Genomic DNA, 62,175 nt, shown 5'->3' on the forward strand with positions numbered 1-62,175 from the left:
AGTGGCAGCCACCTCGTTGTCCACCTTACTGCCTAATTGGGCAGGCCCTGTTTGTAAGGAAAATACAAATATCAGCTATATCCCAAAACTCTAGTGGGCCACACTGACGTGAGACCACCATGCATGCATTTCATCCAGCCATCCAATCAGGTGGGGCATTGCTGAGCCTTTTGTCCAGCAGTTGCTGAGGCCCCTCATGATGTATGTGTTTCATCCTTACTTCCAAAACTCAAGACGTGGGACCCACCTTGATGAAGGTGTTTATTCCACCATCCATGCACGTGGGCCACGTGATATATGTATCTTGCATCCAAGTCATCCGTCTAGGGCCAGGATGCTGGAGCATTTCATATAAAAAAATATTATAATATAATATAATATAATATAATAATAATATATTATTATATTATGGTGGGACCCACCTGATGTGGAAAACGGATTGACTAGTGTACCTCACACAGCTATATAACTGATGTAAATGACGTCAGCAAATTCTGTGGATTTGTGTTTATCCACACCATCCATTGACAGTGGGACCCACCTTTAATGTACGGGTAATATCCACAGTCCATCTCTAGACGGTGGGGACCACCGTTATATATGTGCTTTATCCCTACCATCCAGAGGTTTGGGACGGTGAGGCCTGATGTATGTGTCTGTCCACGCTGTCCACACATGGACAGTGGAACCTACATGATGTAGGTATTGTATCCACACCGTCCACCTTATTTCCAGATTATTTCGAGGCCCACCATGATATGTATGTTTATCCTTGCCGTCCATTAGTTTTCAGGCCCACTTGCTGATTGGCGAGGCCCAAATGTGATGTATTTGAGGCCCATGAGTGAGGCCCAATTCGATGTATTTGAGGCCCATTGTGATGCGTATTAGGCCCATGAGATGCGGCCCATTGTGATGTATTTGAGGCCCAAGTATGAGGCCCAATGTGATCTATATGAGGCCCATGAGTGAGGCCCAATGTGATGTACATGAGGCCCATGAGTGAGGCCCAATGTGATGTACATGAGGCCCATGTGTGAGGCCCAATGTTATGTACATGAGGCCCATGGGACGAGGCCCATTGTGATACATTTGAGGCCCATGGGACATAACCCATTGTGATGTATTTGAGGCCCATGGGATGTGGTCCATTATGATGTATTTGAGGCCCATGAATGAGGCCCAATGTGATGTATATGAGGCCCTTGTATGAGGCCCAATGCGATGTATATGAGGCCCAATTGTGATGTGTGATTCGACCATGATATATGTAATAATGTTTATGATGCCCATTCATCTTCCTAGTTGGTTCTAAATGGGTCATGCCTTGGGAGCAATAATGGTTTAATGTCTACATTGTAAGAGTAATGATGGTTAAATGCCGACATTGTAACTCTCCCTAGGGCCCGTTATTAGGCCCATTCTCATTTCCCCTTAGTGGGCTAACCCAAACCATTGGGGCCCCACTAGTACAAGTATGATCCATCTCACCCTTATTGGGCTATCCCAATTCTTTGGGTCCCCATTGATGCTAGTAGAAGTACCCAAACCTGGAAGCCCACTCTTAGGCCCATGAGTAGGCCATCTAAACCCATCCTCATTACGAGGAGGATGCATCATCACCTCTGGCCATAGGTAGAAAAATCTATGGTATTAGATTTGGTGTATCCGTTGTTGAGGACCGATCCTCATGTTATGGATTAGATCTACTGTCCTTCTATGGACCCCGCCATATATAGGCCAATTATTGATTACGACTATATTAGTATACGCACTAAGTATGTGTTAATATAACATTATGATTGTATAAGGTCATTGCAAGGTTAATTGTTATATAAGGCCCATTGTAACCATGTGAGGTCTGTTGTGATTGTATGAGGCCCATTGTGATTATATGAGGCCCATTGTAATTATATGAGACTCATTATGATGGTATGAGATCCATTGTAATGGTATGAGGCCTATTGTGATCGTATGAGACCTATTGTGATTGTATGAGGCCCATTGTGATTGTATAAGACTCATTATGATTGTATGAGATCCATTGTGATGGTACGGGGCCTGTTGTGATTGTATGAGGCTCATTGTGATTGTATAAGGCTCATTATGATTAGGGCTAAAAGTCGGGCGGGTTGGGTCGGGTTGGTGCTCAACCCTAGCCCAACCCAAGGTTCCTATACCTCAACCTTAACCCAACCCAACCCAACTTCGAGTTGGAAATTCTCAACCCAAGCCCAACCCAAGCAGGCTTGGTCGGGTTGGTATTTTCGTTATTACATTAGTCTATTATATTTCAATACACGCCTTATTTTTTATAATGTGATTTGATTAATTATATATGTAGTTATTTATCAACTTTTTTAAAGTGTTCCCATATTCCTGAGACATTATTGTGTATCGCCGTCGTTTTTCATTTCTTTTTTGATGTTACTTGTTTGCTAACCATAGAATTATTCGTAATATCAACAGGAGCATTACTATTCCCCATTTCAAACATCCACTTATATATCCAGATATGAAAAGAATTTTTTTAAAAAAAACTCTGTACATAAGAGACGTGTAGAAAATAGGTCATCAATATTTCATGTGCATTTTATATTTCATGATATGATTATATATATATATATATATATATATATATATATATATATATAAACTAAATCTTTACATGTGTTGCATGCACATGTTGATCAAAACCATGAAAAATATCAAAATAATTACAAATGTAGGGAAACAAACAAACAAAAAAACAAAAAACGATTGAACTAACCTTTGTATAATGTAGAGAGAAAGAGAGAATAATAGATTGATGGTGATACATAGTTACATACCTTGTGAGATGCTCTCTCTCAATATCTTTCCAACACCAAAGATCTCCTCCTGCATAGAAGGCTCTTTGACTCTCTCTCCCTCTCTCTCTCTCTCTCTCTCTCTCTTACGCCTGAAATTTTCTTTCCAAAATAAATGGCCTTCCACACCAGACTTTTGGCATGTGAAACTTCTTGGGGCCCACAATGATTTAGGTTTTAGATCCACATTGTCCATCAATTTTTACAAATCATTATAAAGCATGAGCCTCAAAATGAGACACATCCAAAGCTCAAGTGGACCACACCACAGAAAGTAACAGGGATTAAATTACTACCGTTGAAATTTTTTGAGGACATAGAAGACTCTGATCAAGCTGATATTTGTATTTTAACTTATTTCAAGTGTGTGTGATATTATGAACAAGTCAGATGGACAATGAGCCTCAAGCTTGGCCCTAGGAAAGTTTCAACGGTAATTTGTTCAATCCTTATAGCTTTTTTGTGGTGTGGTCCACTTAAACTTTGAATGTGCCTTGTTTTTTGGGGTCATGCTCTAGAATGATCGATAAAAATTGATAGACGGTATGGATGTAAAACACAAATCATCGTGGGGCCAAAGAACCACCACATGTTAAAAGTCATGCGGTGGATCACGCAATCTAGATAGAAGTTGTGCCGTAGGACACGAATCGACTTCTCTCCACTAGCCAATGGCTAGTGGTTGGTGCTTTGTGGATCCCAATATAATGTATGTCTCATCCATGTTGTCCATCCATTTTTTTAGATAAAATTATGCTATTGGCCCAAAACTGAGGTAGATCAAAATCTCATATGGGCCACACAGTGTTGATTGAACTCCCACCATTAAAAACTTCTTAAAAAATTCTTGTTGTAACAAAAGTTTTAGATCAAGCTGATATTTGTTTTTTTGCCTTCGTCTTAGACCTAATTTACAGGTTTGATGTCAAATAGACATCACTGTGGGCTCTAGGAGATTTTTAGTAGTAGATCTTCAATCACTATTGTTTTCTCATGGTGTAGTCCACTTGAGATTTTGATTTGCTTCAGTTTTGGCTTGATACCATAAAATTATTTGGAAAAATAGATGGACGACATGGATGAGACACATACATCATGTTTATCATGTTGGGGTCCACAGAGCACCGACCAACCAATTCGTTTCCGTTGTCATTAGAGAATGCAATCGAACGTGGATTTCCTGCCAAAGCTTTGGCAAGAAGTTCCTGTGAATGGATTCTGGGTGGATTCTGAATGGGGCCCACTGCGATGTTTATTAGAAATCAAACCTGTCTATCCATTTTTTGAATTTATTTTAGGACATGTAACCAAAAGTAAGATGGACCCAAAACTCAAATGGACCACATGAGAGGAAACAATGGGGATTTAGTGACCACCGTTGAAATATTTATATGGTTATAAAAGTTTACTAAGTCTAAGTTTTTAATGTTTTTACTTCATCTTAGTAAAAATGACCTTATAAACAGTTTGGATGGCATTTAAACATTAAGCAAAGCCTAGAAAGGTTTCAACGGTAGGAATTACTTTTCCCACTGTTTCATCTTGTATGACCCAGTTGAGTTTTGGATCCTTCTTATTTTTGGTCGAATGTTCTAAAATGAGCTAGAAAAATGGATGGACGGGTTGGATTTCTCATAAACATCATGGTGGATCCCACATTGCATCCTTGAGCAAAACCTCATGCGAAAGGCTTTCATAGCGGATCCGCGTCCCACACAATCAGGGTGAGAAAATTCCGAGACATTAAAGAGAAAATTCTGGCACATGGGAGAGCAGAATCCTTCATCGCAAATACGCAGCACATAAAATGATCGAAGTGATTATAAATTTATATATTTATATTATACTCATCGGGTTCGAGTTGGGTTGGGCAACCCGAGACTTCAACCCGAGCCCGACCGAAATTCTGTTGGGTTAGTATTTCTAGGGCCCAAGCCCGAGACCGAACCCGAGATATACTGCCCGAGCCCAACCTAAAGTCGGGTCGGTCGGGTTGAACCCGCCCGACTTTCAACCATAATTATGATTGTATGAGACCCAATTGTGATGTAAGAGGCCCATCATATGTATGGGGACCATTATATGCGTGAGGCCCATTGTATGTGTGAGACCCACCATGTGTAGGTGATTATTGCATACCACCCATTCATCTATACGGGCCATGGGTCGTCTTATACTGGCCCACTATGATGTATGCAATTATAATTATGCTTGGTATACTTCATGATACATGCCCATACGCATCACCCGTATGCTTGTTATGAGGAGTGATTGAGCATAGCATGTGCCATTGGGCTAATTGTTTATGGGACTCCCTGAGAGACAGAGTTGCCCCACATGAGCGCACGGAACGCGCAGGTTTGATCATGACTGGATAGTATGACTTATGCATCTCGCGTTTTGTGATATGACCACCGTATGCCCTAACGACATTAGGGTCGTGGCCTCCACAGGCATGTCATAGATAGCCAGATGGGACACCAGAAATGTTTGATTCTAACATACGGGGGTGATAGATGTCCTTGGGTAAAAAATCTTAAACCCCCGAGGCCAGGGGACACCTCAACGTCTAGACCGAGTGGATATATATGAGCGCATGAGGGTCGTATACCGGTAGGCCACGTCTCTCACTGTGTCGTGGTCGGTTGGGAGGGGGTGTAACCTTACCTGCCTGAGGAAGTAGGTTATGTTAGGCTGAATCTGACTAGCTCATAAATGAGTCCGCTATCGACGAGTCGGGCTGATATTGGTAGGCGGATAGTGAGGTCTCTTCCACTTGTCAGTTGTGCGCTTGATGGGGTGGCAAGCTGGCGTAGAGTGTACTAGACTCCGGTGATGATCCTATAGATGTACAGTACTAATATGTGGACTTATTGAGCATGAGTTGCATACTCAATATTTTACTTATTTATTCATTCATTCACTATCCACTCGGGCTGGTGGTGCGTAACTAATTTATTATGTGTACCTTCGCAATGTTCAGAGTTTCGGTTGGGGCGTGCAACCAACCTAAGATCAGGAGTTTACCACATTGAGTTTAGCTATCCAAATTTAGGTATGAGACTGGTTTGGATAGAAGTCCCTTGTGATGGACCCCATAACTTGCAATACTGTGTACTATCATCCCAACTTCACACTTCAATTTGGTCATTTCTTTCACACCGCATATTGCATTGCATCCTCAACACACAACATTTGGTTTACTATGCTTCTGTATTGTATAGCCTGAATGAAGTTGATGGTATTATGGACTCGCTAGGATCTGTATATTACATTACATCCGTGGCATATGGCATTTGGATTGCTATGTTTCTGCATTTATATGGCCTAGATGAGGCTGATGGTATTCGTAGCTCTTCATAATTACATATTGTATTGCATCCTCGGTATATGATATTTAGCTCATTATGACTCCGCATTGCATGGCCGTTCTGCATTGCATACTCTGATATTAAATGACTTATAGCCTTCCCAGTATTCCGTTTACGCTGATATTTGTGTGCTTAATACTTATCTTGCGCACACACGTACACCACACTCTAAGATTTCTATAAGCTTATGTATGATAGATGCGTGCAGGTGACGATAGGACGCAATTGAGCTGAGGCAGGAGCATGCGACAAAGCTTCTAGAGCTTTTGACATTTATCTTGTATTTTCCATTCATATATTGTACTCAAGTTTTTTATATTAGTGGATATGTGATGATGATGTTGCCTTTATGATTTTAGTACACTTGTGGTTATGCTCTTTACCAAAAAAATTACACTAAAAATCCTTCTTACAGGATCTCAAGATCTGAATCTGGCGTATAGGCGCTTGAAGCCGAGAATGGGGTACTACAAAGGCTTTCGGCATCGGATTCGGTGATCGAAAATTTTGTGAGCCCGGTTTCCAAGTTTGGGGCATGACAACTTGTTAGTGAGTTGACTCTACAAATGCCCAATCGAGTCAAACATGTTTTATCTCCAAGGATCTGCGTTTAGAACTAACCAAAAAGACCCTTGGATATATCACTATTTTCCTGAGTTAAATAACCCGGGGACATATAGCATATAGGCCCTCGCATTCACTCATCTTCATGGTTAATGACTAGACTGAGTTGACTTAGTGATAACATGCTGAAGTTGTGCATCCAGGAAGTGCCTTCAGCTGTTTACTCTGAAGGATATTCTTATCCTCAACCACATTAAATCAAGTGAGTAATTCACAAAGCCCAAAATCCATGAAATGAATACTCCTCATATGAAATAGAAATAAAAATTTAATTCATTATTTCTTTAATTTTATGACTCATATAGCTCACCTGATAAGCACAATCAATCAAGGAGAACATTCTCACAAGGTGAGGAATTACCCCCATCGCTTCTTACATTCATTAGTTTCCATGTTACTTTGAATCTAATGTGTAGGATTTTAGAATAATGTGAATATTAATTCATTCCTTTCATTTCCTATTTTGTGTTGTTGATCATAAAGTAATGCTTAAATTCCTATTACTCTAATCCTAAATTTATTAACCATGTGTATAGAATTTAGTCTTGTGTTCTCTATGTCACATTAGTAATTGCTTGGGTATAGGTATACTTCTAATAGTCATGACGTGAGCCTTAAAGTTATATTTCACTTTATCTTATAAATCGTATAATGAAGAATATTTGTGGAACATCTTCTTTTGTAAGAAATATAGAATGAACTTTCAATTATTTCAAATAATTTAATCATACTTGATATTAATATGCCTCATTTATGGGCCCTTATCGGAGTCTAGGAGAATTATCAAGATCCATGTTGAACTCATGTTTGGATGTTTAAGATTTGATTATGTTCAAAATTTAAGGAACAATCTTGCCAAATCTATGGAATGTATGTGGGTACCATGGTGCATAACATCCACGCATAACATGTGAGCTTTACTGAGTGCTTGATATAAGCTACATTCTGTTAGGTTTATTAAGAATTCTATTATTTTAGTTCAAACCTCAAAATAAGTGCATTCGTGTCACTATGGGCCGCTCTCTTTACATGATTCTTTTCTAGGTTTTTGGACCTCCTTGGGTATATCCTGAATATTTTTTCAGGAGTCTAAATTTCCTTGGGTGCACTCACCACATGGTCTTTTCCTGGTAGTAAGTCTATCACGGGTGACCTTTTCTTTTTGACAGCTGGATGTGCATCCCCAGATCTGTGACTTTAGACATACATTCATACATTCATGCATGTATTCATACTACTTTGCTTTTATTATGAACTGCTGAGTTGATTGAAACTAATTTGGAATATTATAATATGCATGCAAACTTTGAGGGAAGTACCCACTGAGTTTATCACTCACCCTATCGTGCGGTTGCACCAAATAGGTGCAGGTTTGATGATGGAAGGAGACCCCTCAATCGGGATCTCAAAAATGATCGAAGAGGAGCTTATTGAGGAAGGACTCTATGCTAGTGTAGTTGAGTCGTTGGAGCTCAACTGATATTTTAAGATTTACATACTTTCATACTTCAGACTTTGTGTTTTGCTTGCATTGTAATAAAAATCCCCTGGTAAGGGATTTCATATTTACTTCCATTTACTTGTATTGAACTTCTTTATTATTACTCATGATATCCTTAGTTTATTCGGTACTGATCTTACTTTACGTCATGGGAATTGCTGCTAATTAGATGTGTGGTAGTTCACTTCATAATGTAATACATCTATTTTTAAAGATCATTTTAGAGCTTGATACCAAAAATGAGAGTAATATAAATCTCGGGTAGACTACACCACAGGAAAACAATAGTGATTGGATACCCACCATTAAAATTCTCCTAAAGTTTATTTGACATCCAATCTGTTGATTAGGTCATATAAACCCAAATGAATGGAAAAAACAAAGATCAGCTTGATCCAAAACTTTTATGGCCTTAAAAAGTTTTTAATGGTCGACGTTCATTCAACACTGTTTTCCTATAATGTAGTCCACTTGAGATTAGGATATGTCTCATTTTTGGTTCATACCATAAAATTATCTAGAAACATAGATGGACGACATGGATGAAACACATACATCATGGTAGAGCCCACATAGCCATTGGTGAACGCGGATTGGATAGTGATAGGTTGAGCAGCGAGACTCTGAAGTGACATCACCAAGTTATGTGGGCCCCATCATGATCTATGTTTTGTATCTACGCCGTCCATCCATTTGGAAATATAATTTTAGGTAAAGATCCAAAGAATGAGTCAAATCTAAAGCTCCAGTGGGCCTCACCACAGAAAATAGTGGGGAGAGTGACCACCACCATTAAAAACTTAAATAGGCTACAAAAGTTTTAGATCAAACTGATACTTGTTTTTTTCCCTTCTTTCATGTTTGTGTTAACTTGTGAACAGGTTGGATTTCAAATAAAAATCACGGTGAGCCTTTGGAAGGTTTCAACGGTAGGCATAAATCACCCCACTATTTTTTTTTTTTTGTGGTGGCAACTGCATATTTGGATCTGCCTTATTCTTTAACTCATGCCCTAAAATTAAATCTCCAATTAGATGGACGATGTAGATAAAGCACATACATCATGGGGGGGGGGGCCCCACATACATCATACTGGGCCCACATAGCTTGGTGATGTCACTTCCGCTATGTGGGCCCACTATGATGTATGTGGGCGCCACCATGATGTATGTGCTTTATCTACACCGTGTCCATCTATTTGGAGATTTAATTTTAGGGCATGAGTTTTATAACTGTTGTATTGACATCAACAAGTTCTGTGAGTCCCATCACAAGGTATGCATGTGGTATATCCAAACCGTCCATCCATTTGGCGAACTCGTATTAAGGCTTGAGACAAAAAATAAGGCATATCGAACTATCAAGTGGACCACACTGTAAAAAGCAGCGGGGGATTGAACGTCTACAATTGAAACCCTTTTTGGGGTTACATAAGTTTTGGATCAATATGAAATTTTTTTCCCTCTTCATATAGGTGTTTGTGACCTTATGAACATATTGGATGGAAAATAAACGTTGTGGTGGGCCCTACAAAATTTTTAATGGTGAAAATCATTATCTCCGCTGCTATTTGTGGTGTGCTCCTTTTGATCTTTGGATATGATTCATTTTTTGGATAATGCTCTAAACTGGTCTCTAAAAATAGATGAACGGTGTAGATATAATAAATACATCATTGTGGGGCCCATGTAACTTTGATCTCTTTTGAACCGTTCATACAACTTGAAACTCGAGGAGCATCAATGCACATCTTTGCACGACACGTACCTACAACAGCTATATAGCTGGTGTGTGGTACACCAGCCAATTCGCTTCCGCCCAAGTAGTACCCGGACTCAGATTTCCTGCGAAAGCCTTTCACATGAACCTCATGCGCGATGATGTTGGGTGGGGTCTACTGCAATGTTTTTGAGAAATCCACCACGTCCATCCGTTTTGTGAGGTCATTTAAGAACATGTGAGTAAAATTAAAGTTTATAAAATACTTAAGGCCTGTTTGAATTTTCAAATTCATTGTAAATGCCCAGTAAATACCTGCTTATTACAATTTCACCCTGTTTAGAAACAGGCATGTACTTCTGCTTGGGAAAACGGTCTAAGAGGATTAACTTAATTTTGTGGGCCCCGCCATGATGTATATGATATATCCGCGTCGTCCATTTCCTTTACCATGACATTTTGAAGCATGAGCGAAAAATGAGGCAGATCCAACATTGAAGTGGCCCACACCAAAGTAAACAGTAGGCCTAAGAAGTTTTTAACGATGGGTGTTCGATTCTATTTTTCCTGTGGTTTGGTCCACTTGAACTTTAAAGATGGCTCATTTTTTGGCTCATGCCCTAAATTCATTTGGCATAACGGATGGACGGTGTGGATGATCTATATACATCACGGTGGGCCCCACAAATATTTGGCAGCATCCTCGTTTTCAGCATTGAAAAAAGTAAGAGTTAAATCAATCCTCGAAAACAATGTGGTAATTACTTATGTAAATAATTATTACCTATTTACAATGTAATTACGTTTACTTTAGAAAATCAAACAGGCACTTAAGTGCACCATACAAGAGAAAACAGTGGGCATCCGATGAGCACCGTTGAAGCATTTTGATGGCCATAAAAGTTTTATATCAAGCTATATTATAGGTGTTTTCACTTCATCCAATTATAAACGGTTTGGATAGCATATAAACATCAAGATGGGCCTTATTCGAAGGTTTTGTTGCCATTGATGCTCAACCCTGCACTACACAGTGACAATCTTACCAGTAAGAGGAATTGAGTGCCTTGAGTGCCTTATGAATAATGATATTTTAGTTTTCTATTAAGTATTTTAGTTTATTTGAATTAAATATAATGATTTGATTTTCATTTAATAAAAAATAATTTCTTTATAATGTAAAACATTTCCAAACAGAAAATAGGGGTAAATGTGTCAAATTAACATATTTAAAACATTTAAGATGTTTGTTAACAAACATTGTTTCAAATTCAGTACTTAATTTTCAGACCTCAACCATAATTATGAAACAAGTTTTTACTTCAAATTTTAGATTTAGGGTCCAGAGGTTTCAGATTTCAGATTCCATCTTTGGACTTCAGATTTAACAAATGGGGCCTTAGAAACTTATTTTATTAGCTGGATTTGAATATCTTGATTAAGAGAAATTGGGCATAATTAACTTAATTAATTCACCATTGGCCAAGCTCAACCTGTTTTGATCATAGGGCTAGATTTCAAGCTGGACCGTCCCTGTGAGCCACGTGCAGGCCCAGGTTGTGGCCTATAGGACCTGCGCGTGGCTGTTGCTACCCATGTGAAGAGCCTCCCCGTCAGTTCTCTCTCATCTAATTGGAGTAATGGGCAGGGTAGCCTTGCTAGATCCAATGAGGCCAATATGGTTTTAGGCTGGGCTTGGGCATCGCATACATGGTCTGATTAATTCTCGAGCTGGGCTTGGGCTCAAGTAAAAAAGCTCGGAGAGAACCATCTTTTTATGTACATGTACTACATTTTAATAATATGCCATTCCAAGTATCTGTAGTAGCAATCATCCATATCAGATGTGGACCTTTACTTTGCTGACACTGATTGCCAGCTGACACCGCAAATAGCAAGTTGCTATTGGTTGATGCTCTGGGCGCCACCATGACGTATGTATCTCTTTCGTGCTGTCCGTACATTTTACCACCTCATTTTGGATGAATCGAAAAGCATTAAAGATTCCAATATCAGGTGGACCACACCATGGAAAATATTTGTGATCGAATGCCTACCATTAAAAACTTCTTTGGGGCTACCAAAGTTTTGGATCAAGTTGATATTTGTGTTTTCCCTTCATCCAAGTAACTGTAACCTAATCAACAAGTTGGATGACACATAAACATTATAGATGGCTCTAGAAAGTTTTTAATAATGAGCGCTCAATCATCACTGTTTTCCTGTAGTGTGGTACACCTGAGATTTAGATATGCCTCATTTTAAAAATTGTATACTAAAATAATAATCCAAAATGGATGGACGGTGTGGATAAAGCACATACATTATTGTAGAGCCCAGGGAGTACCTAGCTACATTGCAACTGGCAGTGTAACTATGCAATCCGTGCGCCGAGTAAAGTGTTTGCTGCTTTGTGAAAGTGTCCCTCCGCTTTACTTAATCAGGAAGAATCAAATGAAAAATGGTGACTTTAACAAATTGTGGGACTGGCCCGGGCCCAAGAAATTTAATCAGGACCGATTCAGGCCGGGTTCGGGACTTAGGTCTGAAGCCTCGGGTACGGACTGGACCGAGGCCCGGTTTTGGTCCAGTCGGGCCTGTCCACTGCCAGTATTACTCCCATTTTACACCGCCTTCTTATTTAACGGCCTCCTTCCTTTCTCTTTTCCCAGACTCACTTTCTTCCCTCTTTCTTCTATCAAATCCTTCGCTCGTTTCCCATGAAACCCTAGAAAATTCTCCGAAGCTCTTTTCCGAACCGCAGAAAATCTGCCCAACTCCATTTCCCTCCTCGGAAACCCTAGCGAAAGGAACTCCAAAGCTCCACCGCTCTTGAAGTCCAACCCTCCATAAACCCTAGAAATCTCTACAAGCTTCGTTCCTCTCTTTCGTCCCTGGGAAACCCCGATCACGTCTTCCGCTTCAAGTAACTCTGGGTATTGCTTCTGCTTCTGCTGCCGATCTTTGCCTTTATAGACAGTTGCTGTTGCCGTACCTCATCTTGTTTCCTGGACTGCTGGAGTAGACTTTGATTTCGTTCAGGTACTTACTCGGTCTTCTATTCGATCAAGCGATGTATGTGATTTCACTGTTTTGGATTTGATTTTGCAGTGTGATTTTGTTCCATGATCAATATATAGGGCTATTCATTAAAAAAAATCAGACAGGGCTTTTGATGCTTGAATTAGGGTTTTTCTCCTTTTCGTGGTGTTCTATTTCAAGGTATTCTAGGATAGCGATGTCTATCTGATCTCCATGGTGTGCATGGCTGTGTGTACGGCCCCGCCATTTATGGGCATTGCCTTGAAAAACTGCATATATTGGTGGTCGTAACTGTCTCATTTGTGGTCTGAAATATGGTTTAGAACAGAAAGGGCAACAGTGCTCACTCAGCAGGCAAATGCCAATAGATCAAATGGATAGGATCACCAGATTTTTCTCCGAGTTTTGGGCTGTGGCCTTTCCATGGCCGCCTATCTGGAGAAAAATTCCTTTATCTTCACTAATTGTTTCAAATCTTCTTGATAGTTTTAACTGGTTGATTTTGGGAAGTGATCTTCCCACCACCAAAGTTGTCATCTTTCTCTGAACCAGAGATTGACAGTTCCCTTTCTTTCTAATTGTCACTAACAGGGGTTTTATATTCTGCCAATTCAATGGCGAATTCTTTGGACATGTCGCTGGATGATATTATAAAGAACAGAGGCAACAGCGATAGAGGCAGAGGCCGTAGCCGGGGCCGGGCCTGGGGCAGAGGCCGTGGCCGAGGCCAAGGTGGCTCATTTGATCGTGGAAGGGGGGCTGGAATGCTCCATCGAGGGCCTCTCAGGGTGAACACTCGGTCGTCACCTTATGCAATCGCCAAGGCAAGCTCGAAACTATAGCTGTTTTTTGCATATGTTCAAGAATCTGACTTGATTTAGAAATTCATACACGAAAGGGAGGAATTCCTAAGCTGATTTTGTACACGGAGAAGCTCAATTCGCAGCACCCACTTAAGAAGTCTTGGTTTCTGGTGTGTTTCTATCGTCTTCTCATGGATTATCCATTTTTAATGGGTTGTTTAAAGGGGAGAATTCTGAGGGACCCTCTTGGTAAATGCGGGATTCAACAGTGCAGGCCTTTGATTGTTATGATAGTACTTCATGGAGTTCCATGCGGAGGAGCTTCCCCGGTCGAATTTCAGAACTGGAGTTCTCACCAGTAGCGTATGCCCAGTATGTGTGTAATGGTTGGAGTTCTCTACCTCTGTTTGTTGTCCGTTTGCTTTAGTTGCAAGCATTCTAGGGTTTGGTTATTGGGTTTTGTGAGAATTTCAATTAGTGGCTACTACTCTGTTAGAAGTTTCTCTTTCGTTTTATGGAATTTTGCTGACCTCTGATTGACTCTTGAAGAGCGCCGGGTTGTTGTGTTTCGTGGTTGTGTGCTGACACATTCTTATACCAATCTGGATTTTTTCGCACACTTTCATCAGTCTTTCAGCAGAGCTAAGGATTTGATATGGCAACATGATATGTTTGAGGATAGCATGATAGCCGCCGGCCTGACTGGAATTGAAACTGGCACCAAATTGTATGTGTCCAACCTCGATTATGGAGTTTCCAATGAGGATATAAAGGTATATAAGCAGCAGACAATCTGCATGTCATTTTTGCCATTTCATGATGTTTCTAATTTTACTTGTATTCGGAATTCATTATGTTAATGTTTGAAAGCAATTCAGGAGCTATTTTCTGAGATTGGAGAGCTCAAACGGTGTGCGGTTCACTATGATCGAAATGGGCGCCCAAGTGTAAGCCTTCTTACTTTAGTTGTAGTTACTGATTAATGGTGTCATTTTCCTGCCCTTACGAATTAATGGTTGAATGGGTACTATCAATTTTATCTGGATCTGGATCTGTATCTTTGATGCAAGGACATGTGATAACCTAACCCTAGATGCATGTATAATCAGGTTAAAGAATATACAAATAAATACACCAATTAACTAACTGTTTCTAAACAAAGGAATTAGGTAAATCTCAACACAAAGATGAGGTTATTTCGTCAAGATCATGCCCCTTAGCATAAGATCACGTACACAGTAAAAATGGAGGACTTCGGGATATGAGGATATCCCAGATCTAGCATAAGTCAGTCCACGAGTAAGCTTGGATCTGATTCTTCTGACTAACCATCCCTCTTTTCCGTTCGAACTAGAAAGGGGTATCCAGAGAGAAACAAAAGGGTTGAAGGATGAGGGGTTCGAGATAAAGAAGTTATAGGTCCTTTGTCGTCAAAAGAAGGAGGATGATGATTCTTACCTTCTCCTGCACCTCAAAGATCTTGGAAAGAGGGAAAACCGAAATCGGGGTGGAATCCTAAACACCCAAGGGCCAATCCTGAAACCCTAATCTCTTGAATAAAGAGGAAGAAAATAGACGAATTCTTATTCATTCAATAATAACGAAAATAGGGTTCCTCACAACGTACATATAAGCTATGAAAAAAGTAAAAGTGCACTAAATCCTTTGAAAACAAGAATAGTAACAAAAAGATGAAAAATAAAGAAAGTTACAATAAAGCCCTTGAAACAAGAAAAATAACAAAAAAGTTCAAAACTAAAACACCCATGTGGTAAGGTGTGAAATCCGACCCATGGATCTATGGTTGGGGTGAACACCCGTGTGGTAGGGTGTGAAATTCAACCCATGGATCTATGGTCGGGGTGCGGTTATGCCGCTCCTGCACTCGTAGCTCGTCAGAAAGTGGGTCCGATGGACCCGTCGTCCATCCACATCAACTCTCCCACTCTGGTACTCTGTCGGCGACGCCTCCTCCTCTGGTGCACTCTAAAGGGTGCACCACTGATGTTCGCATCAATCTTAGTTTGCATGTGCTGTTTTTATCATCTAGAGGTGCATTTGTAGATGGAGTGGCATTACTGTGCTGTTGCTCCTGAGGAACCCACTTGAGAAATAGGAGAATTGAAAAGAAAATTTTCCTTCAATGAATTACTAAAAAAACATTGCAGTGAGATTGTTGTTAATATCTTGTTAGTTTGCTGAAGCTTTTTTGTCATATTTATTTTTAGGATGCAGTGTATGAATACCCTCACATGGATATTTATATTCACACTCATGCGAGAACAAGGGTAGGATTCTCCATTTTAGAACATTTAGGACATGGATATAGATCCAAGCATTCCATATAAATCACGTATTCATATTGAAGTTTATGGTTTTCAGTTGAAAGTCGAGTTGTTTGACATATTCTTATGAGAAGTCATGCAACGTTTGTTAATCTTTTTGGCATGTTCAATTAGGTGCTATTAAAAGTCATTACAATAAGGCCTCTAAAAATGTCATTACAATAAGACCTTTTAAGGTTTGACATCAATACAATTGGTTGGGATATAAAAAATAACATAACCATATAAGTAGGATTTGATCAAGAAATATCTACAAGCTTAGTGGGGTATTGAGTTCCAATATTGGTATTGTATTGTGTTTGACATGATGGGTTGAGCGGTTGAGCTACAACAAATATAAGTCTTTGGTTGGAGCGAAAGGAAAATGAATTTCTTATCATAAATCATAATAGAGGAATGTCAGGAAATCTCCAAGTTTGAACCAATATAAATGGATGGAAGTGTTTGGCAACCCATGATTGGATTTAAACAATATATGTCATACTTCCGACTGTAAGGCTTAAAGCCAGAGAAACATTGTGAATAGTTTGTAACTCTGTCATCAAAGTCTTCTGAAGCTCATCATGTTGTTGACAAACTTTACCTATAGATCACTTCTCATGGGCAATATATGTGAGGGCAATTTGTGTGGGGTTGTTCCATTTGTTACAAGGCATGAGGAGCAGTAGTTTCACTAGTAAAATTGTTATAACTAGAAGAAATGTGTAATTACAAAGTCTTTATCTTTTATGGAAGCATATTTTATTGTTATTTGACATTGGAGATCAATTGTTGTTTGTACTTTATGTGATGGGGTTTGCCATATGTTTCAAGGAACTAGGAGCAATGTTTCATTCACTAGTAAAAAAAAATGAAATAGTGGTTGCAATGCACTTGAAGAGAGGGAGTGAGAAAGGGAGAGAGATTGGATAGAGATCTTGGGAGTCGGGAAACAATTATTGTGATCATCAGGAAGCCTCTCATATTGCAAGTTACCGAGTCTTTGAGAACCAAGTATATTGAGGTTGACTGTTGTTTCATACATGAGAAGGTTCCTAGTGGTGAAATATCTTCACCGTATTTCAAGTTTCAGGATAAGCTCATTGATATGTTTCACTAATCTCTTGGTCGCAATCAATTTGCACATATTTGTTGTTCTTGATCACAATAAGTTCGCTGTTTGCACATATTTATTCCGAGTTGGGCATCAACAACGTCTATGCTCCAGCTTGAGGGGGAGTGTTAATGATGATGTGTATGGACCTTATGATTGTATGGCCCACCTAGATAATTGTAGTAAGGGCTCCACACCCACCTAGCGTTTGCCCTTGATCACATTGCCCCTTTCTTAGACATATTGGATGCAGGTAAGGTACATTTCATATTGTTATGAGGGCTTGGAACGAGGTGCTGGGAAGGGATATGATAGTCCACGTAAAGAAAATAGGGTCTTAGATGGGAACAATTTGTGAAATCTTATGTCTAAAGATGACCACAAATAGGTTGGACTTGGGACAAGGCTATTATGACGGTGGTGACAGCAACAACAATGATGTTTTTACTGCCCAATTGTGGCAGTTGCTTTTCATGAGTAGTTTAGTTTTTCGTGGATACGAAGGTTTAGTCACTTACAGAGGATAGTGCCTTAGTTGGGAACAAATAGCGAAATAGAATCTGTAAGGATGACAACCAATAGTCAGGACAAGGATATGATGAAGGTGATGATGCGATGGCAAAGATGATGATTTTGCTAAACATGACTTTCACAGTTGTTTTTCATGATGTTTTGTTCTTTGCTAATGTTACAATGCAACTGTTTCTTGTGTTTTTATTTTGGGATTTTATTCATAAAAGAAGTTTTTCCCAATTGCATCAACCTTTTCTCATCTTAATTTCTTTGGGATTGTGATAATCAATTCTATTTAATATGTATCAGTCCACTTCTAATCTGTTAGAATGGTAGAGTCGTTTAGTTGGTTTTCTTATCGTATTAACTCATTTTGAATACTTGTTGACCCAGTAATATTCCTGGATTTAGGGCATTACTTTCTACTTACAAATGACTTGACCTCCAAATTTTTTGACAGGGCTCGGCGGAAGTAGTGTTTAGCAGGAAAAGTGATGCTTTAGCAGCTGTAAAGCGATATAATAATGTTCAGCTGGATGGGAAGCCTATGAAAATTGAAGTCATAGGCAGCAACTTAGGCATGCCTGTCTCTGCTCGTGTGAATGTTGTTGGGGGAGCAAATGGAAGAGGAAGGAGGACTGTTGTGATGACGTATGTAAAATTACTTAACGCATCCCCTCAACCATTGCCTGGCTTCTGTTTTTATGATTTGCTATGTTAATTGTTGAATCTTCCAAATTGACATAATTGTTGCTGAGTTATTTTAAGTAACTTGGCCTTTTTGGGTTTAAAAGACTTGTCTATCTTAAAGGCAGGCTTTGTCGTCCCTGTACTAGCCATGCACTTTGCTGAAGGCCATGGATATATGGATGCTCTAACCCATGTCATGAAGCATGGTTGTGCCTGCATATTTCAAAATATGATCATTATAGACATTCTTTCATTTCTTCAACCTGCTTCTGATTTTAACTCGTAAGAGAGATCTCACTAGATGCTGTGGTTTGATAAAAAATGGTTTGGAGAATGTGATGGCTGTGAAAATGATCGAGTAGCTTGTTTTTAATTAGCAAAGTTTGTTCAAGATTATTGATGGTACATTCCCCCATTTCGTTTCATTCAGCTTGTCTGTTTTGGCCCTCTTGATCAGATTCCTAACTGTGGGTAGTTTTTCTGATTCATATGGTCACATATCTAGTAGTCTTCCTTAGAACCTATAATCTTAGAGTTAAAGACTAATTTCTAACAGTTAAATCTTCACAGATGAAATCAAGAAAAGGATCCTTAAGTTACCATATATGCAAAAGTAAGAGGTATGGCATGTGCACCACACATGGAGAGAGGAAGGGAGGGGGTGAGAAGGAGGGAAATGGATCTAAGCTGGAGAAACAATTTTGAAGAGGGAGGTCCCGTTTTTTGTCCCAAGGAAAATGCCTTTCATGACTTCTCTCATGCTAGCAGAGATGTCTACGAGAACTCGCAAATTGTTTTATTTCCAAATCTCCCAAATTGCCAATGGAAACAAGGTTTCATAGGCATTTCATTCTTTTCCCATGGGGCACCTTCATTGCCTTGAAAACTTAGCATCTTTGTTTCAGCCTAGGGCTTGGTGCCCTTTATGTAGTTTGATTTATGGTTATTTTTTCCGTACTCTTGTTGATATTATAGTTAGTGACAATAGTTTATTTTTGATAAGTATGGACTTGAACCCAATACCTCAAATATTGAAATGCCCTCTGTCTACCACTGAGTTATGGGCTCAAACCCTAGTAGTAACAATAGTTTATACGAATACAGAATTAAATATACTCCATGCGTTAATTAACATCTTTTATGAATGGTATTCTATGGGCGCATTTGGTAGCAACTTCTCTTTCAAAATAGAAGCCATTCTACGTTTTAGAAGACGATTTTAAGTAGTAAATAATGTACAAAGGCTGTACAAAATCTACTAGTTTTAACATCGTAAACTAACAAAATAACGAATCACTATGCCCCCCCCCCCCCCGCGGGCGGATAATGACTCTTCCAGAGCGCTAATTTCCACTCCATTCTTTCGATGACAACATCACAAAGATGAATAGTTAGCTTGCCAATGCATAGAGGAAGCCCCAAGTAAGAAGATGGGGAAGAACCAACTTTACACCCGAAAACCTCTGCCAAACTAGGAATAAGAGAATAAAAAATATTAACTCCTAGCATTTCACTTTTGAAAAGGTTAATCTTGATACCATGGACAACTTCAAAACAACGGATCACTTTCCTCAAATTAACCATAACAAATTCGCGTGTCATCTACTAATGGAGGGGCATGGGAAGGCCACCTTGAAACCATCGAAAAGCCCCACTAATTTCCCGTTCCTCAGTATACGACTTAGGCCACTAGAGGGTATCACAAACAAAAATGGGGACGGGGCATCTCCTTGTTGAGCCCCTGATAGAACGAAAAAAACCTTGGGGGATCCATTTACAAGCACATAAAATGATGCAGAGGATAGCCAAGATAAAATCCAATCCCGCCATTTCTGACCAAATCCAAGTCTACCCAGTAGGTAATCTAAGTTAGTGTTTTAAATAGCGTGTAGCGTATGGTGTAGTGTTCGATCCTCTATAGTGTGTAGCATAAGCTACACGATACTTTTATTTTTGAATTAAAATAATATAAATATAGGATAAATAATATAAATAAATATAAAAATAACAAAGAAGATTAAGTTAAAATGCATAGGATGTTAAATAGATCACTAACAAAAGAACAATAAAAAAAGATTATACAATCTCCCAAGTCTTAAGCCACAAATTTGTCAAGTACAAATCCCACAATGTTCATGAAACCAAACCACATTATAAATGATGACCTTTCTACTCTAAACTTTAGACTATAGAGGCCATCTTCCTCGTCAAGTAGTAAGTCATCTTCATCATCACCCATTCCTCCACCAAGTGTTTCATCATCAACATCTCCATCTGTATCATTCACCTTTTGTAGATCCCTATCTCTCTCTTCTACTACAAGAGCAAGAAATTGTCCTATAGGACCACCTACACATTAAAAAGAGATCCTATGGAATTTCTTTTCTTAAAAAAGTACATATAAAACTTCGTCTTGAAAGCTATAACTCGAGTACTCACTTAAAGGAGCTATAGCCTTTTTTTATTGGAGGAATGGGTATGAGTTGACCACCTTCTGATGGTGCATTATTACTAGTTGGAGCATCAAAATTTGGAATAGTGGTAATGGTACTAACATCAAATGCTGTCTCTATCCTCTTCGAGCCAAGATGTATCTTTAGGAAGAGTGGGGTCTTCTTTCTTAGTAATCCACTCATCATCAAAAGCAATATGGTTGACCAATATAAGGCCTACTTTAGCTATACACTTAATGCTTCTCTCCCATAACTTCGTATGTACATGACATAAGCCAAAGGATTCAACTTTGTTGCTCCAGCCTATTCCTTTTCTTCGTATGGACCTATCATATAATGATTTATATAAATTTTTTTTTTTTTTTGCTAATATACTAATTACTAAATCGCCAATTTAGAATATATTAAATAAAAAAAAATCTACTCAAAAGTACTCCATTTTCCCTCACAGCTTGAAGCACTAAATGTGAGACTTAAAACTCGGATGGCAAATCTCTTAAGCTATGGTGTTTTGTCTCTAAAGCGTGCCCAGTAATCAACTACACATTAATTAAAAAATAAAATTATCAAATGCTTTCATTAATTACATAAACATATTATGCAATTTTTTTATTTTTTTATTTTATAAAAGTGCAAATATAAAATCACCTGGTGAACGATGCATCGTGGTATCCATTGATGCAATTGAATATCAACAGCAATGTGATCTTTCCTATTAGGGATCATCCTTAACATGCACTCATATATAGCCCACTTTTTATCTTGGGGTGTGAACAGAACTTGTCCGAATATCGTATATGAGGATTCAAAATGTACTCGACTGCTTATAAAGGGCGATGAAGCTGTGGAGTCCATCTTTCATCTATCTTGTTCCAAATTGGAAGATATTTCTTGTCTACTTGATTGCAATTGAATGCTATATTCATTGTTGTCAAATGCGATCGCATATGTGCATATTGTGGATTGAATTGCATATGCTATGATGGCATATGCGATCCTGGCAAGTATGCCATGGCATAGTTTTATATGCGACCAATATGCGATCGCATATTTCCCAAAAGCCAGAGGAAGCAAATTTTTTTTTTTTTTCCAGTTTGGAGAACTTCTGCCTATAAATAGGCGCACTCATATGTCCCCCCATTTTCACTATTCTTTACTCTAAAGCTCTAGATCTCTTACACCTCTTTCCCTCTTACTCTAATCTCTCTACAATTATTTCAAGTATGTTTATTTTTTGTATTTTATAAGTTGTGCTTACTTTTTGTAAATTAAGTTGTAAGTAATAACATGTAAGTTGTTTCAAGTTATCCATTTATCAGTAAAATTTCTTTGTTTGGAGTTTTTAATAATTATTTCTCTTTTAACGTAGCTTGGCGATGGTTTTGTTAAAATTTATATAATATAATATAAGTAATTAAATATATAACTTAATGAAACACTCAAACTATAATGAAATAAGTAAAATAACCCAATCCAATCATGTGTACTAATTAGGCTAGTTTTTCTTTCTTTTTTTTTTTAAAAAGAAGTTTTTTTTTTTTTAAAAAAAAATATGCCATGGCGATCGTACGATCGCATATGTGAACAATGTATGCTAATTGCATGTGATCGCATATGCGATTTGACAACATTGGCAATATTCTCCTTTGCTGAGTCCATCAATTCATACAAAAAGCCCATCGCATGCCTCTTCTCAGAATACACTTCTCTTAACACACTCACCCTTGACATGGTGCTCTTCAAGTACAAGGAAACCTGCGGCCAAAACTTCAGATCAAACATTATGATAGTCTGTACTTTCACTCCTTTTGGCTTTTCAGCTTAAGCACAAGATGACCACTTTGTTGATGATAATATGGCTTGAAGAGGTTTTTGCTTATAAAGACTTCGAAAGGTGAGGAATGTAATGGCAATGCGTGTCACCACTAGCTGTAGAAGCTCAATATTTTTTGTAAAGCTTCTCATCATACTAAGAAGAACTATCCCATGCCCATAAATGAACTTTGAAAATTTTCTTGCCTTCTCGAGTGCCTTGGAGTACATTTTCGTCTTTCCTATATCTTCCAACATTAGGTTTGTGTAATGCGCAGTACATGGAGTCCAATATAACGTCTTTCTCTTCTCCATCAACTTCTTCCCGACACTCACGTAGCTTGAATGGTTATCTGTGCTAACCTACACCACAATCTCTTTCCTGATTTCTTCCTCAACATCGTCAAGTTACTTAAACAACAAATTGCCATCCTTTATAGAATTTGAAGCATCAATGGACTTGTAAAACATTGTTCCAACTGGGCTATTTGTTAAGAAATTAACGGCGCATCTATTTTTCCCATATGCAAACATAATTGCGCAGCCATGTGTTTTCCAAGATTCCTTGTACCCCTTCATTAAATCATCAACATGATTTACTTCTTGAGTATCCACGTCTTCATCTCATGCATAAATGGTGGCTTTAAACCAGGTCCAAACTTTCCAATTGCCTCACACACAACAGGAAAGTATGGGCTATTGCACAAGTTGAATGACAACACATTCACATAAAAAAATCTCTCAATCACCTTATAAACTTCTTCTCTCTTCCTTCTTCCACTTCAAAGTGAATGTTGCTTTTTGTCAACCTCGTGCTCTTACCTATCGGCTTACCATGCCAGAAATAGTACCACTACCAACCTCATATACATAATTACCCACCCCCCACGCTACCAGACTCGGATAAATATGTTGAACACCTCATTTATCTTTTAATTTTTTCTTCATGATGCTCCTTGAGAACCTTTGCACACTCCATCGTCACTTCTTTTGTTACTTCTCAGGCATGGCTTCATCTTAGTGTGGGTTGTGATTAAGTGATGCTTTAAGGGCGTCACCCCTCCTGTACACTTTTGCCCACAAAATTTACATAGTGCATAATTCCCATGAGTTCTTGATTGATCATCAACAACATCTTTCCATGCAAAATCTCTGTCTCTATCTCTTTGCATTCTGACCTCTCTAATCTGTTCTTCTTAATTTACTGAAACATTACAAAATCTCAAGTCACAAGTCACATGGCGAATAACATTCAACAAATATACTCATTTTTTTTAGGGCCACATTATAGAAAATAGGTGAATAAAGATCATGCAACTAATTGTGGCTATAAGGAATGTAACCACTAACAACTAACAACTAATACCTAGTAATACGAGCTTAGTCAGTAAGCCCTAAAATAGTGGTTGTAGCATATGCAACACTAAAATGAGCCATTTTCATGCAAAATAGGTCTATAGGTGGGCCATTTCCATGTAAAACACTAAAGCAATGGTAGTACGCAATCAGTGCTTGTCAACACAAGCTCATTCTACAAAACCAGCATCCCTAAGAGGGAAAAAAATGAAAAAAAGGCATCCAAATAGGGAAAAAATGAAAAAAAAATGGCAAACAAATAGGAAAAAGGTGAAAAAATGTCATAATGTATGATATATCAATCATTTTACCAATAAAATTAAAATAAATATAACTAAATGAGGTTAATAGTAATAAATATACCTTTAATCTCTTCCAAATCAAGCAAAAATCACAAATTGGAAGGCCCACAACTCCATGAACATCAAATTGGGGGAATTCTTATGTTTCCTTTGTTTTTGGTCCAATGCCTTTGAAATTCTACCTGTAAGATCCTTTGATATGTCTGATCAAAATCTTAAAATCTTTCTTCAATAGATGTCTGGATTGAGAGAATCGAAAATCCATCATTTTTTTTTTTTTGTGGAAGCAACGCTGCTAGAGTCGGGTAGGGTTTTCAAAACCCCTTTGAAATACCTTTAAGTTATACAGTTACCTCTATTGTGTGAGTTTGCTACCAATTATAACACCCAAATTCTCTCCAACCGTACAATTTGATGCCCAAAATCAAATGGTTAGGATTGTCCAATGGGTGTAATAATAAAATATCATCTATCCATGATAGGACCACAATTTGGATGATCCAAATTGACGTGAAGTACCGCTGCATGTGATGTATACGAGTCAACACCATTTTCAAAAGAACCATGTGACTAACAATTTAACTATCTTAAAAATAAAAAGAGTTGCTGGTGGCTACATTACCAGAGATACACGCTACATACTTCGTTGCGTATGCTACACGTACTGTAGCTTACACTACATGGGGGCACGTTGGTTGAGTTTTAGCTATGCTACGCTACATGGGGGAACGTTGGTTGCGCTTCCGAAATATTATTAGATAGCACTAGTATGAGTTTGGAAGCCAAGATTTTGTAAGGAGCACCCAAGAGGCTTGTAGGACAAAAATCCTCGAGGTCATAAACTCTGTCAACCTTAGGGACGAGGGCTATGAAGGAAGCTCCCCCTAGCTCTGAAGATTTTGTCCAAGTGGAAAAATTCCAAAAGAAAATCTACCAACTCCTTTTCAAGCCATCCTAAAAAGTTGGAAAGAAAGAGGGAAGCCATTCGGATTAGGGGACTTATTTTTTTATTTTTTGAAAGGTGACGAGATTGTATTGAGAAAAAAGAAGGGAAACGAAGGGGAGAAAAGAGAGTCTGCCGAGAGAGCAGACGCAATAAAACTCCAAAAAGACAAAAAAAGACAGCCGCAGCTAGACCCCTAGGAAAAGAAGATCATTGTCCTTCAAGACTTCATCATTATAAGCCCATTCGATTAATAGCCGCTTAGCCTTAGACGAAACAGCCTCTGAAGAATTGGAAGAATCCCTGAAACATCTACCATTGCGTTCTTCCCAGACCGACCACCAGATCGCAAGAACAGCCATCCTCCAAATTCTAGTCTTCACCTTTCCAATATAGACCCATGCCAAGCAAGAAGAAGGTGGTTCACCTTACTGGGGGTGCACCAGTTGATATTAAATTGAGAGCAGAAATCGGTCCAGATTGAGGATATGAAGGTGCAATGTAGCAGCAAGTGGTCAACCGATTCTTCCTCCCGCATGCAGCATAAACAAATGTTAGTGAGAATCATTCCCCGTTTCCTCAAGTTATCTATTGTGAGGATCTTTTTGTTTTTTACCAACCAACCGAAGATGGTGTATTTAGGAGGGGCAGAATATTTCCAGCTTCCAGCTGTGATAAGGCTGCTGGGTAGCAGTGTCTCCTGGGTTGTTTTGGAGCTGATTGTAGAGAGATCTAACAGAGAACCTGCTGGACGTTTTCGGTCTCCAAACAATACTATCAGATACGAACTGGACAAGAGAAGTAGCATACATGCACTGTAGCAAATCCATGAACTCGCTTATTTCCCAGTCATGGAGGTTTTGTCTGCAAACAATGTTCCACACTAACTTTCCTACGGATAGGGAGTAGCAGTCAGCCACCATGATATCTTTAATGGGAGCTAAGAGGAAGATGTTTGGAAATCTGGCTTTGAACGGCGTCTCCTATCCAGGTATCAAACCAGAAACGAATGTTCGCCTCATCACCAAGGGCGAAGCCCACGCTTTTGAGAACCTCCTCTTTCGTCTTCAAGATACCCCTCCAAATAGCAGACGCCCTGTAGGACGACGAATCTTTTGTCCACCACCCATTCGCTGACTTCCCATATTTGCTTTTGATGATAGTGTTCCAAAGGTTCCCATCTTCTGAACCTAATCTCCAAAACCATTTTCCAAGCAGCGCTCGTTTCATAATCTTTAGGTCTTTAACCCCAGCACCACCTATATAAATCTGCCTGCACACCTCTTTCCAGTCGACGAGGTGAAGTTTTTTCTTATCCTCCTTGCCGTGCCAAAGGAAATCCCGCCTTAACTTTTCCATGGAAGACAGCACCGAGCCTGGATATCTGAACAGGGAAATGAAATACTGCGGGAGATTAGAAAGGGCGGCCTTAATAAGAGTAAGACGCCCTCCTAGGGATAAATAGCGACATTTCCATCTGGCAAGATACTTCTCGAATCTGGAAATAACCTTTTCCCAAAGGTTCTTTGGGGGCGAACCTATACACAAAGGGAGCCCAACGAAAGAGGTTGGGAGAGAGCCCGAAGAGCAATCAAAAGCTTACGCCATCAGATCGATCTCCTCTTTCTCCAAATTAACACCAAATATTTTGGATTTCGCCAGATTAACTCTCAAGCCCGAAACGGCCTCGAAACATCGCAAGGTAGTACGAAAAAATTAAAATGTTGTCCGCAAATTGGAGGTGCGTTAGTGGCCTGTCTAAACCTTTCATTTTGACACCACATAAAATACCTTCTAGTTGGCCTTTGTGTAGCATTTTAGATAACTCGCGGTCACCTTGTCTAAGACCTCGCAAGCTCTTGAAGAAGCCTTTGGGGGACTCGTTAAGGAGAACGGAAAAGTGGGCCGAATCAATACATTCTCCCATCCAGGCTCTCCATTTGTCCCCAAACCCCATCCATTTCATCATATATTGCAGAAAATTCCTGTCAACGTATTCATAGGCTTTCTCAATGTCCAACTTGCATATAATGCTCCTCTGACATTCTGTGGCTCGAATCCAGGCATTCGTTTGCGATTAACGCACAATCCACGATCTGCCTGCCTGAGGTAAATGCACTTTGATTGCCGGATATGATCTTACCCATAAGCTTCTTTAATCTGGATGTCAAGACTTTAGCAAGGATTTTGTAGGGGCCACCCAGAAGACTAAGTGGTCTGAAGTCTTTGAGTGATGCAACCCCAGAAATTTTTGGAATAAGAGCAATGAAGGACGCCCCAAGACTTTTCGATAATCTGCCTCTCTTATGGAATTCCATGAAAGAAATCCATCACATCCTTTTGAATAATATCCCAAAAGCATTGATAGAACATAATGGGGAATCCATCTAGCCCAGGAGCCTTATCGCCGCCAAGGGAATCTATGGCCAATTTCATTTCCTCCACTGAAAAGGGGGCTTCGAGCGAGGTGGCGTCTTCAGGAGATATGCTGTCAAGATGAAGGGAGTCTAAACGTGGTCTGACCCACTCTTCTCCCTTAAGGAAGGAATTGAAGTGCGCAATAACCTCTTCAGCAATTCTGTCTTTGTCCTCTATCCAAATCCCGTTCACAACTATACCGCTGATCTTGTTGCTTTTGGCACGCATACTGGCTATGCTATGGAAATAACTAGTGTTTTTATCTCCCTCAATCCATTTAGCCCGGGATTTTTGTTTCCACGAAATTTCTTTTTCTAGAGCCCTACCAAAGAGAGTTTGGATTAACTCAATTCTTCTAGCCATAGTATCAGAAGACATCAGAATGTCTTCAGCTTGAACATCGATCCTCTGCAACTCAGATAAAATCGAATCCGTTTCCGACTCCCTGATAAGGAATTCCTTTTGATACCACTCTTTCAAATTGCCTTTCAGACGTTTGAGTTTGGAACATAGCCTATAACCAGCAAATCCTTCCACTTGATACCCTTCCCACCAATCAGAAATCTTCTGGCGGAATCCTTCTATTTTGAGCTAGGAAAGATCGAACCTGAAGGGTTTAGGGCCCCAGTTGTGACACTGGATGGAGAGGATGATTGGGCAATGGTCCGATGTAGTTTTCGAGAGGATAACTTGAGAAGTAGAAGGGAAATAGTCCAACCATTTAGAGGAGACCAAAAATCTGTCTAGCCTGGATAGAATAGGGATTGCTCTCTTGTTAGACCAGGTGAATCTGGATCCCAGTAAAGGATGATCGACAAGCTCCTGATCTTCAATCCAATGAGAAAAGGAAGTCAGAGCAGGAGTCACCTTGTTTCCGTGGGATTTTTCATTGGCGTATTTGATGATGTTAAAATCCCCCACGATGCAACAAGGACCTGCAAAGCTTTGTTTGGAAGCACTAAGTTCATCCTAGAAAGCTTTTCTGCTGGTGTCTTGAGAAGGACCGTAGATTGAGGATATAAGATATTGAAACTCGGTAGAGATTTGAATTAGGATGACAGAGACCGAATACGATCCAACCCAGCTTTTCTGCAAACTCCATTGGGATGATCTCCATGCTAGCAGAATGCCACCGACACTTCCTATAGAGTCGAGGATTACCCATTTAGTGTCTTTGGCCTTCCAGAGAGTACCCATCAGCCTATCATTGAATCGGCTAGCCTTAGTTTCCTGAAGGCAGATTACGTCTGAATTCTGCCTGTCACAGGAGTCCTTAATTAGGCATCTTTTTTGTTTGGACCCCACTCCCCTGACGTTCCAAGAAATAATCTTCATTGAGGAACTGAGCTACCCCGAACTCCTTGGAACCCATCTGAATTGCCTGGAAACGACGCAATACTTTGCAATTCTCTGCTACTACAAGATATGGAACGCCGACTTCTAGGGGATTTCATTGCTGAGAGGGGACAACTGCGAGACTCCACACATTGGAATAATGCTATGTAATCCTCCAGGCAATCTCCAAAGGATAAACCTAAGGATTTGCCGACGTGAACCACAACGTCTCGGATCCACATCTTTTTCTGAATAATCTGTATCAGATTAGCTCTATTTGAGTCCTCCGTAATCTTCTTATCCCCGGCTTCTTCGTGGATTGGATTAGTACCAGTTCAAATCTAAAGCAGTTCAGCTTCTATTACATATATGTCCGGGACCTCCTGAAAGAGGGTGAGAAGGCCATGATCTGATCTATCACAAAAAGAGGATAAAGGGGAAGATAACAGAGAAAGGGGGGAAGAGGGGTTATCTGATTGAGCTGACTCGTCGCGAGAAACGACTGCCAATTTGATTTCATTGTTAGAGAAGGGGGCTTCAAGAGCCGAAGCTTCCTCACTAGAGATTTGTGGAAAGTCCAAATTGTCCATCCTAGGTCTCATCCAAGATTTAACAAAGAGTAATGAAGAATAGAAGGGGACAATATGATCAGTTACCCACTGGCTGCTGTAGAACTTCAAATTTTGAACCATTAATCGAAATGCTACTTATGTTATTGGATCTTGATCTGGCACCGACAATAGAATGGAAGTATCATGTGTTTTCGTCACCAGCCTTCAGCCAAAGGGCCCTTGACCTCTGTCTTCATTTAATTGCCCGTTGATTGGCGACTCTAGCATAGTCACCTTTGAGGGATTCCTTGAGAACTTTGTCCTCATCAAATAGGGGATTTGATTCCTCCAGCAAATCGAGTTAGAAGTAGACGCAGCCTCGAGTTCGACCTCAGATTTCTTCCTCCAATTGATCAGATAAGCTTTAAGAGTTTAAGTTTTTGACTTAGATGAAAATTGGGCTACCTGAAGCTGAAAGTGAAGTCCACCAAATAGAAACCAGGGAAGGGAAGCCATGAGAACTCAAATCTGATAGGCTTGGGGCCCCAACTTTCATTGACCCAGTCCAACAGAACATGACAATGGTTTGAAGCAGGCTGGGGAAGGCCGTGTTAAATGACGGGATAAACCTCAAGCCAGGCCGGGGAAATGAGAAATCTATCAAGATGAGAGAATTTTTTTATGTTTTATTTTATTTTTTTGGGGTGAGGGATTGACCATTAGACCAAATAATTTTTCACATTTAGAAGGAGATCAATAAGGTTGTTATTCCCCACCCAATCCGTGAACATTTTCTTGCTCCTAGTGATGCGGCTGTCATTTGCTTTCTCATATGAGAATTGAACGACATTAAAATCACCTCCCAGGCACTAAGTGAGGGGCCACTTCTCCTCAATAGCATTTAAATGCTCCCAGAGAAGATGTCCCGAAGGAGCAAAACAGGGGCATAAGCTAGTGTTTGAACTTACTGTATTTGTTGTTGGCAACTTGAAAAGAGGTAAAGAAATAGTTCAGAAGATTCGAAAGGGCTGTCGTTAATGAATGTAATCCTCCCCTCCAAAATATAAGTGTGGCCGCATATACCTTGAAAGCTTCTTCTCAACTCTTTTGATGGTAGGGTCCCAAAATGATATTGCTCTTGTATCACCCCTTAGGGGGGAAGGCCGGGATAGGACGAGAAAGTCAATTTCATACATCCCAGTTGCTTCACGAGATCACCAACCACCCGTTCATCGACCTTTTTGGTTGGGCATAGGTGATGCGAGGCTAGAATCTCGCTTTTATTGCTTGGAATGGGGGCATTTCGTGTCAGAAGGTTTGTGTTGAAACTAGCTCTTGATAGGATTGTGGACAATCTTAGAAGCAACATAAATTTTTTATTATTTTATTTTATTTTTTGAATGGTAAAGATGTTGATTGCTTTTTGCAAAATACTACTACTAATACTATACAAAGCGCTATGAAAACTGAGAAACTTCCAGCTTCTCAAAAAAAGAACATGTTTCTCTTCTAAATTAGAGTCGGACCCCTTAAAAATATGGGAGCCCCAAGCCTAGGCTAAAATAAATCACTTGGTTCCGTTGAAAATCATTCATTGCGACTCTCATTTATTGTCGAATATTCTACTGTTTCTTTCTTTCCACAGAGCCTAGAAGAAGACCAAAAAAGCCAAACCTCCATAAAGCATCCTTTTTCCTATCAGCAAATTATGTCGCCTTCCAAGTAAGCATCAACATTGCAATTGACTCCGGCATCTCTCACTCTCCTCCAAACATGTCAAAGACTCACCTCCAAATGTTAGCCGGCACCTCACGATGAATCAACAGGCGATTGCTCGTCTCTTCATTCCTCATGCATAGGCTGCAAACATTTGCAATAATCATCTTTCTTTACCAAATCTTATCAATAGTAAGAAGCTCATCTATCGCAGAAATCCATCCAAATGTTACCACATTCGGAGGTCATGGGAATCACCAGATTTGGGCTATTGGACCAACTCCATTTTCAATAGAAGGAATGGAATAATAGGGCATGTTTTATAGTAAAGCCTATTCATTGGAATTGGTATTTTTAAAGGCTTAGGGGAATGTATTGTGCATGTGTGCTTTTCTTGGGTGTAGTTGAGATGAAATGGAAGGAACATTCAGAGACGAGAGTCAATTTTGAGGAGTCTATTTGTGTTTTGGTTGGCAAAGTTTGGTGATCCCTCGTGTGCGCTCGTGTTGCTCTAATTTTTCAATTTGGAAAATTTCTTTTTCGATTGTAAGAAAAAGAAAAAAGAGAGTCGGGACAGATTAAATGTAGAAAGTAGGAAATAGGAAAGTGGATGCATCACACATAGTGTTTTGGCGCTTCTATATATATTCGTTGGCCCATATAACAGGCATTAAAAGCCTTTGTTTTATGTTTATGCATTTGTTTAAACAATAAAAAGAAGAAAAAAAAAAAGTTTCTGTTTGTGCATGCATGTGCGCACATGCATGCATCTATAGCTTGGATTGGAATATCCGTATTTTATCGGCTTGATACGATACAGGATACGACCTTGTATCGGTCATATTGGTAACCGTTGAACTGTATCGGTGCTGATATTATGTACCCCGTATTGATCAGACCGATACGGGTATAAAAGGGCAGAAACGACCCCTATTTTCCCCTTTTCAATCTCTCTCTCTCTCTCTCTCCCTCATTTCTCCTCCAAGCTTTGAAATCCCTCGAATACAACAATCGTAAGGGATTTACGGCGCCGTTAACAACAACTTGGAGGATCAAAACATCGATTTTCAGCTGATTTTTAGGATCGAAACAATTCGGGGTCGGTTTTGAAAAAATCAGAAAAGAGGTTAAAAAATCAATTTTTTGCTATTGATCTTTATTCTAATCCATATTTATGTTTATTATACCCCTAGCTCTACAAAAAACTACCATATTTGAAGATCGTTTTGAGCTTTTTTTTATTTTCTTGGCATTTATGCCCGATTTTTGTATATTTTTTGATTTTTTTTTTTTTAAATTATTATTTTAAATCTGACCTCATATCTGTACTGATGACCCATTTTTGATCTAGATCTCATCGAAAAAAAGTTATTATTATTATTAATCTGACCCATTATTATTATTAAATCTATCGAAAAATTGTAAATTCTAGATTTTTGTTAATCTAATCACAAATCTGGAGAGGAGATGGCTTTTAGATCAAATCTACCTCAAATCTGATAAAAACTAAAGTTTTTTTTTTTTTTTTTTTTTTTTTGTTTTTTTTTGTTTTTGTTTTTTGAATTCGAAAATTTTGAAAATTCCAGATATATATGTATATATATGTTTTTGTTAATTTTTTTTAATATGTTGAAACTTGAAATGTAATGCATGTCTAGGGGGATGCAAATTTCTTGGTTGCTTCAATTTCAATTTCATATGCTTAGTTTCTTAGTTGATGTCTTGATGATGCAAATTGATAATACTTTTTTACATACGTGATACACCTCACCTGTAACACATTCTCCAAGCAAGCACGTACTAGTGAATAGACTAGTGAGTACTGGGTAGTGATACTTCTTGGACATATTAGGCTATTAGCAATATATGATATCAATTTATGACATATATCAACAGTTTATATGAAAAAAAAAAAAAAAATCAACGCCAGAACTTATAGTAGGTTAACCCCCTAGGACAACATTCTTACCAAAGAATGGTCCGATATGTCATTGAATACATGTTCAAAAATAAAATAAAATGATGGATTTGTGAATATCTCATTCCTCCCCCCCCCCCCCCCCCCCCCCCCTTTTTTCCATATTTTTTGGCTTATAAAAATTCTGACAGATGTGGCCCCGATTCTGATACGCGATGCTGTATTGTATCATTTTCCGCGGGTCGATACGGCGTCCGATACTGTCATTCAGAACCATGACGTATAGAGGGGGCTTTTGTTTATGATTTTGTACATATGAGAATTGTCGTCCATGCATCACCAGTCTCAAATTTATTTATTTTTTCTTATCTTAACATTGTGTCAATTTACTTTTTCTGACAATTCATTTTATGCAGGCCGGAATTGGGACGCGTGGGAGGACCTGCTGCTACCTTTAATCGTGGTCCTGGGTAAGCCTCCTATGCTAAAAAAAAATCATTTTATGGTATCTCGTGTTTCTTTTTGATAGATGGGGACTGCTCGCATACAATTGGTTGCATGTTACAACCCATTTTTATTTTTTTGAATGGCAATACAAGGTTTTATTAGCACGAAACAGAAATAGAAGTGTTGAAAAAGAAAAGAAAGGAAAAGGGGTGATGAGAGGTCTATCCTCTTCCATACCAAAAGAGGGGGAGCCTACAATCCGAAAATCTCTTCCAATTTACAAACTTGAATTGGGGAACCCCTATAACCCATACAAGTTCCCTTCCTTTACCCTGTAGGAGATCACTTCATTCCTTTCCGATTTGATGTTAAAAAAATTCTATTATTCCATTCTCTCTAAAAGGACCAAAGACTGGACAAAAGGCGCAGAAGTATTAGTATTTTCTTTCTTTTCAAAAGGACCCCTATTGGCAGTTTCCATGGCAGGAGCAAAAGCTTTAATCGACCTCGATATAAACCTTGCAAATCAAATATAGTTGGAATTCACCCCCATAGGGGAGACATGGCGTGGTGCATTGGATAAAAATATGTTCACAGGTTCTGCATCATTGAGGTAGAGGGTGCAAGTGCTCATATGACCATTTTCCTCTTGAGCAATGTTTGCAATATTGGTATTGACGAATGTATCACACCCTTGGGATATGGAAACATACCGGGTATCGCATAATGTATTGTTGTTTTTGGGAAACATTGGAAAATTGGTCAAAATTTTCAATGAAACCTAAGGGGATGTTAAAAAAGACATTAATATACGTAGAACTGAAAAGATCACAAAAAATGAGTGCACATGATAAGTTTCCTTTTGATAGGGTCTAGCGCAATCAGACAAAAGTGATGTAACTATATTCATAATCTATTCATATATAATTTAAATCATCGAAGGCATGTATGAAAACACAACCAATACATTCAAAAGCCAAATTTGTCCTACAATGTACTTAGCATTTATTTAAAAAAATACATTTAAATTTTTTTTTTTTTTTTATAATTTTCTAAAAAGATAAATTTATTTTTGAAAATAAATAAATGAGTGTGACTGATGTTAAGATTAGCATTCATTCATAAATACATAAATATAAGGCATAAATAACATCTCCTCAATGTATTGTCAAAAAATTTATTTGTTTATTTATATTTATATTTTTTTTTTTCAAAAATCCAAAAAGTTTCTGTCAATCCATAGATCAGCTCCAAGCACTCTCACATGATTTTTTTACACTCTAATTGCAAATCAAATGGGTGAAATCGGAGAAATTTTGAATTTTCTCCAAATGCGAGAATCAAAGTTCAAAATCCATGATTGAGCATGCAAAATCATTGATTATTAACTTTATTCCACATATTCCAAGCAATTTAAACAAGAGAAAAATGTTTAAATTAGCACAAACTTACTGATTAGGTTTCTAGTACTACATGCCCTCTTATCTCGATTTCCGTACCAAAATCTCATTTTCTTGAGCCATGATTGTATTTGAAAGACCATATGCTAGAACTTTCACAATTTTCCATCTCATGTCGTTGTTTATTCTTTTCTTTATTCATCATTGTTTAGATGTAGCCAAGACTTTTCATTTTTTTTTTTTTTTAAAATTATAATTGAAACCAAACTAAGTGTGCATCCACACCTTGGTATTACCTGAATTGATTGCATGAAGTTGCTATAACCAAGGCCAATTATGAATTCTTAAAACTCATGATGAAATTGCAAGATGCAACTTGTGAGAGGAGAAACCTGAACTTAAAAATTTTCCTGCTAAAAATAAAATCTGGTGACACATCATGAGAACAGAGGAGAGCTTTTCTTGTCGGAATGACAATAAAGATCAGCTATAGTCTATTCTCTTCGCAATGTTCTGTTTGCATTAATTCAAGACCATGCTTTTTGAAAACCAAAGGTTGAGTCTTGTGATCCTGGCATCCAATTTTCTAAGTTTCTTTAGCAAAATTGCAATTCCGCATACAAGAATACAAACAGAGATGAGATATCCCCCAAAATCTAAAAATAATTTTAAAAAACAGTAGAATGAAATCAACAAAGAAATTCTAGCAGAAGAAAGACTCGAGAACAAATGTCTCTATCATCATCATTATATAGCCTTGTCTCATCTATTTGGGGTTGGCTTTAGAATGCCTATTTGGGCCATAATTCTATATTCAACCCTCTCTTTGGTCAGTTAACAACCCTTCATTTCCCATTTCACCTCCTCGGTTGAAGTCATTGTAGATCTTCTTTCTGTCCTCTTTTAAACCCTTCAACCCTTGGCAATTGATACCTCCGTACCGGAGCTGTCTTTTATCTTCATTTTACATAAGAGTATGACTGAACCACCTTAATCTGCTTTCCATTGTTTTATCTCTTTTAGTGACTACTCCTAGGTTGCTTTAGATGACCTCATTCTTGATTCTATTCTTCCTAGTCTTCTAATGCATACAATTTCAGCACCGTTATCTCTTGAACACAATCTTTGGTTATGTTACCTTCTAACTGCTTAACATTTTGCTCCATATTGTATAACCCACTGAATAATTATCTTGTAAGATTTCTCATTGACTTTCATGGGCATGTGGCAGTCGCTCAATGTTATAGAGACATCTCAATTCTCAACTTAATCCGCATAAGCTTTGAACCATCATTTACCGTCTGCACATCTTCTTGAAAGAGCAAGGCGTTCGAGAGTCAATGGGGGTGTTTGGTTGTAAAGCTGGAAGTTGGGACTTGTGCTGGAGTGAATGGAGTACTTTTAGAGGCCCCATCACACTTATAAAATTTGCAATGTTAAATATGTTAGTCTATTACATGGTGTTATTTCAATGTTCAACAAGCATCATCAACAGGTGAGATTCCATCTAGGGGGGGAATGAAAGAGAAGTGTAAGTTCCACTTGGTGGAATTGGGAGGTGCGCAAGCTACAGGAGCAAGGGTTTGGAGTAAGAGAGCTCAAAATCATGAACCAAATCCATTTATGCAAATATTCATGGTGGTTCGGAAAAGAGTATTAAAAAGCTTATGGAAGCAAATTATATCCTGTAGGTATGGTGCGTGTGAGGGTAGTTTACTAGGAAGTTGTTTGAATACAGAGTATTGAGAATTTGGAAAGTGGCCTTTATGGGGAAGTACTACTCCAAACATTGTCTTATGAGGGCGAGGGTGGTCTCGGATTAGTTTTTTGCTGGGAATATGTACCTTTATATCAAGATTTTTCCATGTGATATATGGTCACGATTAGTATGTAGGAAGAAATGATTGTGCAATGCTTCTCAGGGAATAGGTGGTTTGGGATCCGTGCTCCTGAAGAAACCTTAGAAGTGATGAAATGAAAGAATTTAGGGATTAGGACCAAGTACCTCAGTTGCACTTCTCCAACAAATCACCCAATCTGTCTGTTTTTGCTTCAACCTTGTCCCCACTTCTAACAACCAACATCTTATACCCCTAAACAGAAATGGCAAGATGGTGTTAAATTTTCATCCTTCCAATGAAGACAAGTATGCTCGCAAATGCGCTCTTAGCTCTCAGTTGCATGATCCTTCTAACTAGGTGCCGCTCCTTCTTCTGATCACTCTTAGGATTTGCACTCCCACTTCTGCTTCCTAGCCATTTATACTTGCCAACATTTTGAAACGGTTGCTTCCCCACTTCCGCACCTGAATCTGTTGCCACTTGGCTTCACACTTTGTGTAACTGTAGGGTATATGAGAGAAGACTTCCGAATGATCTCATATAACCCCTTCTCCCATGTATTGCTTCCGTAGTATGTCTTTTGTTTGGTTCTGATGAAATTATCATTGACATAAAAATTGGCCAAGGTAGTGATACGATTGCTTCTAGGATTTTTTTGCCATCAATTTCAAGTAAAGCCTCACAACTATAAATGTTCTAACTGAAGAGCACTCCAATACTCCATCTTTATTATGCTAATTTGTAAGATTGTAGACTATGGAGCGTTCCTCCAAACCTTCAATTTTTCTTATGTCCCTCTATCTTCGTCAGTCACACTGTCATATGCAAAAAAAAGAAGAAAGGAACTTATCCAACAAATGTCTCAAGGCCTTTTGTACACACTGCAGAAACAATCGAAAATCCTATACCTTTGTCGCGACCCATTGTGGGCCTTAATTTCACCAATTGACTGGTTTGAGCTTATGATCATTTGGTTGTCAAGTGGTGATGATATTAGGGGTTTATCATCATTTAAGTTGTGGATCTAGAGTCTCTAGACATTATGATTTTATTATTTTGGTAAGTTAGGATTTAAAAAATAAAAAATTAATACAACTTTGTAAGGGGTTAATGGGGTTGAAAATCCTTTTCGTTTGGAAATGTTTCGGTGTATTCGAAGGCAATTACATTAGAAGTATGGTCTAGATTTTGTTAGAACTAGAGGGTTTTGGCCTATATCTAAAAGCATGTAAATATACTGTGGCCAGATTGTTGAAAACAAACGAACTAATGTTTGTTTCCTATTTCCTGTGATTGGAAATACTAGAAGTGGGACACTGATACTCATGCTGTGTAGTTTCAATAAATAACATCAGTTTTACTCATTAGAAATTCTTATTTCTACCCTTAGTGTGTGTGGTAATAGTTGCTGAAATTACAGTTTTAGCATCTGTCATGCATCACCGCAATCCATTGATTAACCCTTGAAAACTATGCTACTCAAGTACAGAAACAAACATCGAATACAAGGAGTTGGTCTGGCAATCCACCAAATTACAAAATCTTACGATATGGGTATATCAATTATCGCACATGAGCGTTGGATAGGTATTCCTTTGTGTGTGTGTGTGTGTGTGTGTGTGTACAATGCTCGAAATATCAGTGCTGCGCTATGTATCGCACCCTTGGGATACAGATAAGTATTGGTTATCGCACAGGATATATCGTTTGTATCGCATAATTTATCGCACTTTTTGGAAAACATGGGGAAACATTAGGAAAATGGTTGAATTTTTTAATGAAACTTCAGAGATTGTTAAAAAAAAAAACCTTAATACACACTTTTAAATCATTACTTCTCAAAAAAAAAGGTGCACATAATAAATTTCCTTTGTATAGGGTCCTAAACTATGTGTTATCTGATTGAACTAAGGCAACTATATTCAAATACAATGCATAACATTTATAGATGTATCAAGACATGAATGAAAACATGACAAATGCATTCAAAGCAAAAGACATAGGCTGATCATATCAACAGGTCGGATGGTAAATAAACATTCAGGTGGCCCCTATGAAGTTTTTAATGGTGGGGATTTAATTATGACTATTTCATGTGGTATGGTCCACCTATGATTCGGATATGCTTCATTTTTAGCATCATGCCCCAAAATGAATTGTCAAAATAGATGGACCATGTGGATGTAAGGCATATACATCATAGTGGGCCCCACAACGTCATCTGTCGTCTGGGTTTGGAGAGTGGATAAGGTGAGACCTCGACCTCACCCAAGAGGGTGTGGCCCTTACCGTGGGGCCCACCTTGATGTATGTAATATGTATCCATGCTGGCCATCCGTTTTTCCAAATCATTTTTGTTTTAACACGCGCGCACACCGTTTTTCCAAATCATTTCTGGGCATTATCTAAAAAATGAAGCATATCCAATTATCAGGTGGACCATACCATAAGAAACAGTGGTGATTGACTGTCCTACCATTAAAAACTTCTATGGACGCACCTTAATGTTTCCTTAGTGCTTATTTACCATCCCATCCAACCTATTGATAAGGTCACATGAGCTTAGATGAAGGGAAAAAACAAATTTCAGCTTGATCCAAAACTTTTGTAGCCCATTAACGGTCAATCACAACTTATTCTTGTGGTCCACCTAATGATTGAATCTGCTTCATTTTTGGAATAATGCCCTAAAATGATCTAGAAAAATGGATGGACAGCGTGGATACATACATACATCAAGGTGGGCCCCACGGAAATCATTCACTGGAAGTCCCTGTGCTGGGATGCTAGGTGTGGCACACCATTATGTTTGTGAGAAATCCACTCTGTTCATCCGTTTTTCCTGATAATTTTAGGACATTAGACCAAAAATCAGGTGGATCCAAAACTCAAGGTGGCCATACGAGAGGAAACAGTGGGGATTAAGTGACCACCATTGAAACATTTGTATGGCCACAAAAGTTTCGTATCAGGCTAAGTTTTGTGTGTTTTCACTTCATCCCAGTGGGAATGACCTTATCAGTGGTTTGGATGGCATATAAACATCAAGGTGGAGCCCAAGAAGGTTTCAACTAGTGTTTCAAATAGCGCCTGTAGCGTACGCTACGTAGCGTAGCATGGTCGTAGCACTACGTAGCGTCCAAAATAGCGTAAATCCCCTGTAACGTACGCTACAGGGGTCATAGCACGCGTAGCGTAAGCTACAATGTTTGTTTTTTTTACTATTTTATTTTTTAAAATTATTTTTTCATGATTTCTTTGTTTCTAATGTTGAGGAATGTGACACTTGTATTGTACTTGATACTTTTAACTTATGGGATTTTTATTTCTTTTCATAATTGTGACTTGTGGTTTCAATTAGACATTATTAATTAAAGTGGTTTGCTTAGAAAGTTGTTGATGTGATAATTATTTGATTTGGCTTACGTATGTAGATTAGCTTTTGATAAATGATAACTAATAACTTTTTTGAACATGCTTATAATTGATAAAATGAATCATCTTTTAGGCATTTTTGTATTTTTTCCTTTTTTTCACTATTTATTATATTTATCCTATTTTTAAATTAAAAAATAAAAGTATCGTGTAGCTTACGCTACACGCTACGTATTTACGCTACGCGCTATAGAGGGCTGAGTGCTACACATCACGCTACTGCTATTTAAAACACTGAGTTTCAACAGTAGCCAAATTTTTCCCTAGTTTTCCCTTTCGTATGGATGCCTTGAGTTTTGGATCCACCTTATTTTTGGTCTCATGTCCTAAAATGATCTAGAAAAATGGATGGATGGAGTGGATTTCTCACAAAAATTACAGTGGGCCCCACCAAGCATTCTTATGAAAGGCTTTGGTAGGAAATCGACCTCCATGTCTCATGCGATGCGGAACTAACGAGTGGGTGGGACCTTGATAGTAGGGCCCACCTAGATGCATGCACGGTATATCCACACCATCCATCTATTTTGCCATATGATTTTAGGTGTTTGTCCAAAAAATGATGCAGATGCAAATTTCAAGTGGTCGTGGATCACTCCACACGAAACAGTGGTTATCGACCATTAAAAGCCCATTCTGGTCCACAAATTTTTTGGATCAAGGTGATATTTGTTTTTTTCCTTTCATCCAAGTTTGTGTGAACTTATCAACAGGTTGGATGGTCAATAACCATTACGGTGAACCCTAGGTTGTTTTTAATGGTGGGAGATCAATGACCACTGTTTCTTTTAGTGTTTTGGGACCATGCTATAAAATAATCAGTTCAAACAGATGGACGACATGAATATGTAGTAAATACATCGAGGTGGCCCCCAAAGAGTTTACTCACGTACGCAATCCGCGTCCCTAAATCTGGTCAACCAGCGAATTGGGTGGGACCATGACCGTGAGGCCACCTCGTTGTAATATGATGTATCTACACTATCAAATCATTTTGACAGATCATTTTAGGGAATTGGCCAAAAAATGTGGCAAATCCAAATATGCACACCACATGAAACAATGGTCATTGAATGACCACCATTAACATTTTTTTAGGGACTATAGAACTTTTGGATCAAGCTAATATTTATGTTTTCCCTTCATCCAGGTCTGTCAGACCTTATGAACAGATTGGATGGCAAATCCACTTCATGGTGGGCCCTAGGAAAGCTTCAATGGTGGACATCATTGCCACCATGCCTTCCTGTGGTATGGTCCACTTGAGCCTTATATTTGCCTAATTTTTGGGCTCATGCCCTGAAATGACCTATCAAAATGGATGGACGGTGTGGATAAAACACATACATCATGGTGGGCCCTACAGAGCCCCTGACATGACTGTCCATCTCGAGCTAACTCGATTCGCTCCTGTAAAAAGGGCTCGGAAAGTGATTTCGGAAGCCAAAGAGTGTTCCGGACTTCCAGAACCCTAAAACCCCAAAATACCTCCCAAATCTCGGGATTTTTTTGAATTTCTCTGGATTTTTTCAAAGCGCGATACCTTCATCACTTGCGTTTTGATTGGGTTTTCTTGAGACCAACTCAGAGATTCCATTTGCACTCACCTACGCAACGCTTCGATTGAATGACCCACCAAATGAAGCTTCCTCTTCTATAGGTACCAAATCCACCTTGTTGAACGTTTTTCTCATTTTATTTTATTTTTTTCGATTTTTTTCGGATATTTACATTATCCCTAGTCTATCGGGACGACAATATCGTCAATACCGCTAATTTTTTTTATTTTTTATTTTTAAATTTCTTAGTCTCTCTGAAGGTTTCGTATCGTTGGACCGCAATACGGATCATATCGACAGATATATCGGCCGATAGTATTGATATTGCGAATAGCTGCCACCACCACCATCAGTCTTCTTTGAGCTATTTAGGGCCAACTTTATGGTTCTTGTTTTGTCGTTCAATCATGTCTATGGTCCTATCCTTAGTAAACAAGCTGGATATCCTTTCTAACCACCTCCGTCCCAGGTCCCTCCATGTTTTCCTCTCATCCTCTTTTCGGGCGCTTCAATCGTGATCAACGTCTCTCCTTGAGGGAGCTGTCTCTGGTCTTTGTTGCATAGCTTGGATCATCCAACTCAATTTGCTTTCCATCATTATCCTTTAATGGGACCGCTACGCTACTCTAGATGACGACAATGTTGCTTTTATCCTTACTAGTCTCCCACACATTGATCCCAACATCTTCATCTTAGGACCTTGGGTTTGGGTCTTTGCTTCTGCTCCTTTCTATTTAGCCAATTCTGACTTATATAGCATAGCTGATTGAATGTTTCCTTAAGTGTCTAAGGCTTGTGGCAATCGGTCAACATCTCAAAGGCACGCACTTAGTTGCATGATCCTTCTATCAAGGTCTCGCTCCTGCTTCGAATCACACTCCTGCTCCCACTTCCACTTCCTAACTGAGTTATACTTGCTAACATCTTAACACAAGTGCTTCCCAGCCGCCATATCCATATCTGTTGCAGCTTCCCTCTGTGCTTCGTGCAACTAATGGTACATCCCACCTCATCTACCCAACATCAATTCTATTGGAAATTCATCAAATCTCCCCATCCTTTTCATAATAGAGGTAGGGTAAGAAAACACGTCAGTTAGGGTGACTCTTGCCCACCAGTTTTAACAAAAGATTTGTGTCAATGAGTGTTCTTGCTAAAGTTACATTCCAACTTTCCCAAGGTTTATGTAACGGTCATAACAGCTATTATGTAACGCTAACAGTAGCACCCATTACACGTTATAGAGCTGCAACTCTCAATTTTGCCGATAATGGGTCCAAAACGGTTGTGTCATGGTAGCCATAATGCTAACTGTTGCGACCACCGTTACCATTATTGAATACCTTGAATTTCCTCTCTTGGTTGTGCTAATTTTTAAGAACTGTTCTTACTAAAGTTGCATGACAAATACTGTCGTGGTTCTATTAATGTTAAGCCTCTAGACTCTTGAGCCTTCTTCCAGGCCTCCGATTTAGCATTTGCACCCTACTCAATCTCATAGATCAATGCCATGTCATCCACAAACTATGTATGTCAAAGGATTTCATAACGGTCGCTAACACTCAATTCATCTATAAGAAATTAAAAAATTCCAGTGATATTTTAATTAATGAATTTACCAAAATTCTCTAACAATTAAAGACTTAATGCGGACCCATGATGATGACCCATTGCTACTGGTGCCTCTCTCCTCATTAAGCAATTAAGTTGGTGGTGGAGTTCGGGCTGTTCCCAGCAGGGTACTTTTCCTATAATGCTGTTACTTGGGCTAGAACCGACATCCGACCTTGGAGGCTTGCAAATCTGTTGGAAGAGGCTATTGACATGTGCAGTGATATTCTGATGAATTTCTCGCATGTTAACCAGGAGGCAAATTCAGAAGCAAATAGAGTCTTGAGCGATCCATTTAAAAAAGCCTCCCTTGGTACTCTATCATAGACTTCTCGCAGATCAAGTAGAAAATAGCTTTAGTTGTTGATCTCCTTGGTATGAAGGCAAACTGAAAATAATACACTAAGATATAAGCACTGAAAGGCTTGGATTGTATAATCAATTTCAATTAAATATTAGGTATATACTTCAACAGGTCCATATTTGAACAATCTGGATTTTGGTACATTTTCGTCGGGTGTGCATGGTAATGCACATGTTCATAGTCTACCAGTGTATCAACTACTATTATATATGTAAGGGTTTTGTAATGGTGGTGAATGATAAATGACTAACCCTTCATGCACCAAGACCAAATGCCTCTCTCTCTCTCTCTCTCTCTCTCTCTCTCTCTCTCTCTACTGGGTTGGCCCTGGCCCTGTCACAAAAAGTAAAATGGTCCAAATTGTGAATTTTGGGTGTATCCCATCAATCTATGGAGTCCCATCCTATAAATAGTTTTGATCATTTAAACATGTCCCTGGATCCAAATTGGCCTTCAAACTACACGTGTACATGGAATAAAATTCGTTCAGAAGTGTGTATGAATTGTCCATTCCTTTTGTATATGGGTTGCCTTCTTGATGGTTAGATCAGGCCAACAGGCCTGGTCAGACAATTTATCATTAGTCTGGGCCTAGCACAGATACCAGTCCCAGATTTGAAGCGGCCTGGACCTTGGGTGATGTTTAGGGTCCTTAGCCTCGGCATTCTATGGCCGTATTGCCCAGCCCATTGCCACCCCGAGATGTGGATACTCCCAAGGTATTTTGGAGCATTTGGGTATTAGAGCTTGGAAATTGCCTAATGACATCTCTCAAAAAATAAATTTCCTAATGACAATCTCGATATGTTTTAAATTCCACTGAGATTCAAGGAGAATGAAAAGTTTCCAAATTGACTTGTGTTTCACCCATAAGTAGCAGTTTCCAAAAGCCAAACTGAATCTTATCAAAATTCCAAAAGTTCCCTTTGATCATATATACTGAGACTCATTTGTCCCATTTTTTTACACCACCATGATGTTATGATAATGACATCAATCAGGCGCCCTAAGACTTGATTGTTTTTAGAAAAGACTTATTGTTTTTAGAAAAGACTTTTTTCTTCCATTCATCAGGCATTGTTTTCTAGGGTTTTGGTAACTATTGTATTGTTCCATGGTGGATTGTACTGATTTATTAACCAGAATAGGAAGTAAAAACGAACTCTAACTAAACTGAACTAAATATCGAGATCCCATGCCCAGTCAAACATTCTTCTGACAAACTTTCCTAATTCAACCTTAATGGTGATTATAAAAAAAAGCAATTTAGCTAAAACTCAATTGGCACTATTTCCTATTTTAGTAAACTCTCCAACGGACCTGTAGTTTGATAACTTGTAAACCTAGACTGCATCGCCAAGTCCATTTGACTCATTCAGATGTTTCGACTCCGCTTGACCAAAAGGCTCAGGTTAGTTTGTAAGTCAACCTGGCTCGCGGGATTTGCCTATCTTGCCTTGGTGTTTTTTTTTTCTCTTAGAGAAAATCACTTTTAAACTTGGAAGGTGTTATTAGACAACACTCAGGCAGAGAGTTCAGGTTGCCAATTAGTAGTTATACAAGTGGTGGGCCCATGGTTTAGGGTTCCAAACTATATATAGGATGGGCATCACTATGGATAGCTCAGTCACTAACAGTCCTGCAAATTGGAAGATCCTGGCTATAGAATATTTAAGCTGTTTTGGTTGAATTTGTATTGTTGTTGTGTTTTCTGTTAGAGTAAACAGTCTTTGTTCATTTGTTGTATTGTTGCAATATGTTTGAGTGTGAGAGTGCATACTCTCAGTCATCTTGTGGTGAACCATGTCATTAGAGATGATGGTGTATCTTTTAGATTTCCATTTCTATTTAATTTTGAACCTTATGTATTGGTACAAAAATAGTTATAAATAAAGAAGTGAAGAGGTGGAGGAGATTACCAAGTTCTCTCCCTTTCTCCTCCACACACTTTTATCTTCTCTCCTCCTTTGTCTCATCCTTCCTCAAATCACATGGTATCAAAGCCCTTAAGCTCCTAGGGAGTTTCTTCCCTTTCACCTTTTCTCCCTCTCCTTCATCCTTCCCAACCTTTCTTTCTCCTTTTCCCCTTTTTTCTTCACCCGATCAATCCCTTAGGGCCTATTGGTTCTAGGTGATGGATCTATCATCACCGGTCCCCATAGGTTGCTCAAATTGGTCAATATAAGATCAACAATTTCTATCGAATATCGCTTCTATAAATTGTAGCAAGAAATCCGCCTAGATGACTCACAGGATGCATCAGTGACGAAAGAATGTCTGTCAGGACCCATCGACAATGAAAGGACCACTGGGACTTGTCAACTTCAAGAGAATGTCCAATAGGAACCATTGTTAGCAATCACAGGTCCAACAAGACCCTTCAATGATGATAGTAGGGCCAACTAGACCAACCACCATTTTCAAAAGGTCTATAAAGGCCCACCGGACCACCCAGCGAGCCTTGCTAGGCTGATGCCGTCCATGTGTGCCCCACTCATCTCAAGTACCAAGATTGGGTACTTTGTAATTTTGACTTTTTGTGGGGTTATTTTGGTCATTTCCTTTTCTTGTTAGTTTTTAGTTATGAGATTATATGGTTGTTAGAGTTATAGTTTTAATTAGTCGAGGGTTAGCTGTGATTAGCACACTAATCACCAAGGTTACTTCTAGGTCGGTTAGGGTTGTTATATGAATACTATGTTTAAGAGATTGTAAGAATTTTGGAATTTGAAATGAAAAATTGATTTTCTCATCTAATTAGAGAAAGAGAGAGAATAAGAATAGGAAAGAGATTACCCTTCTCTTACTCTTGTTGAGATTGGGTTCGAGCAATACGCGAGTCGCTCGTGAATCACCTCATCTATGAGGATCTTTGATGATCATGCTGCAGCTGCTCATTGGATTTGAACTCCTCACTGCAAGGCCCCATTGTAGATTCGATGAAACCCCGCTCCTACATTTAGTGCTACTAGGGTAGGTTCATTTGATGGGGTTTTGATGGATCCATTGAAATTTGGTTTCTTTGCAAGAACCTCCCAACAAGAGAGCAATCCAAGCCGGAAGAGCTCCTCAAATTGGTGAGCAGCTTTAACGAAGAGTCCAAGGGAGTTAGCATGATCGTCAATGGCAACAAACGTTTGCACATAGCTGTATCACCACTTGCTAATAAAGTTGGGCCCATTGAAATTTATTTGATCCATGCTCTCATCCAAGTTATAACGTTGAAGATATCTTTGTTAATCCGCACATCGATTATGTGGGAAGACTTCTATCACAAATTTGAAGTTTTTATTTATGTCTACATCAACCATGATACATGTGATGCTGGATGTGTTATTCATCAACATGAGGTTCATCACCGGTCGATACCTGAGGATGAGTCCTTTGTGACTGGGAGAAGCGATCATCGATCGAGCCTGCTTCGCATTGTCCATTTTTGTTGATGTCCCATTCATGGCCCATCGGCCTACGATTTTTGAAGATTCAATAGAGGAATATCATGTTTGATCTTGAGTGATAGTGGGTCCCTTTATTATGGGTACCGTGGCGCTACCTTCAAACACCTAGGCACATTGAAGATCCCAGTGATATGATTATCAGTTCTATTTCTCACTGTACATCAACCTTGCTAATGCATTCAACATCGAGTATCTTATCTCATATAGTGACGACTTTGAGTGGGAGAAGCGATCATCGATCGAGCCTGCTTCGCATTGTCCATTTTTGTTGATGTCCCGTTCATGGCCCATCGGGCTACGATTTTTGAAGATTCGATAGAGGAATATCATGTTTGATCTTGAGTGATAGTGGGTCCCTTTATTATGGGTACTGTGGCGCTACCTTCAAACACCTAGGCACATTGAAGATCCCAGTGATATGATTATCAGTTCTATTTCTCACCGTACATCAACCTTGTTAATGCATTCAACATCGAGTATCTTATCTCATATAGTGACGACTTTGAGTGGGAACAATGACATGAACTCAAGGACGAGTTCTCTTTAATAGGGAGTGTCTTATGTAGTCCATGTGCCTCCCACTTATCTCGAGGGCCAATATCGAGAGGAATTTGTAATTTTGGTGGGATTTTAGGTTTTTGTATTTTTGAATTTTTGTGAGGTTATTTTGCTCATTGCATTTTTTTTGTTTATTTTTAGTTAGTAGGTTATGAGGTTGTTAGAGTTAAGTTTTGATTCGTTGAGGGTTAGTTGTTATTAGCACACTAATCACCAAGATTAGTTAGAGGTTAGTGTTGTTCTAAAATTGCAATGTTTTGAGAGATTATAAAGGGCTTTTGAAATTTTGAAATAAAAAATTGATCCTCTTCAACTAGAGAGAGAGAGAGAGAGAGAGAGAGAGAAGATGAGGAGGAAGGAGATTACCCTTCTCTTGCTCTTGTTGAGATATGGTTCGATCAACACTCGAGACATGCAAAGACTATCGATCTTGGAGGATTTTAATGGCCAAAGATGCTTGGGATATAGTTGTGAACACGTACTCTTAAAAGGAAAATTTGGCTTGCATATGCTATCTTCATATTGAAATCAATAGCCTTTAATAAGGTGTCGTCATAGTTGAAGAGTTTTTTTGAATATTTTATATTTAAAATGGAAATTGATGGGATAGAAAGGTATTGGTCGAAGAATATTTTTTGGGGCTCTATGAAAAATGGGAAGAGTTAGATAACTACCAAACTCTTATCTTTAAATTGATTTAAAAATATACTGAACAATTATGCATTTTCAAGATTCTTGAATTTGAATCTTCAACCAAATAGTTCCGGGCAAAATAAGGGCCAATATGACTACTGTTGAAGGGGGAATGATAAGCAAGAGATCTACAATGTTTAAGAGCTTATGGCAGAAACTCTTGAAAGTGCATTCACAACCCATAAATGTATTAGCTCTCGATATAAAGGAAGGTGCAAAAGGCATTTTGTGCAAATTGGACCTAGAAAAGGCAAATGACCACATCGACATAGATTTCTTAGACTGCATATTGGGTGGATTGGGATGTGGGATGAAATGAGAGGCTAGATTCAGGAGCGTTTATGATTGGGTAGATGATGTTATGTGCTAGTTAATGGCTCCCCCAAAGGTTTCTTCAAAAGCTCAAGAGGTATTTGACAAGGGGTTTTGCTCTCTTTTCTTATTTTTGGTGGTGGCCAAAGCACTTGGAAGGATGTTGGAAAAGAGGACAAGAAGTTGGTGTCATCCATGGGTTTAGGCTGGAGAATGTGGACCTGTCGATTTTCCATCCTCGGTTTGCCATTAATACCATTTTCTTTTGTGATGTAGACGTAGGTATGGTGGATAACTTACGAAAGTTAATTAGGTGCTTCTAAGCGGTGTCAGTGTTGAAAGTCAATATTACCAAGAGCGAGATCCTAGGCATCCAGATGCCTAAGGAGGAGGTGGAGCGGATGGCGGCGGCTTTTGGGTGCAGGGCAGGAACCTTTCCTTCGACATACTTGGTCCTCTCTATGCATTGGGAATCTAGCTAAGCATTTATTGGATGAAGGTAATGGAAAGGGTTGAAAGGAAGATGTTGGGACGGAAGTTTGAGCAACTCGACGATAGAAGTTTTCAACAAGGCAAACCTTTATGTACCCACTTGTATGCAGGCAACTAAGGATTGTAAAATTCTGTTTTCTTCTTGGGGTGTGATCTTTTCCTTTCCTTTTGAGGTCGTAGCTTTTTTGCACTATCTTAGCCTTTTTCTTAATAAAATTGCGTTGCCTTTTTGGAAAAAAAAAAAATTGAAATGAAGGATAGCTATTGAAACGAAGGATCTAGGACAACTCAAATACTTCCTAGGTATTGAAATGGCCAAGTCAAATAAAGGGATCTTTATATCCCAAAGGAAGTATGCTCTTGATATTCTGAGTTTGGATTGGTTCGTGCACATCTAGTTGATACTCTTATTGGAGTTGATATAAATTGCATGATAAACAAAGGAAGTTGAAAATGATGGAATGTATCAAAGATTCGTGGGTTGTCTTATCTACCTCACAATTACTCACCTGAGTATAGCCAATGCAGTTTAGCTAGTTAGTAGTTCATGCACCCTTCGTGTAATCATTATCCTGAGGCTGTATTCAGAATTCTTTGATACTCTCTGCTGAGTAAAGGTCTCCTGCATTCCACTTAAACATTAGTGGCTGATGTGGTGTTGATTCGGCTGATGTCTTCAGATTAAAGACCCATCATCTAAGCCGTATCCCAACTAATTGGGTCAGCTCTGCCATTCCACTCTAGTAAGGCACAAAATGTCAGATTGCTAGGATTCATGGGTAAAAGTTGCGAGTTTGATGCCAGTTGCCAACCTAACGCAACCTTCTATCCGGACTTGGGACCAACAATGAGATTCCAAAACTCCCACTGGTAAGGTTTTCTTTGGATAGAAGATCCGCCACATGTCATTGCACGTTTAGGGCTGATAAGCTTGTGACATGGAAAAGCAAGCAGCAGTTGGTAGTTGCTTGGAGGATTAGGATTTTTCCGTCTTGGAAATTTTTGGTGTGTCATCCATCCACAATAGGGCCCATAAATGGTTTGGATCACTGAACCAGGAGGCCTACTTATACAAACCAAAAACTGGAAATATACAAACTTTTAGCTCAGTTGTCGTATAATAACCCTCTATAAAGAGTTTTGTTTTGAGGATAAATGGATAATAAACTTCTTTTTTATGAAGGGATTTTGTATTTGATGATGATAAATTAGTATGGACAAATTGTTAAATTTCATCTCAATTCAATTTATTTTTTGGGTAAACATGCTCAAGGGGTTTTGTTAGTGCAACTGAATGCTAGCCGCCTGTGGCTTTGACTTTGAGGTCATGTATTCATGTCGAGGTTACGTAATCGAGACATAATTAGACAGTCTGCTTTATAAGTGATATGCTGGTTAGTCATATAAGCCTAGGTAAAGGAGATGGGCAGGGCTTGGTTTGGCTGCTGTTTTTTCTTCTTCTTTCTTTCTTTTTTTTTTTTGCTTTCTTTTTTTTTTTTCCTTTTTTTTTTTGAAGGGTGAAAAAAGAAGGGGGAAAAAAAAAAAGAAGGCCCTGTAACAAGAATCAAAAGTAGAGCGCCCACTCCCCCCCCGGGTGCCAGGCTAACGAAAGGCCAAGAAAGGCACACCCTCCACTGGATCACATGAGATCTAGCGAGGCAGAAAACCCCCAAGGGGTTGTTGAGAGAATCCCTAAAGCACCTGCAATTTCTTTTCTTCCAAAGGGCCCACAAGCCTGCTAAGAAGAACAATCTCCAGTCCCTATTAGCTTCCCTTCCAAGTCTCCCGCCATGCCATTGGTTAAAAAAATCGCCGATGCTTTCCAGGAAAACCCAAGTAACACCATAGAACTGAAGGATGGAAGCCTACACCTCCCTGGAGAAGCCAGAATGCATAAACAAATGGGGGACCGATTCCTCATCCTTAGGCATAGATGACATGCATTGGTGATGAAGAGGCCCCTTCAGGCATAGAGGGCTGGGCTGATGTTGTTATTAAAAAAGAAGAAGAATGACTAATGTTATAGGTGAACTGCCATTTGGAGGACTTTTGCCAAGTCATCATGAGAATGCGTATTTCAAAGGGGCAAGACTGTGATAATAATGTTATTATATTAAGATCCTTCTGGGTAGGGGGAAGAAGAAGAAGAATGGCTAATGTTAGGTGGACTGCCATTTGGAGGACTTTTACCAAGCAATAATGAGAACTGATATTTCAAATATGTTTGGCCCAATGTGATTAAAGATCTTTTTGGGTAGGTTTGAGAAGGACTACCATGAGGACTATGAAGAACATTTGCCGAGAAATCATGAGAACTCGGACAAGATCAAGTACAAATCGAACTTTTGCCAAGTAATCATGATGACTAATGTTAGGTGGACTGCCATTTGGAGAACTTTTACCAAGTAATCATGAGAACTCATATACCGAAGGAGCAAGGCTATGATAATTATGATATTATATTTTAAGATCCCTTGGGTAGGGGGGAAGGAGAAGAAGAATGGCTAATGTAGTGATAAGTGGACTGCCATTTGTAGGACTTTTGCCAAGTAATCAGGAGAACTCATATTTCAAATATGTTTGGCGTGGGTAGGGATCCCACAAAACCAGGATTATTAGGTGGACTGCCATTTGCAGAACTTTTGCGAAGTAATCGAATCACAAATCAGGATTGTATGGTGGACTGCCATTTTTTGAACTTTTGCCAAGTAATCAATCATTTATCTCTCTCAAAAAAAAAAGAAAATAAGAAAAGAAAAGAGAATTATATTTCAAATATGTTTGGCACAACTTGATTCAAGATCTTTTTGGGTAGGGGATCCCGCAAAATTAGGCTTTTAGACCATTTGTAGGACTTTTGCCAAGTAAACAGGAGAAATTATATTTCAAATATGTTTGGTCCGGGTATGGGATCCCACAAGATCAGGATTATTAGGTGGACTGCCATTTGTAGAACTTCTGCCAAGTAATCATGAGAATTCATATTTCAAACATGATTGACGCAATGTGATTCAAGATCCTTTTGGGTAGGGGATCACACAAAATCAGGATTGTTTTCATGAGAACTCATATTTCAAATATGTTTGGTGCTATGTGATTCAAGATCCTTTTGGCTAGGGGATCCCATGGAATCAGGATTGAGCTCAGTGTCGGTTTTGGGTGAGCCTCATATCCCCCACATAGGATTTGCACTTCTAAAGCAGCACCTTTCTTCTGCTTAATCGTAATATCTGTCTTCTTTAATATAGAGAACAAAGCACTGGTTCAGCAACGTGGGTCCATTATAGGCGGCATGGGGTCCACCAAAGCCAGGATTTGTTTTATCCCAGTTTTGCGAGCTCCCCTACCCAAACAGATCCTTCAATATTAAGTATCTTCAAGTCTTGATATTCGTTATATATATTTTGAAGGATTGCTTGATATTCAATGCCGATCAAGATAAAAGACCAAATTCTGGAGTTGATTTGAATGGCTTTCGAGTCAAATTGGATTTTTTTTTTTTTTTTTTTTTTGGGGGGGGGGGTATAGAAGAGCCAACCTAATCTAGAATCCTACCAAAAGATGTTTATCATCCCACTCTCAGGTGGTTATGAGATAAGGCCGGTATTGTGGGTGGAGATCTAACATTACAGCTGGCCTTGGTGGCTTTTAACTATACCAATGGTTCCAGGTCTCGATTATACTGATGTTGATTGGTCGATATTAGAGTGTTTATCGCATTTGATGCTGGTTGGTGTTGATGAGAAGTTAATGTTGGCTAGTCATGGATGTCTCATTCTCTGTTATGTCCGTATCTTCATGGCGACATCATTAGGAAGATGTTGCTGTAGGTGATATGGAGGAAGGCATGTGGATAAATTGGTTTAAGATGATGTCTTGAGAAGTTTGGGCAAAAATATAGAAGCTGAAATGCAAGTGCAAGCTCTCATAATCCCGCAAAAGATGTTTTGAGAAGTTTGGGCAAACATATAGTAGTTGTAATGAGTTTGTCAATGCTCTCTTGTCAGAGGGGATTGATAGAGGATTTTAATAGGATAGCTGTAAGACCAGCAATGCTTTATAAGGCAGAATGGTGCACAGTCAAGGAAAAATATGTTCATAGGATGAGGGAACTTGCAAGTAGAACCAATAGTTAATAAGATGAGGGCAAGTAGACTAGACAGTTTAGTCATCTGTGGTGGAGACTAGAACTGCACCGCTTAGGAGTGAGTTGGTTCTCGGTGAAGTTTCTCAAAGGGCCAAGGGGAAGGGCCCAAAAGGACATAGGTGGAGGTGAGAAAATACTTGAGGACCTATGGTTTAATTGAGGATATGATCTGTGATAGTGGAATGGCATGGAAAGAATCTAGCAGCCAACCCCACTTGGTATAAGGATTAGATGATGATGATGATGATGATGAATGTGTCAATAAGTGTCTTCGCACTCATGATGTCTTTACTTTCTGTATGAAGTTTTCATTCATCATCATCATTGGTTTGTCCCAGCTACAACTAAGATGCTGGTGTGTCTGAAGCGAATTGATGTGAATATGAAATTGTGAAGAAAATTGAATGAAGTTATTTCTTTGGTGTTTACTTTGAATCAAAAGCTCTACTATTCTCAAATGTGCCTAATTGATGTGAATATGAAGTTGTGAAGACAATTGAATGAAGTTATTTCTTTGGTGTTTACTTTGAATCAAAAGCTCTATTATTCTCTCATGGAAATGTGCCTCTTAATTTTCTATCGTACATTTGACGCTTCCAGATTATTATTTTTTTTATATGGGAATTTGAGCATTTATATAATCTCCACTTATGGTTTTGTGTGAGTTGGCAAGATATTGTGATTTTCTTCTCTCATGATCTGTTGAAGACAACCTTTGCAATCAGTGTTGGGGTGGGTCATCAAACATGACAATCGTAGCATGTATTTCTGTTTTTTCTCCTTAGGTGTACAATTGGTGTAAGAGCTTTGCCATGCCTGCTATGTATTTCTGTTTTTTCTCCTTAGGTGTACAATTGGTGTAAGAGCTTTGCCATGCCTGCTAGTGACTGGTGAGAGATCGAGTGTGAGTGGTGACTAAAGGAGGCTTTTTAACTATATTTGCATTACAACAGAATGGCCATTGTGCTCAATTTCGCTGTTTGCTGCATTGACCTTGCCAGTTTGAACCAGTTCAGTGAAGTTTCTCCATGCTGCTGAATGAGAAATGGGCACCCCTTAGTCTTTGCTTGCTGTTAGTTGCTTTTTAATATCTATCTTCTTTATCTTCCAAAAAGAAGAATAGAGCTATGGGAGAAAACTCTATCCGAGGAAGTAGAGCATAATGGGTGGAGTCAACATTATGGGAAGTGTGGAGAGTCATAGTTGAATGTTGAGACGGGAATTGTTAGGATCCACTGCCTAGTCATTTCTAAGCTATGACTCTAGGTATTACTTGTATGTTTAATTTATTAATATTTGATAAGAAGAACTATGAAATAAAAATGTTGCACAGGTGAGCTTTGGATTAGTTTGGTGACATTGGATGATATTGTGTTCTCATGCAGTAAGGTAATAGAGATGAGTAGAAAGAGTAGGAGTGAAATGTGAGAATTTACTCTATATATTATTTACTACTGTCTGCCCTGTGAGGTCTATGCCTCGATACAAACCATTGAGTATTATAGAACCCCTTCCCCTTCCCCCTCTTCCTTTTCCAAGTTCTCTTTTATTCTCATCTCCTTTGTTTGCAAATCTTCCTGTGTGTCTTCATATGTTTTGCATAGCCTTTCTACAATTCTACAATTCATTGCTCAAGGTCACTTGCTCAAACCAGTGTGACAAATATCACCGATATCTTGAAAATCTTGTTGATAATATAATGAAAAACACTCTAAATGATATAATTTCGAGATTTTTGAAAATATTGGGATATTTTAAAATATCACATATTTATCACGATATTAACTCATAAACTAGTAAAAATATTAAAGAGTTTGTTATATAAATATGGGTTTTGTTAATGTCCCCACCTTCATGGGGATGCTGGACGTTAGCAATGTCAAACCTTGTAAACGGCACACGGGGTGACCAATTGCCAATCTGAACTATTTATCCAGTTATACAACTAGGAGCAAGCCCTTCTGCGAGAATTAGGCTGATTTGATGATCCTAACCCATTGATGGGGCCAATTTGTTATGATTGTCCGTTATTTACGAGCCATAAATCACATCATTGGAATAATCAAATCAAAGTGTTACTCTAGAATTAAGAAATAGAAAGTGGGATGTATTGACTAGATGTTTCAAGACAATGATCGGACGTATTTTGTTTCTCTGGTCAATCTTGACTGTCCATTTTCATGCTATTGATCAAAAGCTTAGGATCACTTGATTGGCATGATTTTTGTACCATGGCTTGCTCCTACTTGTATGAAAAAATGAAAGGTTCCTATCGACAATAGGTCACCCCGTGTGCCATTTAAAAGGTTTAGGGATGTTGCTAATGTCCCCATGAATGTGGGGATATTAGCAAAACCCTATAAATATATATTTAAAATTTCAAATGTATTTATTAATTTACAACAATAATTTTTTTAAATATTTTTATTATGACAATACTTTCCTGATAATATCCTGAGAAAAACCTCAAAGTTTGAAAATCTGCCGAGAGTTTTCCAGGCTGAGAAATTGCCGAGAGTGAGTTTGTCACTATAGCTCATAAACAATAAAAATACATTGGAGATACCTTAACCAAGTAGTTGACATCAGTAATGGAATGCATCATCTAACATACTGCAGACATTGTTTTAGGTGCCAAAACTCATCCCTAGGTCTATCATGCTTCAGGGGAGCGGATTAGGTGCGGCCCCGGCCTCACCCAAGACGATGCGGCCCTTATTGTGGGGTCCACCTTGATGTATGTATTCTACATCCACTTTGTCCATACATTTTGCCATATCACTTTAGAACACGAGACCAAAAATAAAGCAAATCCAAATCCCAGGTGGACCATACTATAGGAAACAATGGTGATTAAATGCCCCACCATTAAAAACATCGTAGGGACACCATAATGTTTCCATAATTTTTATTTGCCATCTAACCTGTTAATAAGGTCACAAAAATAGATATGAAGGGTAAAAACAAATATCAGCTTGATCCAAAACTTTTGTTGCCCACAAGAAGTTTTTAATAGTCAATCACCACTGTTTCCTATGGTATGGTCTACTTGAGATTTGGATCTGTTTCATTTTTTGGGCTCCCTAAAATGATATAGCAAAAGAATGGGCAGAGTTGATATAGAATACATACATCAAGGTGGGCCCCACGGTAAGGGCCGCACCGCCTTGGGTGAGGCCAGGGCTGCACCTAATCCGCTCCCATGCCTCAGACCTAATCATCCCATCAACATGCAAATGCTGACCTTTTCACATATAAACACTTTGTGATGGACATCCCACTTACAATGGGGACCATGGTGGGATAGATACCCTAAATAGAACACCTTTTCAATATGATGCTTTGTACCAACACATCTCACTCATAAATTCTTGATTTTCAAATAGAGGAACTATTACCATTAACATCATTATGTTGGTTACATGCATATAAGACCATTCCATTTATCAGGCTGCATCACCGCAAAAAGTTACGGTGATCAGGTAATCAAAGCACTAATTGGTGGATGCTATGAAGAGGTCTAACCGGCAAGCTACTTAAAATGGGCAAAATTCCCCCATTCTCTAGCAGAGTTTTTTTTTTTTTTTTTTTTTTTTTTTTTTTTTCATATATATATATATATATAAAGTGTATGCTCTGTCCAAAGTGGGGCATGATAAGTATATGGTCTGGGCCTGTAGCTGTGTGTAACATAGATATTAGCTTTTAGCATTCTATGAACTCTTCTCCTGTCCTAATTTGTTAAACATATTTCAAGATGGCAAAGCTTATATTCTCTCAATTCATTATTTATAACAGTAAACGTGGTCGTGGTGGCTTCCGGCGAGGTGGGCGTGGCAGTGGACGGGGCCGTGGCCGCGGACGTGGCCGTGGGAGGAAGCAACCTACTGAGAAATCAGCTAATGAACTAGACAAGGAGTTGGAGAATTATCATGCAGAAGCCATGCATACATCATAGTTGGTTGCTGCTGTGGGATATGAGAACACTTGAATATTCTGTTGTAGCTTTGTACTGTAAAAAAGAGGAGAGGATTGTGGCAGTGATTTTTCCGTTTTTTTTTTCTCCCCAGGTCACATGCTCGGACCATCCATTTAGCGGATCTAATCAAGAGGTTACTAGGCTATCATCATGTGATTATTGCTTCTGTTTTATCATACTTTGCTTTACTTTGTTGGTAACCCTCTAGTTTTCCCATCGTTTCCTTTTTACTCTCAACGGTGGAGATGATGAAAATTGCTACCTGCACGTGGGAAATGTAACCAGAAATTAATAGCTCTATATACTCTTGTTGGAGTTGGATTTTGTGGGATCTAGTCCTGGACATATCCTTCATCTCTTTCCTATTCTTTCTCTGAAACCCAACGATGGTGTATTGGTAAAGCAAGGTCATCATAGCGGTCTGATGCTACCGTGATTCCCAATGGAGTCAGCCATGCTAGTGGAAGTTGCATTGAAGGTATGGACTGGTTCACCTCATTGCAACTGGTTTATCTAATTTAAGTTGAATTGAGGGGACTGGCTCACCTCATTTCAACCAGTTTACCGGATGGAAATGTATTTTAAAACAGGAATAAACTGGCATCAATGTGGGCATGTGATGCGCCCAGCACTAGTTGGGCCAATCGTAGATCTATTCACGATTTCATTCTTCTCATAAATTGCTACATCAAGAATATCTTTCCTTTTTTTTTGAAGTAATCTCTTTTGTAAGTTTGTAGTTTAGTAAAAGATTTAAAGCTGCAGTTTGATGCATCCCTCAACAAGCAGGTAGCTACTACATTTGCTTAGTGCATTATTTTATGCAGGCAGCCTGCCATTTGATGGATGGATTCTGATGCCGTACTGGGAATAGGCTCCTTCTTGTCTAGATTCCACACATCCGTCATCAAAGTGGTCTGGTTTGGATCTTTCAGGATTTTATCTCAATTGGTGGCCCAAGGGTTAGTTATATGATACACGGGCAGCATATGATGTTTGATACGCAGGCACTCAGGAAATCGTACACGACATTATCTCGAGTTAAACTGACTAAATTGGGGAAAGCCACTCATAAGGTTATCTTAACCTCCTATTTGTGTAAACTTGTTTGTTGAATCAGTCAGTTGTTAACTTTCCGACCTGACTTTGATATATGTACCTGACTTCTTCTGTATATAATATCTAAGGGCCTGTTTGTTAATGCCGAATTTTTGTACTTAACATGGAATTTGGAAAATTTCCATGTTGTATTGTTAACGCATAAGAAGGAAAGTGCTCCATGATTTTATGTTGAAAATTTAATGTCACGGGAGTCTTTTACGTTGAAATTTTTCCGTGATGGGAGTCTAGCTTAATGGGGAATGAAGAATGTGCTATTTGATTATTAATTTTTTAATTCAACATTATCCTTTGGGAGAGAAATTCTCCCTTGCCTTGTACACATCCCAACTTTTAACATGGGGGCCGGGCGCACTTCTCTGAGTCCACTATGATGTATGTGTTTCATACATTCAATTCATCCATTTTTAAAGATCATTTTAGGGCTTGATACCAAAAAGGAGACGAATATAAATCTTAGGTGGACCACACCACGGGAAAACAATAGTGATTGGATATCCACCATTAAAATTCTCCTAAGGCCCAATGTACTGTTTATTTGACATCCAATATGTTGATTTAGGTCATATAGACAGATGAATGGAAAAATTTTGGATCAGCTTGATCCAAAATTTTTATGGCCCCAAAATTTTTTAATGGTCTATGTTCATTCAATACTGTTTTCCAGTAATGTGGTCCACTTGAGATTTGGACATACCTCATTTTTTGTCTGATACAATAAAATGATCTAGAACATAGATGGACGGCATGGATGAAAGACATGCATCATAGTGAGGCCCACATAACACTGACCACCAGCCATTGGCTGGTGGCACGGGAGTAGCCAATCTCTTTCCACGGACGCGAATTGGATACTGACAGGTTGAGTAAAGAGACTCTCTGCTGAAGTTACGTTACCAAGTTATGTGGGCCCCATCATGATGCATGTTTTGTATCCGCGCCGTCTATCCATTTTGAAATATAATTTTAGGTAAAGATCTAAAGAATGAGTCAAATCCAAAGCTCCAGTGGACCTCACCACAGAAAACAGTGGGGAGAATGACGCCCACCATTAAAAACTTAAATAGGCCACAAAAGTTTTTGATCAAGCTGATATTTGTTTTTTGCCCTTCTTTCATGTCTATGTTAACTTGTGAACAGGCTTGATTTCAAATAAAAATCAAGGTGAGCCTTAGGAAGGTTTCAACGGTAGGCATCAATCTCTCCACTATTTTTTTGTGGTGGGGTCAACTCCATATATTTGGATCTGCCTCATTCCTTAACTCATGCTCTAAAATTAAATCTCCAAATAGATGGATGGTGTAGATAAAGCACATACGTCATAGTGGGCCCACGGAACTTGATGACGTCACTTTGGTAGCTAACTCACTATTCAACCTGTCAGTAGCTAATCCGGTCCAAGTAGGAAGCGGATTGGTTGGTGTACCTCACACCAACTATATGGATGTTGTATTGACGTCAACAAGTTCTGTGGGTCCCATACTATGATTTATTTATTTTTTTTCCTCTTCATATGGGTATTTGTGACTTTATGAACATATTGGATGGAAAATAAACTTAAATAGGCCACAAAAGTTTTGTATCAAGCTATATTTTAGGTGTTTTCACTTCATCCAATTGGAAATGACCTTATAAACGGTTTGGATAGCATATAAACATCAAGATGGGCCTTATTTGAAGGTTTTGTTGCTACTAGTGTTCAATCCTACACAACACATAGTGATAATTTTCCTGCTAAGAGGACTTGAGGGCCTTATGATGATATTTTAGTTTTCTATTAAGAATTTTAGTTTATTTGAATTAAATATAATGATTTTATTTTCATTTAATAAAAAATAATTTCTTTATAAGGTAAAACATTTCCAAACGGGAGATAGGGGCAAATGTGTCAAATTAACATATATCAAACATTTAAGATCTTTGTTAACAAACAGGCTGTTTTAGATTCAATACTTAATTTTCATACTTCTGCCATAATTATCAAACAAGTGTTTTTTTACTTCAGATTTCAGATTCAGGTTTTAGATTTCAGATTTAGGCTTCAGATTTCAGGTTCAGTCTTTAGACTTCATTTAACAAACGGGGCTAGGTCTTTGGATATCTGATTTATCATCGTCACCACCTGAGACCCCATTAAATTCTTAATGTGGTCTCTATGGGGCCCATGCCGTCCATCCATTTTTTAAAGATCATTTTAGGGTATAGAGTCTGAAAATCAGGCAGGTCCAATGCTCAAGTGAACCGCACCACAGGAAGGAAGCAGCAGCTATAATGAAACTCACCGTTGAAGCATTCCTAGGGAACACCATGATGTTTATTTGCCATCCAACCATATAGACCTGGATGAAGGGAAAACACAAATAGCAGATTGATCCAAAATTTCTGCTGCTCACGATAAGTTTTTATAATGGTGGGAAATCAATCCCCACTGCGTGGTCCACTTGAGCCTTGGATCTGACTCATTTTTGGGTTCATATCCTACAATGATTTGGAAAAATGGATGGATGGTGTAGACAAAACCCAGACATCACAGTGAGCCCCACAGAGCCCTGCCTGGACGGATTATCGTCCAGGCAGGGGCAGGACGCAATCCTCTTCCCATCACGATAATCAGAAAATAAAATATATTTATATTTAAAAAAATAATAAAAAAATAAAAACGTTGGATTGATGCCTACTCGGGGGTAAGGGGGGAGTTGGGCGTGTTGAATTCTCATTATCAAGGAAGTTGGATTGACCAAGAAAGGAATTATTACATGCGGTCAGAAGTTTGATAACAGCCATAGTTTCAATGTGTGGGGCCTGCCTGTGATGTGCATATGAAATCCAATCCAAGAATCATCTTAACTTAAAAGCCCGCTTTACCCTCCGTTTATCAAACTAGTAACTGGGAATGGGGAGGATTTGCGTATTTAAGTTTGAGGGGACGGTTAATAGTAAGAATGTGTGGTAATTGTCATACCATACATCACCAAAGTGATGATAAGCTTAAATGTTAATTATTTGGCAGAACAAATCCTGTCATGGCCCTCATAATCTTTTAACGGTGGACGTCACTCTCTCCTCTGTTTTTTGTGGTGGGGTCCTGTCGAGCTTTGCATCTGATTCATTTTTTGCATCATGCCGTAATATGGTCTGTCCAAATGGATGGACGGTGTAGATACAAAGCACACATCACGGTGTGGCCCACAGAACTTGTAGACGTCACTTCAGAAGGCTGGGCGTGCGTCCGAAAAAACAGCCGTGGCGAGTCTTCTCCACGGAGTCTCCTGCTGCACGGCTGCTTCATCCCAGCCACCGTTTTGCATCCAACAGCTCCTAACGGAGCTCGTACTTAAGCACCGTACGGCACGGTGCGCAGGAGCCCAGGACTCTATATATATATATATATATATATATATATATA

At 38.9% G+C, this 62,175-nt stretch overlaps 1 protein-coding gene across 3 annotated transcripts; it reads left to right on the plus strand.

Moving 5' to 3' along the window:
* Nucleotides 1-12,672: 12,672 nt before the first annotated feature.
* On the plus strand, nucleotides 12,673-57,950 carry LOC131228015 (THO complex subunit 4D). Of its 3 annotated transcripts, none has more exons than XM_058223832.1 (7): nucleotides 12,673-13,106; nucleotides 13,698-13,930; nucleotides 14,539-14,682; nucleotides 14,788-14,856; nucleotides 18,321-18,530; nucleotides 33,771-33,824; nucleotides 57,470-57,610. In XM_058223832.1, the coding sequence occupies exons 2-6, from the start codon at nucleotides 13,721-13,723 to the stop codon at nucleotides 33,810-33,812; spliced, it is 675 nt and encodes a 224-aa protein (XP_058079815.1). In that variant the 5' UTR covers nucleotides 12,673-13,106; nucleotides 13,698-13,720; the 3' UTR covers nucleotides 33,813-33,824; nucleotides 57,470-57,610. The 3 variants fall into 3 exon arrangements, with proteins under 3 accessions (XP_058079815.1, XP_058079813.1, XP_058079814.1); XM_058223830.1 differs by having other exon boundaries at nucleotides 12,691-13,106; nucleotides 13,696-13,930; nucleotides 18,321-18,511; nucleotides 57,470-57,950; XM_058223831.1 differs by lacking the exons at nucleotides 12,673-13,106; nucleotides 13,698-13,930 and adding an exon at nucleotides 13,951-14,281 and having other exon boundaries at nucleotides 18,321-18,511; nucleotides 57,470-57,950.
* Nucleotides 57,951-62,175: the final 4,225 nt, after the last annotated feature.

This window comes from Magnolia sinica, chromosome 15 (genome assembly GCF_029962835.1).
Source record: "Magnolia sinica isolate HGM2019 chromosome 15, MsV1, whole genome shotgun sequence".
NCBI classification, from domain to species: domain Eukaryota; kingdom Viridiplantae; phylum Streptophyta; class Magnoliopsida; order Magnoliales; family Magnoliaceae; genus Magnolia; species Magnolia sinica.

Excerpts from the sequence above, each read along its gene's own strand:
- LOC131228015 (XM_058223830.1), top strand. The coding sequence starts at position 13,721 with ATGGCGAATTCTTTGGACATGTCGCTGGATGATATTATAAAGAACAGA. Across the intron at positions 14,857-18,320 it reads ATCGAAATGGGCGCCCAAGT|GGCTCGGCGGAAGTAGTGTT; the intron begins GTAAGCCTTCTT and ends ATTTTTTGACAG. Across the intron at positions 18,512-33,770 it reads AGGAGGACTGTTGTGATGAC|GCCGGAATTGGGACGCGTGG; the intron begins GTATGTAAAATT and ends CATTTTATGCAG.